Source organism: Nicotiana tomentosiformis, chromosome 10 (genome assembly GCF_000390325.3).
Source record: "Nicotiana tomentosiformis chromosome 10, ASM39032v3, whole genome shotgun sequence".
Lineage (NCBI taxonomy): Eukaryota > Viridiplantae > Streptophyta > Magnoliopsida > Solanales > Solanaceae > Nicotiana > Nicotiana tomentosiformis.
Genome location: NC_090821.1, coordinates 48,703,126 through 48,775,214, shown reverse-complemented (window position 1 = coordinate 48,775,214; position 72,089 = coordinate 48,703,126). Strand labels below are relative to the sequence as shown.

The following is a 72,089-nucleotide window of genomic DNA, read 5'->3' as shown; positions in this document are numbered from 1 at the left end:
CTTCACCCAAATTTTCAGCAAAAGTTCTCAACTCAAGCAACCTATTAGTAGCACGAACATACTTCAATCCAATCTCAACTTCCTTGAACCAATCACCGCACACCAGCTTGGCACTTTTTCTACGTTTATTAGCTTGAATGAACGTTAATTGAGAGTAACAATGATAGCATCATCCAAGTCAACTATGTCAATTAAGCTCAAATTCTCCGGTTCAAGACTCAATTTTGATTTTGTTCAATCCTTTACGTAAACGAAGAAATAAGGATTTAAGACGCGGGAATGCTGAGGAAATCTCTACGAAATCGGTCGACAATGTACGCACAACCTATTTTCAGGACTTGTAGTTTAGTACAAGTACGCAAATCAAGTAAGTGCATTCCTACTATATTTGAACTAAAAAAAGTTGAACTCTTGCAGGTTTCGAGCTTTTATTTTTATTTTATGTATATATTTATTGTCATATTTATTGTGAAGGAAAAAAATTCCCAACAATCTTTCAAAGTTAACTCAACAATGGAAGGGCACTTGCCAATAAGCTTGGAAAAGGTGTACGGAGAGATGATAACGAAATTAAAATATCTCTTTCAATGATAAATCCTTAAAATCTATTCCGGCAATTCAGTTCATGCTGCAACCTTTTATATGCAGAACGGTTAATAATCTCAGCTCTAAAATATTCGTAGACACGAAATACATGTTACTACATACGAACAAATAGAGTTCCGTGAAACTGATGTTGTCCGCAGCAAGTTCGATAATAGGGTCGAGGAAATAGCTGCATTCACATGAGAATGGAAGATTCAAACTTTGATTACATTTTCCACAGTAAAAGATTGTAGAATGTGTTTGTACAAATTTGCGGTCGTCCAATGATGATATCATGTACCAGAAGCGGATCCAGGATTTAAACTCTATGGGTTCAACTTTTAAAAATTTTAGCATTGAACCTATTATATTTTTAAAGTTATGTGTTCATCTCTATTATTTTTGTAATTTTAATGATTTTTTACATATAAATTTTTACTCCGCGTCGAAAGTTATGAGTTCAGTTGAACCCGCGGAGTATATGCTACATCCGCCCCTGCATGTGACGCCATTTTCTGGAAACAAGAGAAGCCATTGCTCTCTGTCTCAGAGTTAGAGAACAGAGGATTTGATGGCAGATATCATCTGGTAAAACAGATAATAATCCATCAGTGATGGCGGCCATGAATTTGTGCGAGAAAAGTAAGACTTTTCTTTTTATGCAAATAACGTAACATTAAAATGGGAATGTGCATTCATTATGTGATAATGTTTTGTAAAGGTTTTCTACAGCAAAAGAAACTCTATGGTAACTCAGTTTCTTTACAGCTTTATTAGTTACTTACTTGGATGAAGTTTCTGTTATGTATACAAATAGGAAATATAAAAAGACTATTTATTGTTGGATTAATCCATCTCCGTTAGATTGTTGGGATGAAGTGCGCAGATGGCTGTTTTTAGGACCACTATTTAACATATAGCTAAGGATTACAAAATATTTAAAACTTAGCCACCACAGAATCAAACTTTAGACCTCGAGTCTGATGTTGGTATATGAAGTTTCAAACTACATACCTTTGGGTGGAAGTTTGACTTTGATAGTTCAAAATTTTCTGTGACACCCTAGGCGAATCCCACATCGATAAAACACAGGAGAGATGTTCGGTATATAAGTAGACATACCATAGACCTTAGTGACGCGTTTTAAAGTTGTGCGGGCCTAGGCCCAAAGCGGATAATATCACTAGTGGGTTGGGCTGTTACATATGGTATCATAGCCACTCCGCGTGCAACCTTGAACGGTGGTGGGGCAAACCTCAGCGAGGACGCTGAGTCCCTAAGGGGGGTGTATGTGACACCCTAGGCGAATCCCACATCGACAAAACATGGAAGGGATGTTGGGTATATAAGTAGGCATGCCTTAGATCTTAGTGACGTATTTTAAAGTCGTACAGGCCTAGGTCCAAAGCGGACAATATCTACAGGTATGTACTTAATTTAAATTCGGGGACGAATTTCATAAGGTGGGGAGAATGTAATACCTCATGTTAAATAATGGATAGTTAAATAATTTGCAAAAAAAAAAAATAACAATAAAATAAAGAAGGAAGGAAATCAAGTGGGCCTTAGCCCATCTACTTCAAAGTGACGAAGCTAGAAAAGGGTTTGAAAACAAAAATCCCTTTAGCCAACCACATATCAAACGGGAAAAGAAAGAATACGTTTCTACTGTTTCTTAGCGCCGAATATCATGTTTCACTTCGTCATTGACATATATTCTTGAGCTTCAACAATAAACACCAGGTAATTACATGTAATTCTTTTTCTTTTGATACAATATTATTATATATTCATGATTCCTTATGGGACTGAATAGAGAAGATATTGGGAATGGATTAAGAGTTTAAAAGATAAAGTTAAGGGAATTGGGAAAGGAAGAAGCGCCACATTTAAACTTCTGTAGAATCAGAAGATGACAAAAATCCCTAAAGAAAGTAAAGGTTGGATTGGAGAAACAAAAAGAAGCCTAAAGCTTCACCAACGTAAAAGAAAAAATTGAGAAAATAAAAGGCTTTGATCACTAAAGCTTTGTCAACTAGGTTCGGTGAAGTTTGCAGTTGCTCTCAGTGAAAATACTTCACGGCTTAGAACAAAAAAATCAATTTCTCCTTCTTTGGAATTTGCTTGAGATATTTCCATAGTGTATGCTTTCATTGAGTACAAAAATAAAAGATTTAAATACCAATTAAGAAAGAATATCATGGACAATAATATTATCTGATTTTTGTGGTATTCATATGATTAAGGAGACCAAATAGTATAATGAGTAGACTATATGAATGACCTTTATTTCGAAGATTTTGGACTCGCTTAAGTTAACCGTAGTATGGGTAGACACAAAATTGAGGAATTGAGAACTAAACATGTGATCCCAAGGGGTGGGTATTCAAATTTAGTTATGAATTAACCCGAACAAGGAAATTAACATGAGATCAATATAATGTGATCATAGATTGATTGAAGGAAGCCGTACGGATTGCTCGAGGTGACGAGTTTGGTATTTCGGCACGAGTACTGTGAGTAGTAATCTTACCACAATTTGTATTTTCATAACTTGCATGGTTTATACATTACTTTAAAAATAAAATGCGTTACAGAATATTTGAAATTTGCATGTGGGACAAGTCATTTACTTGATATGGTACTGAATAATTTACTTGAGATGTTTAAAGTTAATTAAAATATTCTCACTGTTACTAGACATATTTTACTGTTACTTGAGATATGATTACTGTTACCAAAATTGGATTATATAATTTGATAAGAATTGAAATGCTCTATACTATTTTGAAAATACTTTCATGTGAATATTTACTGTTTACAAAGAAAAGTATAAATGGGAGGAGACTTTGAAGGATCCAGTAGCTAACGACGGGTTCGTTAGACTTGGTGCACCTTGTATTTATATATTACCAATTAAAGTTATAGCCCTCGCTAATGGGAAGGTAGAACTAGTATACAGTTACAATTTTCCCTCGAGTAAGGACCTACAAGTTATATTTGACTCCTTTTACGAAGGGGTCCACACAGTGATACAGATTCCATGATTCTTTCTTGGAAACCTTTCAAACATAAAGATTTGCTATGAGACAGTGTTTACTGAGTTTATTACCGAATTGTTAATTGATTTTTATTTACATGAAACACATGATAAAACGGATTATGGTTTACTGTTTCTGAAAGGGCATTTTTATGATTTTTTGGGTTAATAGGCATGTTTTCTGATTTGTCCCCAATTAAAAATAGTTGTGGTTAAGTGTTATTACTCATTGAGCTAGCGACTCACTCTCCACTATTTTTTTACAGAGGCAGTAGTTGACGCGAGCGAGAATTTCGTTAATTAGAATATACAAGTTGCTAGTTCATGGTGAGTGCACTTGTTCGCGTAGGCGATTGTCTTTTATTTTGAACTCTTAGATTTGCTCCATAGTCATTCTTATTGGTGTCATGATGATTCATTCGTTATATTGGACTAGTTACTAGTATTGCACTTTCTCTCCATATTTTGAGATAGGTTTAGTATTATTATGTTGGCAATGGTATTGTTGGTGAAAATTTATTTTGGTTAGTTGATGAAATTTGTGACTGATTTAGGTGAATATTGGTTGGTTGTTAATTGTTTATCAGACAGGAAAACTTTTGGATAGTCCAAAAATAAGGAAAATATTTTTTAATTTTCTGTAAAATACCGATGAGGCTTACTTGGGGGCACTTGATCCCAAGCGTCGGTCATGATCCTAAATTGAGTCGTGACACTTCTGTCTGAATGTCTAAAGTTTTGATTTGTTATTGTTGAACTTCAGACCCGTTATTGTTGCTTGCACGCCTTCACAAACACAGTTTTCATGATCATTCCAGACAAGTATGTGCCTCGCATTTACTCTAGCCCGGCCACAAGGTCATGTTCTTAGTTATTATTCACAAAATTGCAGGCCGGTAGGATGAATTTTCGCGTTCCAAATTGTCAAATAAGGACCATGTTGAGTTGATGCATCATCTCCACCACGTCCCAACATCATAACCAACAAGATTCTTCATCACATTTGTTGTATATGGCTCCCAGCAAGCCAGAAATACTCCCCAAATGCACTTATGATTTATGATTAAAAAAAAACTAAAAAACCAGAATTACCACTGTCAACGTCTTGAGAACTCACGCATCTCCTCATGGAGCCACCAGACGGTACCAATCCGGCGTGTTCGACAGCCCAATCAAAACCCCAAGCTGGCCGACTCAACCTATGGAAGGAATCACATGGAAGAATTCATATGCCACTAGAGTGACCCCACACACAACTGCGACGTTATCTGGACATGGATGTGAAGCTGTAATTGCCAGAAAGACTACGCATAATGGAATGCATGCTGTAATATTCAAGGCCAAAGACTACTATTGAGTCATGGCAAAGCAATGTAAAAGAGCTATTGTAGGAAGATTTATCAAAATCAGACCACAAATTGAGAAAATCAGGTTAAGATTTGCGGAGAAATTTGCCCTAAAGGAATCAGTTAAAATTTGAGTTTATGATAATCACAATATTTTTTGGATTTTACCAACCAAGGGGATGTCAACACTATATGGTTCACGGGGGTAATCGAGATTGAGGGCTGTCAAATGTGGCTTCAGAAATGGACGTCAGATTTCAAGCCGGAAGAAGACATCCTGATTGTTCTAGTTTGGATTCTATTACCTCAACTACCATTTCACATGCACACTTGGCACTGTGTCAAGCAGGTAGCTAGTGAAGTTGGGACTCCATTAGAGATGGATATTGCAACTTCTTACAGAACCCATCCTAGTACGGCGAAGGTTAGAGTGGAAGTCGATCTATTGAAACTATTGTCTGGGTAGGATCAGAAGATGAAGAATCGCCATTGAATGGTTTTACACATATGGTGGAGTATGAAGGGGTCCCCAAGTATTGCAGGCACTGTAAAAAAACTCATACATTCTTTTATTGAATGTAGGGTATTGGAGAAGAGGAAACATGCAGAACAGGGGGAACTAGAAAGAATTGAAGAAAAGGCTCAAGAGGGTAATACATTGGCAGACAAGAAGGCAAATGAAATCAAAGAGAACAAAAAGATACAGAAGGATAATCAACATATAAACAACTCCAGTGATGAGGCAAGTAACAAAGGATAAATTGAAATAGAAAATATGAAAGAGCATGGAGTGGGGAAAGTGAATGAAACTAGAGAGAAACAATATAACAAAAAAGAAAGCCATCCTGAGAATGCAGAGAAGGATGAAAGTACCAAGATTGAGAATGCAGGAAAGGAAGAATTAACCAATGCAGAAAAGGTAGAGATCACAGAAGAAAAACACTATGAGAATAAGAACAAGAAGGAAGAAAAAGCGAAATAAAAGTGAAAATAAAGTTTCTATAAAAGAAACCAAATGTGACATTCAAATCGGGGGTAAGCATGATGATGGGAAAAAGAAAGAGGGCAAGCAAAGGAACATAGAGAACCTCACAAAAGAAAGGGGAACAAGCCAATCAAGACGAAGATCAAATAGCGGGGACAAGTCCTAAAATGGGCAGTTCCAAAAATATAGTTAATGAGGAGGAAAATATAAACAAAACACCATAAACTAGCTCAAAAGTCTAGGGAAAACTAAAGCAGGACTCTATTGAAAAATCAAGTAGTAGTATTCAGAGAGTGGAGGAATCTATAGTGGAGTCGTCAAGTTTTGGAACAGAAATTAAAAACCAGCCGGGTATTTAGTTAGTGGTGGATCTTGGGAAACATCAGATGACTGTCCAAAAAATAAAGAAGGATTGCTCAGAGAAACTTGAGGTGGAAACTTCAAATAACTCGGAAGATGAACATGTCGATAGCTTGATTAATGATCAAGAAGATAGCTATCAACAACATCTAAAACAGGTGGTGGATAATGAAGGGTCATCACCTAGAGGAAGAAGCAAAGGCAGAAGCAGAAGTAGGAGCAAGAAAAGCGAATAATGAGGTAAACTAAAATCCAAACCTCACTCAGATGGGAGGACACAAAGCCAACAATCTTAACTAATTTTATGATCGGTACTATATTTTAGAATATATGGGGAATGAGATCCCAGAAAATCAATCATAGGCTTAAAAACTTAGTAAGAAATAATAAGGTTCAGTTCGTTGCTGTTTTTGAACCATTTGTTCACAAACAAAAAAATAGAATGATACAAAAGATTTTTGGGTTTTGAACATTGTATGTCTAATGATATTGAAAAAATATGGTAGTTTTTGGATAGAGTATGTGAATGCTACTGTGCTAAGTATGTAGACCAACAAATGAATCTATGGTTTGAAATAAATAATGATGATGATGGGATTTTTATAATGGTTGTTTATGCTAAGTGTACCTCTGGGGAGAGGAAAGATCTGTGAGAAAGTCTGGTGAATACAGAGTCAAAGATTGATGGTTCATGATGTATAGAAGGGGACTTTAATGTTATTCTGGAACCTTGTAAAAAGTTGGGAAGCATACCACATAGAGCCTCAAAAAGCTATGATTTTACAGAATGTCTTGATCTTTGTGGGGTATCAGATGCTGGGTATGTTGGCTCAATTTATACCTGGTGTAATTAATGGTATCCTAAAAAGGGTCTGGAAAAGGTTTCATCGAATCCTGACTAATGATTCATGGATCCACACATTTCAGAATACAGTAGTGAGGCATCTCAGTAGATCAGGATCAGATCATAGGCCTTTGTTAGTAAATCATAAAGAGGATCAAGCAGATCATATCAAATACTTCAAATTCTTAGACTTCTGAGTTGATCAACCAGGATTTATACGAATTAGTGCAAGAGGTTTGGGGTATGTAGATGGATGGGAATCCGATGTGAAAACTTCAGCAGAAACTAAAAGCATTGGCAGGAAACTTAGAAAATGATCCAGAGAAGAGATCGGTGATGTGTATAAAAAGGTTGATGAATAGGAGAGGGTGGTACAAAATGGAATAATTAGATCTGAACAACAACTCTGAACAGTCCAAAACAGAGTTGAATAAAGCTGAAGCAAAGTATGTAAGATGGATGGTAATGCAAGAGTCTATACTTAAGCAAAAATGCCAAGTAAAATGGTTCAAGGAGGGAGACTACAATAGTAGATATTTTCACAATGCTATGAAGGGTAGAAGGAGAAGGTTGCAGCTCCACAGAGTGAAGAATCATAGAGGAAGATGGATACAAGGTGATGAAAAGATATCCAAGGCTGCAGTCCAATATTTTGAGTCCATGTTTAATCTGAATCCTACTGTGTTGGATAGTGATATTATCAGTTGTATCCCCGAATGCATTACCAGGGAAGACAATGATCTCCTATCACAGATGGTTAGTGAAGATGAGATCAAAGAAGCGGTTTTTGATATAAGTCCAGCAAGTCCAACAAGTCCAGATGGATTCAATGGCACTTTTTATCATAAATATTGGTCTATTATTTCTAAGGATGTCATAGAATTTGTCAAGAGCTTCTTCAATGGAAACAAGATGATAAAATTTTATTCTCATACATGTTTGGTTTGAATACCAAAAGTTGAATCCCCATCAATATTTGTTGAACTCATGGCAATAAGTCTGAGCAATTTTTCTGTTAAGACCATTTCTAAAGTCTTGGCCAGAAGACTCAATCTAATGTTGCCTAAACTGATTTCAGAGAATCAAAAAGGATTTGTGAAGGGTCGACTTATCACTGATAATATGTTTCTTGCTCAGAAAATAATTCATGGGAAATCAGAACCTAATATAGGTGAAAATATGGTGATAAAACTGGATATGGCTAAAACATATGACAGAGTATCTTGGGAGTTTCTGTTATCTGTCCTAAGGAAAATTGGTTTCTCTAGCTGGTAGATTGAGGTAATTGGTAGGCTGATCTCAGAGGTATGATATTCAATTATTGTTAATGGCACAAAGAGTGGTTTATTCACTTCATCTCAAGGCTTGAAGCAAGGGGATCATTTATCCTTATCTTTATTTATTTTAGGAGGTGAGGTCTTCTCTAGATTATTGAATAGACTATATGATGATCAGAGATTTATTCTATTTTTCATGAATAGTAGAAGGCCTAGAATTAACCACCTGGCGTATGCAGATGACATGGTTATATTTTGCGTAGGTAAGAGTAAATCTATAAAGCTAGTGATGAAGCAGATTAGGCTTTATGAAAAAAGCTCTGGGCAGAAAGTGAATGAAAACAAGAGCTTCTTTTGTACGTCTCCAAAAATATCTATTTCCAGAGTTAACAGGATGATAGATAAAACTGGCAACAAGCATAAGCAATTTTCCTTCAATTATTTGTCATGTCCATTATATATAGGAAGAAAGAAGCTGAGTTACTTTGATGAGCTCCTTACCAAGATTAGAAAAAAAAACCTCTGGTTGGAAATGCAAGCTTTTGTCTTATGGAGGAAAAGTGATATTGATAAAGCATGTTCTTCAAGCACTCCCAGCTTATACCTTAGCAGCAATGAATCCTCCTAAGGGCACATTTAAACTAATGGAAAGGCATTTGGCGAGATTCTTTTGGGGTACAAGCAATGATAAGCAAAGAAATCATTGGTATGCTTGGGAAAATCTATGTTATTCCAAAGAGGAAGGAGGAATTGGAATAAAGAGGATGGAAGCAATTAGTGACTCATTTGCTTATAAAAGGTGGTGGAAATTCAGAACTGAACGCTCTTTATGGGCATCCTTCTTGAGAGCAAAGTACTGCTCTAGAGTACATCCTGTAGCTAAAGCCAGTAGTTCAAAACAGTCACATCCATGGGGGAAATTGATGAAGATCAAGAAGAAGGCAGAACAGAACCTCACTTGGAAAATACAAATGGGCAACAATAATCTATTGGCTGAGCTAATGCCATGTCAGGCAATGTTTTCTAAAGACGGGGTGGAATATTACATTCAAGGAGGTACATGAAATGTTATGAAGTTAGCAGAGATTATGCCTGAACACATGATAAGTCAAATTACCAAATTAAGGATTGGAGATCAAAATGCACAAGACTATATTATTTGGGACCCTGCAACAGATGGTCAATTTTCAACCAAGTAGGCTTATCACCTTACTATCATGCCAAGGCAGAAGGATAATTTCAGGTATAAGGTTTGGTACCCTAAACTTTCTTTTAAAATATCATTCTTGGCTTGGAGATTGATACAAAGGAAGTTGTCATTTGATGATACCATGTGAATATTTGGAGGCAACATTGCATCAGATTGTGTCTGTTGCAATGATACAAAGAGGGAAACTCTTCAACATGTATTTCTAGAAAGTAATATTGCTAACAAAATGTGCAGAAATTTTGGTAGACCTTTGGGCATTGATAAAAAGGCCACATCAATTAACAACCTGCTAAAGAAATGGTGGAAAACTAGGCCAAAAAATGGGGTACATAAAATGGTGCTACACATCACACCAATTGTGATTCTATGGAAAATTTGGAAGCACAGATGCGCATGTAGATATAGGGAACGGAAAAAAATATGGCGGAGAACCATGGAACACCAGATTTGGTGGATAATTAAGATGACTATGGGGAGAACTTTCAAAAATTGCGACTTTTAGAACTCATGGATGGAATTATGTGGAATAATTGAAAGATTTAAACCTACTCCCAAATGAAAGATTGTTGAGTGGTTGAAACCTCTTTTAACACAGAGTGATGATCAATAGTGATGGTAGCTTCTCAGAAGGAAAAGCACGAATTTGTGGGGTTGTTAGAGACAATATAGGTGGTATGATTATTTCATATTCAATTCCAATTGTATGTTCTAGTAACAATCTGGCAGAAGCACAAGCAGCACTTTTTGGTGTGCAATATGCCTGTAACATGGTTATGTAAATTGTGACTTAGAAATGGACTCACTGGTAATTGTAGATATGCTGAAAAACGGACACTCGACTAACTTGAAACTGAAGGACTCAATTGATGCATTGCGGCAGACTATCTCCAGTTAAATTGCACAGTTTCTCATTGTTTTAGAGAAGCGAACCAAACTGCTAATAGTTTGACGAAGTTTGCAGCTAGATTAGTTGATCCTTGTATGTATTTTGACTGGCATTGTTTGCCTAGAAATGTAGTTGGATCTTACCAACTAAATAAAATGCAGCTACCTAGCATTAGGCTAAGGTATGACAAGGCTAACCTTTTTGTAAGCTAGGGTATTATACTGTTCATATAGGTGAACATAGGTTAAGGTGAAAGGTACCTTGGCCTACTTTTGGAGTGTTGGCAGATGCCACACTATTGTACCTGGTTGGGAGCTAATATATGAACACTTAAGAAAAGAAAAAAAGTTATGATAAAAAAAATATTTTTCAAAATAAGTTGATTTTGACAGCTTGGCTAAACAGAATGCCACCCCAAGAAATGATGAGAATTTTATTTTATTATTGCATTGTAATAAAGGGGTCTAAAACTGCATTTTTCTCTATCTTTTTCTCTTTTGGTCATGGTTTGACTAGTGTCATATAAACAATAAGTAGAGAATACCAACAAAATCCCCTTAATTAAGTACGTTAAAAAAAAAAAGGAAACGTACAGATCATTAGTTTGGAATGTGAAGTTAAGTTTTGAAGCAAAGTTTACGTCATCAGTGACTTACTAATGGCAAATATTTGATATCTAGTAACTTTCAAAGTAAATAAGGCATAAATAATGCAGTCTTACTCATAGTGTAGGTAAGATCACCAATAAAGTGTCTTTTTTAAACTGTTAATTGAAAATTCCATGAGTTTTGAGGAGAAAATAAGTATGAAGAGAACTTATTTCATGTGAAGTCTTTTTTGCATTTTTGTCAGTTACGTACTTTTAACGCTATGGATCTTGTCAAAGAAAGGTAAATAATAAAGGCTTTCGATCCAAAGGGACACTTCAGCATTATCTCTTCTTTGCAATGCCTATATATTGCCTTACTGTTGAGATTTAAGAGGTCCCAAAATCCTCAACCATTTCATTTATAATCTCTTCTCTTCACAGTTACAATTTTTAAATATTTTGCTACGCATTTACTTTACAATATGCTGAACTGTTGATAAATTAGGAGGTGAAAATTCTCTATTTAACATAGAGATTTATCTTTACATGATCACAAATGTAACGAAAATCGGGATTAATATAAACTGTAAACAGTTATAAAATTAAATAACTAAATAATAAAAGTAAAAAGGGTCTCCTCTTTACACTTTAAAACTTATAAATGAAACATCCCTCTATTTTATCCTTCTTACTTAGTATTAGTACCCGCGCAATGCCCGGACAAATATTAAATTATGATTTAGGTTATTTAGATTATATAAAAATTACATTAAAATTTAAACCTTTCAGATAAAAATTACATATAATTATCAGATATTAGATAAGAATTAGGACATAAAATTGTTTCTCATTTTCGTACTGGATAATATGTTTTACTTGCATACATCATATTTGGGTAATTTTGAGATTGCCACTTGGCTTAAGGAGATGACTTCTTTCTCTCCTTTTAATAATATATGGATTATTGATATTACGTTACCTAATATATAATATTTCATGTTTTCATGTGGCCTTCATTAACTTTCTTCTTTATTTAATATCATTATCCATTTATATCCTTTAATATAATATTGATCAGTGTGTGATTTTTTAATCTTGATATAAATATTTATATTATTTTAATTTAATACTCAAAATTATTAAACTATTTAAATTTATTGATAATATTTTTAAGTATTATATAGTAAATTTTCAATATTTTGAATTAGTTAATTAATTAATTAAAAAATAAGTTATATGTGGCGTTTCTGATTCTGCCATATGGCTAAATTAGTTACTAGTTAATAGTTAATTAGTCAATACCTTACATGTGGCTAATTTTAAAGCTGTTGGATCAATTAGAGGGCTTCTTTCTCTCCTTTTAATAATATATAGAATAGATTTATCTAGTAAAACTTTAATTTTGTGATCATATCCATAGTTTGAGCGTTTTTATCATAATTTTAATATAATCTCAAGTTCAAATCATCTTTCCCTTCTATTTCTAATATTAAATATTTTTAAATTTTTATTTATTGCTATTAAATTACCTAATATATAATATTTCATGTTTTCATGTGGCCTTCATTAACTTTCATCTTTATTTAATATCATTAACCATTTATATCCTTTAATATAATATAGATCAATGTGTGATTTTTAAATCTTGATATAAATATTTATATTATTTTAATTTAATACTCGAAATTATTAAACTGTTTAAATTTATTAATAATATTTTTAAGTATTATATAGTAAAATTTCCAATATTTTAATTTAGTTAATTGATTAATTAATTAAGAAATAAGTTATATGTGGCTTTTTCTGGTTCTGCCATATGGCTAAATTAGTTATATTAGTTAATAGCTAATTAATCAATACATTACACGTGGCTAATTTTAAAGTTGTCGCTTGGCTTAAGGAGAGGGCTTCTTCCTCTCCTTTTAATAATATATAGATTTTAATCTAATCTCAAGTTCAAATCATCTTTCCCTTCTATTTCTAATATTAAATATTTTTGAATTTTTAATTATTGCTATTAAGTTACCTAATATATAATATTTCATATTTTCATGTGGCCTTAATAACTTTCGTCTTTATTTAATATCATTAACCATTTATATCCCTTAATATAATATAGATCAATGTGTGATTTTTAAATCTTGATATAAATATTTATATTATTTTAATTTAATACTCGAAATTATTAAACTGTTTAAATTTATTAATAATATTTTTAAGTATTATCTAGTAAAATTTCTAATTTTTTAATTTAGTTAATTAATTAATTAATTAAGAAATAAGTTGTATGTGCTTTTTCTGGTTCTGCCATATGGCTGAATTAGTTATTAGTTAATAGTTAATTAATTAATACATTACACGTGGCTAATTTTAAAGCTGTCGCTTGGCTTAAGGATAGGACTTCTTCCTCTCCTTTTAATAATATATAGATTTTAATCTAATCTCAGTTTCAAATCATCTTTCCCTTCTATTTCTAATATTAAATATTTTTGAATTTTTATTTATTGCTATTAAGTTACCTATTATATAATATGTCATATTTTCATGTGGCCTTCATTATCGAGTTATAATATGTAGATATAGATATAGATTTCTCAAGGGTGTTTTAAAGCTTCAGCTGTATAGCTTGGAACGACGTGTTTGTCTTTTTGGTAGATGCCTTTGTTTGATTAAAGATAGTGTATAAAAATAGTCTTTCACTATTCTTATACACTTCTGATCCTTAAACTAAAATGAAACTTTCCTTGTTATGCATGTAACCTCTCTTGAAATCTATACTGAATGCTAAAATTGTAGGGGCAAGACTAACATTCAATAATTGTAAAGTAAATGGAAGGTAGTAGTAAAATATACGAGATTACGAGTTTATATAAACTAAATTCCCATTACGCTATAGAAAAGTTTAAAAAATAAAGTGAAAACAGTACTAGTTAAATGGGGAAAAAGTAAAACTTATGGTGATCAGCATGGAAATTAAACATTCCCCCTTCCTCTAACCCTAGTGAAAGCTAGCTTTCTAAAGCCAATATTCTTGCATGCTAGCACAGGTTGAAATAATTCATTCCTTTTCCTTGAAAAAAAAAACAGCAATCTCAAAATTTTAATAAAATAATAGTACATCTTAATAATTGTATCAACAGTTGTAACAGGATACGAACGTTATGTTTCAATATCATAAACGATTGAAACAAACATGATTGAGAAATTGCAGCACTTTCCATCAGCAACAGGACTTTCTAGTTATATCCGTTCACGCTTCGGATATGAAGAATTTGATCGATCAATTTAGGAAAGATGAAAACAAAAGGCCTCCTCTTTCTCTAGAACTTGATGACAAGTCTAAGTTCAAAACTAATTTCTTTGCAAGTTTGATACATTTTATGATTCTACCTGGTAGACAAAACCAATTTATCCTCAACATTTTCAGCTTAATTCTCTCAAATAAAATTGAATTGGTTAATAAAAGCTACTGATCATGATAAATTTTCTTTGCCATTTTTTCCATGTTTACAAAGTGTATAAAAATAGACCTAAAAAGCTTGGAAATGAAGAGACCATGCATGAGGCTCTTTAATCTCTAGATTCTAAACTAAAACACTACAAATTAAATATATATTAATCTCTTTGCAATACTCAATGCAAACCTAATCCCAATTGAAGATCCAAAGATTTACACTTTTGTTTAGAAGCTGAATTAGGCAAAGTTGCTGAATTCATGACTTCTGCAGGCTTATTGTAATTTCCTCTTGATCTCTCTCCATGTGTAAGAGTAAACGTACAAGAATCTTGCTGAAATGGCCATTTTCCTGCTAAGACTTGGGATTCTTGATCATAAGGGCTGAAACTAATTTGGGATTCATCGTACACTGTAAACTGATCAGAATTCCCAAAGAAAGAATTAGGATCATAAAACTGATAGTTGATATTATTATTGCTGTTTTGAAAAGGTTGAAGATAGCAACTTAAGCTGGATTTTCTTGCTTGAAGTTGTAGCCTCTTTTTCCTCATTCTTTCCTTCTTGTGAGCATTTTGATGCCCTCCCAAAGCTTGAGAATTAGCAAATTGTTTGAAACAATATTGGCACTCAAATTTCTTCATTATTTCCTCATGATCAGGCTTACCATTTGATGCAATTAACTTTTCTTGATCTCTTCCTGATGAAACTGTGGAAGCTGATGATGAATTCACACTTTCATGATCTCCTTGATCTTCTTTAGATTTCTTTTGGATTTTTGGAGAAGGATCAAGCTCAAAACCAAAGAGTTTGAGCCTCTTGTTCTCTACACATGATTTAGAAGAGGATTCATAATTTTCTCCATTATTGGATAATGGAGAATGAAAAGTACTAGAGACATCCTTGGCCATTTTTTCTTGAGAAAAATGAATGGATTTGAAAGAGAGAAATAAGAATAAAAGAAAGATGATGTTCTTTGTGTGTGTGATGGACTAATTTGTGTTGTGAATACTCTTCCTTATATAGTAATTTTAATGGGCTTTTGACTAGCTAAAACGTAAGTTATGTACCCATACAATGTATACCGATGGTGTAAAATAATTTTATATGATCTTTAACCTATCATAGCAGGTTAGTTAGTATCTTATTAAGTTAATTATCATCTTATAATAGAAATTTATTTTTAGTTATATTACAAATAAGTTGATTGATAAATGGCACAGGGCTGAGAGAAGCTTTTTTGACAATGACATGCAACACCAGCTGAGAGAAGCTTTTTTGTATATAATAAATGGCACAGGGCATAAATATACCAATAGTCAATATTAAAGAAAGGGAGAGGGAAAAGAATAGTCATATTTAGGAAGCTGTCTCTCATGCAATATAAACAAATCTTATAAATAGTAATGTGGTAGATACACCATAAACTTTTCCAACCAAAGAGGATTCAGTGTGTATGATTAAAGACTAAATTTATCTTTTATTCTTACTTTTGAAGAAAATACAAAATAAAAACATGCAATTATGGTACCACTTGATTACTTAAAAAACAAATATTCCATGCTTGAGAAGAGGAGAATGTTTTAAATATTTGAAATGCAATACAACAAAAGTCAAAGAAAGATGAGGATGTAATCACCTGGAAGGACTCAACAAATCTATCACTACTTAAAAGGCTTATTTAACACTTGTTTTATTGACCAATTGGTTAGTGGATTATATTCATGTATTGTTCTCTACCAAAAGCTAATAAAATATTAGAAAAATAAAATTCAATTTCATTTAAATAAATATCTGTGGCTGACTAGTCCCATCTACTACAGCACTGTAAATTATATTCATGCACTAATAACTGTAGAGTTCTGATTATTCAGCACTTAAATGAAGGTTCTTTGCAATTATCCACACTCCTATTCATTAAAAAATGTGAAAGAAATAGGGTTTATCTTGACCATGTCAAAAGGAATGCAATTAAAAAATATGATGGGAGATTAGTTGCAAAACAAAGGAATATTAAGGAAGTGGTTGATGAGGTAAGCATATATGCTAATTAGGGTCTTCTATGAGATCTGAGCATATCTTCTTAGAGCAAACAAACAATATAATTTAATTGTTCAAGGTGAATCAAGTCATCATCTAATATCGTTCAAATATATTTAAACAATATATTACATTATTTATTAAGCAAAGGCATTTATGTTGACAGTTGTTCCCTTTTGATTGGGCCCCATAAATTGTAACTTTGTGGGACATATTAGAAACTATTAGATTTTGTGTGCTTATTCCATTGTCTCTTATAAGATCTTCCATTGGTGAAGAAAAATTAGTCCACCAATCAATCTTTTCATTCTCATCAATTCCCACTCCTTTTTCTTGAATTCTCTTAATTGTTTTTCTTTCTTTCTAGTTTTTTTTATGATAACAGTGGTTTCCGGATCATCATTGTACGTATCTAAATATTTTATTGAATTTATGTTATTTTTATTCAAAAGTATCGAGTGACTCTACCCATCAAAATTTAGGTAGATAGATTTTGAACTCTGAATTTCAAGATTTGCACCCACTTCACTGTTCCGCTCACCCATACCTTTTGATGGTTTTTACCTCTTTTTAGTCTATTCGAATGCTTTAGGAGAAGAATTCCAATTTGGCATGCTGTCATCAGGCTATTTCTCTATATCAACATGTGGAATACATTTTCCTTTAATTTTTGAAGGACTAACCTTGGAATTAGATTTTTGGTGGGTGGTTGGGTTGGTTATTAATATTTGATTGATTTCTTCTTCATTTCATGTATCTTATATTCCTATCTTTGCCTTTGTGTAGATTACAGGATCATAAGTGGCCCCTACCATCAGCCAACTCCTTTAAAAAGTCTTACTTCCATCTATTAATTGTATTTTACTTCTATTCAAGCGACAAAATCCCTTAAGAAACTCAGATGTTTTTTTTACTCAAAAGAATGCCAAAATTGACACAGCAACACTAAGTCAAAAATATTTCACTAGAAAAAGAAGCTTCAGTGAAGCATGGTTTTTTCTCTTTTCTTTTCTTTAATTTAATTAATCTTGGCATGTCATTAAGGAATGTTTAATTAACTGACCAATACTTATCGCATGTCGTTGAGCTTTTTGCCAATTAAGACAAATCAAATCAAACTCATTTCAAAGGGTTCATGTGCATAGTTCAACTAAATGGAACTTTAGGAGGGAGAGTTTTAATTAAAGTCCTTTTGTCCCTGATATTATAGTTAATTGTTGTCGTTTAAGTAAAGCAAGACAAGATAAGTAAGAAGAGAGAGGAGTATACGAGATGCGATAATACAAGTAATCCCTCTGTACTATTTAAGTTTGATCAAAAGATATTGGAATTTTGTGAACTGGACATATGCCATCTGTCCTCCATTTCATTATTCTTTTAAAAAAAATAAGATTAACAAAATATCTATGGCACTCACCAATATCATAATTGGCAATAACAATATAATAAACCACTATAACTTTATTAGTAATTTTGCAAGTTCAATGTAAGATAACAGGTGTACAAAGAATCATATCATATTATCGCAAAACCCAAACCTATTGCAAAGTGTGCAAGTTTCTATCTATAAAATAGAGAAGATAAAGTGCTGAAGAATATGCAGACTTGTGTAATTCAAAAATTGGACTTGGAGAAAAAACAAGGATATGAAATTAAGCTAGTTGCATGAGAACGAAAAAAGACAAAATTGACCATAAACCTAATATTCTAGCAATGTTAGTTTAATACCTTATTCTATGATGAAAAATTGAATAAGTAGTTGTGAATGAGATCATGAGAATCCATTTGGATGGTACAATAATCGATTGAGTAGGGACTGAGGTTTTGAAATTCTCTAGCTCGAGCCAAGTTACTTAATTTTTTAATTTATAAAGTGCCACCACAAGTTTTAATAATTTAGTATTAAGAGTATAGGAATGCATAGCACAAGTTTTTGTACCCAAACTTTGATGGAAGTTGAAATGGTCCCTCCCTTCTATCCACACATGATTTTTTTTAGAGGACTCTGGACTCTGCTATAGAGTTTTATTTTCCCTTAACTTTTAATAAAATTATAAAAAGGATATTTGCCGGCAAAATCTCCAAGTTTTAGGCTAAATGACGCCCAAAAGATTTTCTCTGAATGTTTTGTCTACGAATAATGTTTGAGTCCATCTTTTCGACTGAAGATCTGTCTTAGTAGAAATCACAAGAAATTGTGAATAACAGTCACGCAGTATGAGCTTTCGGCATTTGGTGTCTCAGTCTCACAGCATTTGGCAATACATCTTTAAGTTTTCAAAAGACATTTTCCCAGAGATGGATCCACGCAAGCCAAACTACTTTTTTAAGTTTGTTGACAAAATTACCACTACATCCAGAGGCGAAAGAAAGCTAAGAACTGGAATTTTCCGAGAGAAAAATAGACGATGCTTACATTGCTCTATCACAACCCTGTTCACGGTTTTAACTTTTAAGTACAAATTATTTCAAGCACGAAATCGTTACTCGTGTTTGGTTAACTCGTACATAAAATGTTTGGTCAAGTCTTATAGTTATATATTATAGTTCGAGAAGTAAATAATTATCGTATCACACTTGCTGACAGCATTATTGATACAATTCTAGGGTTCACCAAATACTATAGAGAACCAGGTTCTCTATCGGTTTTTATAAGTTATACAAACACAGCAGAAAGTAAATAACACGGAGAGTTTTTACGTGGAAAATTTTCAGCTCAACGGGATTAAAAATCACGATCTACCCTTGTAGGATTTCAACTTCACTACTGAGCAACTTTCAGATTACAACCTATGCAACCTAGAAATTAACCTCTTAATCCCTCACTAACTTGTAACATACTATTACAAGTCACTTTGTAATAACTCTATTACAAAGACTTTACAACTCGACTAACTCTAGCCAAGACACAAACACAAGGGATTATGATTTACAAAGGGTTTCCTATGGAATGCTTCTAAACAAGCTAAGTAGGAATTACAATTGAAGAACTATTACAAAGTTACAACTGAAATAAGGACATACAATAACTTGATATGGGGAACTGGTCCGTAGTAGTGTTGTTCTTTGTTCTTGATGCACTTGAGAATCGTGTTCTTGATGATCAATCACAGTGAGTGTGCTTGAGTAAATTCTCTAAGTGTTCAAGTGATTTGTTTTACCTTCCTTGATGTTAATAATGCATTTGTGACATCACTAGGATGATGTAAGCAAGGTAGGTAAAAGACACTCCCCATAAAGTTGGCTGCTGCATTGTTTATGTACTATAGCATGTGCAGGCAGCAACTTTATAGCTGGGGTTGTTGACTTGTACAGCTTCCTCGGGAAACGGTAGCTATTTGTTCCCTTTGTTGTTCCTTTGACTCTGAAGAGTTGAACCATATCCCAAGTTGGAACATTTTGATCTTAAGGTCTTGAGAATGTATAACAGTTTCCTTATCTGATTCTTGACAGTAAGTTTGTTAGATCATCAAAACATAACAGGGATATACATATAGCCTATCAATTTTCCCTTTTTTGATGATGACAAACTTATAATTCAAATTCCCCCTAAGAACCAGCATTTCCTGAATTTCCCCTGAATCTGTTTCCCATCCTTGTTCCCCCTGAATTATTTTTTTCCCTTTTGGCATCATAAAAAGATTAGTAACAGGCTTATAGCAGAAAGAAGTCTAGCTTGAGTTAACTCATGCCACTTGTGTGCACACAACATGACTAAAAACAGAGCATAAAGACAAGCCATATATAGCAAAAAGGGAAAAGCTTCCAGTAAACAATTTGGATTGGAAAACAGGGAGCAGAGTCAATGTTACTAACAACCATCCACAATTCAGAATAACAAAAACAAATACCACAAACATCATAAAAAAATATTAATCATAGGAAACCAATACTTAAGACTTGACACTAAGGGGACACAGTTTAGGGAGCACTGGAAAGAGAGGGCTTAGAGGCAGAGGCAAGGGTTTGGAAGACGAGATCCATTCGAGCATTCGCCGACATTTGCTCATTGAGTAGTTTCTCTTTCAGGTCCTCTACATGTTTCTTGAGCGCAACATTCTCCTTAGTCATACGGGCAACCTCTTCACTTTGAGAGATACTGGAACCAGGTGCCTCCTGAAGCTGACTCAACTGACTCTCAAGAATAGCATTCCTTGCTTTCAATTGTCTTATCTCAGCAGTAGCACTGTTCTGAGCGTTGATCAACTAAGAAATGGTAGAAGTGCTTCCAACTCCTCCAGCCCTATCAATACACTCACATTCTTCCAGAGTGGACTTGGAAAAAGTTTGCTTCTTAGTGCCCACTTTAGCTTGTCCCAGAGGAACCTTAAAGTACTCAAAGACCTTGGTGAGAAGGAACCCATAAGGAAGCCCATGATTACCATCTTTAAAATATGCCACTTTCTGCTTGTGCTCTATCATGATCACAGGCAGGTTGATGGCAGTGAAGTTATCCAGTACTTCCATGAGGAACAGGTCTGCACGAGAAGTGATAGATCATCTCTCGGCACGGGGGAGCAAGACCTTGTTCACCATCTCAAATAGTAGTTGGTACACTGGAAGGAGGGCCTTCTTCTGTACCCGTTCCCCTTGCTGAACTGCTCTGTCCTTCAGGATGGAATTTCTGAAATTTTGAGAACAAGATCCCGAACACTAGACAGCCCTTCAGCAGGCACACCCAGAATAGATCCCAACAAAGCAGAGTCCATTACCATATCAACTCCATTCACCAACACGCAGATGTGATCATCCTCAACTTTGAAGAGGTCGGCATAGAAACTTTGAACTTCCTCCTCATACACCTTTGGAGCATCATTTGTGAACAAATGTGTCCACTGTTGAAACTCATAAATTTCAACCAACTGTCTCATACCAGCCTCTTCCAAAATGTCAGGGGCAAATGTGCGTCCCCATAGAACCTTTTGATTCCTCAACTTCTCTTTCCCAACACTCTTTGGATCACCAACTTTGGCCTTTTTTGAGGAACCAGGTTCCTCATCAGTATCATCTTTTCTCTTAGCAGACTTGCGAACATTCTTTCCTTTTTCATCAGACTTCATAGATTTTTCACCCAATTCTTCCATCACCCTGGCAGCAGACTCTTCTACCAACTTATCACCAGATTCTTTCACCACATTTGCGCTAGCGACAACATCATCAGACTTGTTCAAACTTTCAGCAGACACAGAAGATCCCCTTTTAGGCTTGGGGAGACCATGCTTCTGTGAGCGCTTTCTATTCAAGGAACCAGGTTCCTCTTCTACTTCATCATCCACATTTACCACTGGCATTGTCTTCTCGCTCATAACTTTCCCATCTTTCACTAATTTTCTTCTCCTTGACTTAGTTTAGATGTTCTTAATTGCAGACTCAAGAGCCTCCTTCCTTTGCAACCTTGTAGTAGGTCGCTTATGAGTAGACTCTTGAGCAACCATTGGTCTACGTCTAGTCAAGCTAGCAATTGGCATATCATCAGAATCCTCTTCACTTTCCCCAACTACTTCTTCAAACTCAGATCTCATCTCAGGCATAACAACAGACAAAGGCTCAGCATCGAAATGAGGGGAGGGAGCAGGATCAATACTGACCTGGGGCTCTTGAGAGGACCCCCTGAGTTGGATCCTCTGGGGAGGGATCAGGTCCCTCATTTGGGACCCTAGTAGTATTGTCTCATGCCGACTGTTAAACATGCACAAGCTTTCTACCCTCTACTACAGTCCTAGACTCTTTTCCCTGAGCCTCAGACCCATCCCCATTTCCTTCTATAACAACCCCTTCATTAGCTATAGATAGTATGTTCTCTATTGCTTCTTTCTCTTGTAACTCCATTGAAATCGCAAAAGAAGAAGAAGTTGTACTTGTAGGCTCAAGATTAGGAATTGAAGCATTCTCAGAACCAGCAGTTGGATCTATATTTGAGCCTTCATCCAAAGGAAGACTAGAGATTTCTTGATTCTCTTCTTCATCAACAGGACCCTTTTCTCCCAGTTTTTCCGGCGAGGCAGGAGGAGAGCTTGTAACCACAAATCTTTTAGGAGTTGTGATTTTGCGACTCCTATGAGAACCAAAAATTGATTGGGTAGGAGAGGAGATGAAGTGTGGGGGTAACTCTGCCCTAGGGTTTTGGCTAGTGGTGGTGTTGAGGGAGGAGTCTAAAATCGGTGGTTGAATGGCTGAGGACTCAATGGGGGTGTCACTTGGAACACTTGAGGTTTCGTGATTTTCAGCCATGGAGAGAATTGATGAGTTGAGGAGAAGAGATGGGTAGTTTGAAAGTGAGAAAGAAGAAGGGAAATTTTAACGTTTGATGTGAGGAGTTATGATAATGATAGATGTATTTAAGATTGATGAGGGACCGGTTAAGAAAAGGCGACAGTTTTGGGAGTCTGGTCGACTTCTAACGGGTGAGACGTTTGGGTTCACAAGACGCAAAGAAAAGAGACTGACACATTGATGATGTGGCACTTGTTTTAATCGTTTAAAATTGTGCATGAGAGAACAAAGAAACTACTAACCTGTGTCAGGAGAACCAGGTTCCCTGACTAATCCTGCATCTGTAAGTTTTGCCTTTTTTACCAGCGCGTACTGCATCAACTGCCTATTTGCTCTATAATCATCATGCGTGTCTACCTATAACGGTATAGATATGAGTTAGACTTTGCCAGAAAATACTTTTTAGCTAATTTTACCTGAACATTTCTTTCATAGCCAATCATCGAGGGACCAGGTTCTCAGTTGGGCTTTATCAACCCCAGTGCCAGACAATTTCTTTCAAAATATTCTCTACTCAAGTCCTTGGTAAATATGTCCACAATCTGATCTTCTGTGCTGAAGAATTTCATGCAAATGAGCCCCTTTTCAACATTGTCTCTGAGGAAGTGGTGACGCACATCAATGTGCTTGGTTCTTTTATGTTGGACTGGATTTTTGGCCATATTGAGTGCACTTGTATTGTCTCATAGGATAGACACACAATCTGAGAACACTCCAAAGTCTTCCAGCTGCTGCTTGATCCACAGCGATTGAGCACATCAAGAAGCAGCTGCTACATATTCTGCTTCTGCAGTTAAGAGTGCCGCTGAGTTTTGCTTCCTTGTACCCCATGAGATTAGGCAAGAACCCAGGAAATGTGCCATTCCAGACGTGTTTTTCCTGTCCACCAGATATCCTGCATAATCAGCGTCAGCATACCCAATAAGATCAAAGTTGTCACCTGAGGGATAGTAGAGGACCAGGTCCTGCGTTCCTTTGAGATATCTCAATATTCTCTTGGTAGCCTTCAGATGAGATTTCTTTGGATTGGATTGAAACCTTGCACAAAGGCCCACGTTGAACACAATGTCTGGTCTGCTTGCAGTGAGATACAAGAGTGACCCTATGATCCCTCTATACATGGTCTGATTTACAGGAGAACCAGGTTCATCTATGTCTAGATGAGTAGCTGTGGCAATAGGAGTGTCAATAACTTTTGATGTTTCCATGTCAAACCTTTTTAGCAGCTCCTTGATGTACTTCTGCTGACTTATCATTGTTCCCTTTTGAGATTGCTTCACTTGAAGTCCCAGGAAGAAATTTAATTCTCCCATCATACTCATCTCAAACTCACTCCCCATGAGTTTTGCAAAGTCTTCACAAAGAGAGTCAGTTGTGGCTCTAAAAATGATATCATCAACATATACCTGAACAATGAGCAGGTTCCTCCCTCGTTTCTTCAGAAAAAGAGTGTTGTCAATTTTCCCTCTTGTAAATCCATTTTCTAGAAGAAACTTTGATAACCTTTCATACCAAGCCCGGGGAGCCTGCATTAGCCCATACAATGCCTTGTCCAGCTTGAACACATGCTCAGAATGCTCGTGACACTCAAATTCAGGTGGCTGCTTGATATAAACTTCTTCTTTCAGGTAGACATTTAGAAATACACTTTTGACATCCATTTGGAACAATGTGAATTCCATATGAGATGCAAAGGCAATAAGAATTCTAATAGCTTCCACTCGAGCAACTGGAGCAAATGTTTCATCATAATCAATCCCTTCTTCCTGATTGTAGCCTTAACTACAAGCCTTGCCTTATTTCTTGTTGTATTTCCAAATTCATCAAGTTTGTTCCTGAATACCCACCTGGTCCCTATGATAGTTTGATCTGCAGGTCGAGGAACCAGGTGTCATACCTTGTTTCTTTCAAAGTGATGCAACTCTTCTTGCATGGTTGTGATCCAGTCTGCATCTTTCAACGCTTCTTTGATATTTTTGGGCTTTATTTGGGAAAGAAAGGCCGAAAAGGCAAGTGAGTTTTTTGCTTTTGATCTGGTTTGAATTCCTGAGTCAAGAGGGGTGATTATGTTGTCAAGAGGATGTGAGCTTTTGTGCTTCCAATTTGGTGCCTGAATCCCATTGGCAGAGGACCCAGGTATGTCAGACTAAGTTTCTTGGGCGCTTCTTACTTCAGCAAGTGGAGTACCCTGGACCGCATTAACAACTCTATTTTCAGCTTCAGTTGGTGTGATCAGGGGACCAGGTTCCTCTCCAATAGATGGAGGTGTACTCGCATCATCTTTACTGGATTCCTTTACATGACTCATCATATCTGTTTTTCCATTTGCCATGTCAATAACTTCTCTTGGAACAGATAAAGGTACTCCATCTTGATTGGTATGTCTGTCTTTCTCATAGGAGAGGTGAGATTCATCAAAGATCACATGTATACTTTCCTCAACACATTGAGTCCTTTTGTTGTATACTTTGTAAGATTTTCTTTGAGATGAGTATCCCGAAAATATTCCTTCATCACTTTTGGCATCGAATTTTCCAAGGGCTTCCTTTCCATTGTTGAGAACAAAGCATTTACACCCAAAATTCCTTAGATGTGTCAGCTTGGGCTTCCTTCCATTCAGCAGTTCATATGGAGTCTTATTCAGAAAGGACCCGATCATGCACCTGTTCACCAAGTAGCAAGAAGTGTTGACAGCTTCTGCCCAGAAATTCTTTGCAATCCCACTGTCAATCAATATTGTCCTTGCCATGTCTTCAAGAGTTCTATTCTTTCTTTCCACAACACCATTTTGTTGAGGTGTTCTTGGAGCTGAGAAATTGTGAGTGATACCATTTTCAGTACAGAACTCATCAAATTTGGCATTGTCAAACTCTGTCCCATGATCAGACCTGATGCAGGCAAACTTATTACCCCATCTTCACTTGGATCTTTTTGACAAAAGCAGCGAACACTTCAAAAGTTTCATCCTTGGTTCTGAGAAACAAGGTCCATGTGAATCTGGAGTAGTCATCAACTATCACAAAGATGTAATTCCTTCCTCCTCTGCTTGGCACCCCCATAGGTCCACATAGATCCATGTGAAGAAGATCAAGTGGCCTTGAGGTACTGACTTCCTTTTTGGGCTTGAACGAGGATCTGACTTGCTTGCCTTTTACACATGCATCACACACTTTGTGATCCTTGAAGCTTGACTTGGGCAGACCACGAACCAGGTCCTTCTTGACCAATTTGTTCAGCAACATGAAGCTTGCATGACCCAGCCTCCTATGCCATAATTCAGCATCATCATCAACAGCACTTAGACAGATGATATCACCATTCTGCAGAGACTCAAAATCAGCAACATAGATATTTTTGTATCTTTTTGCCACTAGTACCACCTCACCAGTCACTAGGTTTGTGACTGTACATATTTTTGACACAAATTCCACCTTGTTTCCCTTGTCACAGATCTGGGAAACACTAAGCAAGCTATACTTCAACCTGTTCAAGTAGTACACATTTTCGATTGAGTGTGAGAGAGACTTCCCAATCCTTCCAACTCCCAGAATGTATCATTTCTTGCCATTTCCAAAGGATACACCCCCTCCTTGCAGGACCTTAAGTGAATGGAAGTCATTTGTACTTCCAATCATATGCATTGAGTAGCCACTATCCATATACCATTGTAGGTTGCTTCCTTTCACTGTTCCCTACAGAAGAAAATCAGAAGTTAGACTTAGGAACCCAAACAAGTTTGGGTCCCTTGTAATGAGGAAAGGGGTGAATGAGGGATCTTCTGGTCCAAGCAGGCATTATGTATTTTTTATATGAGGGACCAGGTTCTCTACCAGTAGTTACTTTTTCAGCAAAAACTTTATTTTTCTGCTGTGACTGAAATCTGGCCATACAGTTTTTTTTAAAGTGCCCAGTGTTACCGCAGTGAGTGCAAAGCTAATTGTCAGGTACAGTTATACCTGTTAATCGGGCCGGGCTGATCCGTTTACAGTCCGATTCAGCCCGGTACTATAGCGTGGGTGGCGGGCTGGGACGGGTTGGGCAGGGAGCGGGTTTCAAACAAATAATTTTTTGATACCGGTGCACCGGAACCCGCTAAGCCTGTTAACCCATTAACGGGTTGTTAACAGGTTGTTAACGGGCTACAACCCGGTTCAGCCCGTTAACCCGTTAACGGGTTGTTAACGGGCTACAGCACGGTTCAGCCCGTTTATTAACATTTTTTTTTATTTTATGGACCAACTTAAACTCCTGATATTGACACTTGTATTTCTTATCTACACAAACATTTAGAAACATTATATAATTATTATGCTAACATTGTTGATGATTCTTCTGTTGTAGATGCAAATATTCCTTCAAGTTCAGTTTCAACATCTGGGACCAGTGCTTTGGATGATAATAATGGTGTTGAAGATTATTTGATTTGGTCTACAATAGGGGAGCATCAAGCCATCAACAAACCAGTAGCAGGAATAACAATGAACTTCAATTCTACTTGCAAAAGTCAGCAGAGCCCCACACAAAGGAATTTCTACTATTGGGTTGGTGGAGGAGCAACTCAAATCAATTTCCTGTTCTTTCGGCCATGGCTCGAGACATGCTAAATGTACCGATTTCAACAGTCGCATCAGAGAGCGCATTTAGCCAAGCAAGGCAGCAACTAGGAGATACCTGTCATTCATTGGGTAGCAACGCTTTGGAAATTCTAGTATGCTTCAGAGATTGGATAAGATCAGAATGATAAAATCAAGGGCGTGACGAGGTAGATGAAGCGGAGGACCAAGAAATTGGAGATATAATGGTTTATGGAGATACAATGCCGGAAATCAAAAACCTCATGTTGACATGGATGAACTTACAAAAATGATGCAAAGCATGTGATGTACTATTTGTTTTTTTATAATTGTTGTAAAATTTTAATTTGCAAGTTCAAAAATAACAAAATCAAAAAAGAACTTGCAACTTAATTTGAAGTATTATATATTATTCAATAAAAATATCAAATGAAAGTCTTCGGAGCTTGATCCTTACATATAGTTCTTATTAAATAATATTTTGTAGCCACTTGCTTTCAAATTTTAATTTTAATATTATAAAATTCAAATTTCAAATTTCAAATTTTAAACTTCAAAGTTTAATTCTAAGCCTTAAAAGTTTACAAACACTTAAGTAGTTAAGTATCAATAACATTGAATAAGAAAAATAAAATTTACTTAAAAAAATAAATAAAAATCCACGGCCCGCTAACAACCCGCTAACAGCCCGCGAACAACCCACGAACAGCCCTCTAACAACCCGCTAATAGCCCGCTAACAATCTTCTAAGCCCGATCCCGGACGGACAAAAAAAATCCAAAAATGTACAGCCCGCTAACAGCCCGCAACATTAAACGGACGGGCTGATTTATTTTTGTCCAGCCCGTCCCAACCCGCCCGTTAAACACCCCTAGGTACAGTAATGTACTTGCTATGAGAGTTGTAGAGAATCTTTTCCCTTTGGAACCCAATCCCTTGCATGTTTCCCCCATTATTGGTGTACATGACAGTGATAGCATCAGAGGACCAGGTCCACTTGAGTGATTTTTCAAGATCACTCTTCACTCTACCTAGTTCTTTCTAAAGTTGTTTGTTTTTCTCAAGCTCAGCACACAGACTAGACTTCACTGAACTTAACTCACTTTCAAGCTTAATGTGTGCCTCACTTGCAACTTTCTTTCTCTTTTGATAATTTTCAGGCCTACTCTCCATTTTAAGTTCCCCAATTGTTTTCAAGTTCACTACCACCACTAATAGGTCATCTCTCTTATGCTCAATGTTAGCAACTCTCTCAGCTAAGACTTCTTTTTCCTTTCTTACACACTCAAAGGTCTCTTTTAGGTCTATCACAGCGACCATTAGATCATCTCTTTCATGTTCTATATGTGCAATTTTTTCATCTAAGGCATCCTTCTCTTTCTTCAGGTTCTCAATTGTTTCCTTTAAATCAACAACAACGATTACTACGTCATCTCTGATTTGTTCTGCTTCTCCTAACTCCATAGTTAAAGCATCTTTATCATTTATAAGACTGTGATAAGCATCAATTAATACATTTGCCAAAGACATGAGTTTTTTAGGAGAATAAGATTTTAGATTTCTCTGAACATCCAGAAAATTTACCTCATCATCGTCGTCATCTTCATCATCATCAGATTGGGCCATCAAGGAAAGGATTGAGTCATACTTAGTTGCTTCACTTTCCACTGCCATCATTGAACTATCACCATGATTATTTTCTTCTTCAGATTCGCTGGAGGAGTCTCCCCATGCAGCAAGAGCTTGCTTTACAACATTGTCAGCGGTATTCTTTCTCTTGAAGCGTTTATCACGAATCGAATTCCTCTTGGCTGCGTTGTCAAAGTTGTTTTTGTACTGATCTTTCTTTAGGAGAGGGCAATACTTGATGAAGTGTCCTGTCTTGCCACATTTATGACAGAGGTCATAATTTTTTGGCTTGCTAGAACTTCCCTTTTTTGGAATGCCTCCATTCCTGCGAACCATCTTCTGGAATCTTCTTGTCAAGTAAGCCATATCACCATACTCGTCACTTGAATCATTGATGTGTGTTTTGAGGACCAGGTTCTTCTCTCTTTTGGGTTCTCTTATTTCATTGTCCTTCTTCTTCTTTATTTCATATGTTTTTAGATTGCCGACAAGTTCATCTATGGTCAGTGTCTGCAAGTCCTTCGCCTCTGTAATGGCGTTCACTTTGCTTTCCCAAGAACTGGGCTGTGCACTAAGGATTTTCCTGACAAACTTGTTTCTTGGAATAGTTTCACCAAGAGAGTGAAGCTCATTAATGATGGAGGTGAAGCGAGTATGCATATCTTGGATGAATTCATCATCTTTCATCCTGAAGAGCTCGTATTCAGTTGTGAGCATGTCGATCTTGGATTGCTTAACCTGTGTTGTTCCTTCGTGAGTTGTCTGAAGAGCCTCCCAAATTTCTTTTGCTGATTGGCATCCCGATATCCTGTTATATTCATCAGGACCAATGCCACACACAAGAATTTTCTTTGCACGAAAGTTCTTTTCTATGGCCTTTCTATCAGCGTCATTGAATTCTTTCCTCGTCTTGGGAATGGATATAGTAGGGTCGCCAAGATTCTTGGTGGGAACAAAGGGTCCATCACAGATAACATCCCATAGCTCTGAATCTTCATCCATGATGAAGTCATGCATCTTAGTCTTCCACCATCCATAATACTGGCCATTGAACCTTGGTGGCATATAGGTACACTGACCTTCTTCAAAGTTCGGTGGAGCAGCCATGAGGATCCTTTCTAGGTGTTAGCCTGATAGAAAGAACCGGCTCTGATACCAATTGATACAATTCTAGGGTCTACCAAATACTATAGAGAACCAGGTTCTCTATCGGTTTCCACAGATTATGAAAACACAGCAGAAAGTAAATAACACGGAGAGTTTTTACGTGGAAAATTCCCAGCTCAACGGGATTAAAAACCACGACCTACCCTTGTAGGATTTCAACTTCACTACTGAGCAAATTTCATATTACAACCTATGCAACCTAGGAATTAATCTCTTAATCCCTCACTAACTTGTAACATACTATTACAAGCCACTTTGTAATAACTCTATTACAAAGACTTTAGAACTCGACTAACTCTACAAGACACAAACACAAGGGTTTATGATTTACAAAGGGTTTCCTATGGAATGCTTCTAAACAAGCTAAGTAGGAATTACAATTGAAGAACTATTACAAAGTTACAACTCAACTAAGGACATACAATAACTTGATATGGGGAACTGGTCCGTAGTAGTGTTATTCTTTGTTCTTGATGCACTTGAGAATCGTTTTCTTGATGATCAATCACAGTGAGTATGCTTGAGTAAAATCTCTAAGTGTTCAAGTGATTTGTTTTACCTTCCTTGATGTTAATAATGCAATTGTGACATCACTAGGATAATGTAAGCAAGGTAGGTAAAAGACATTCCCCATAAAGTTGACTGCTGCATTGTTTCTGCACTGTAGCGTGTGCAGGCAGCAACTTTACAGCTGGGGCTGTTGACTTGTGCAGCTTCCTCAGGAAACGGTAGCTATATGTTCCCTCTGTTGTTCCTTTGACTCTGAAGAGTTGAACCATATCCCAAGGTGGAACCTTTTGATCTTAAGGTCTTGAGAATGTGTAACAGGTTCCTTATCTGGTTCTTGACAGTAAGTTTGTTAGATCATCAAAACATAACAGGGATATACATATAGCCTATCAATTATGTTTCTGCCCCCTGCTTCAACCTCCCTCCCATTCAAGAGACCTAAGGGTGGAATTGTTGTTGTAACGTTGTTCATCCAAAGAGCCAAGGGTGGGTGCCATTCCCAAATGACTGGCGATAGATTTGTCACTTGGGTGTCTATTAGTGTTTGTTCAGATAAGAATAGTATTAAATATGGTATATTAATAATGGTGGAGATTAGTTATGTTGAAATTATTTCTTATCGAATTTTTGATTTGGAAAATTATTTGTTTACGAAAAATACCCTCTACATTCGTTGGAAAGGATTTGAAAAATATTTGAAAGAGCAATTATGTTTCTATACATGCTATCCACGTGCTAAAATAATGATATTGCTAATGTCACAGTTTGTTATGTATAAGAATAGTACTGAATAGGATATATAACTAATACAAGTATCCGTTTTACATAGGTTAAAAACACTACCAAAGAAGTAATTATTAATATTAAAGCTAATACATATATTATTTTTCCTAATATATCCTATCAAACGACCCCTCTGTAAAATGGAAAAGCAATGTCAAATGACCTGGTGATACCCTAGTGACTTGAGAAGTGCAATATCCGGAGTTCCAGAACCCCAAATTCGTCCTCGCCACTACATTGACCAATTGCTCAAAAGAAGAAAATTCAAAGATCACGTAGTTCTGCAGAAAGACGGATCTAGATTAACATATAGTACTTAATCTACCCCCCCCCCCCCCAAAACCAAAAAAAAAAAAAAGAAACGGTACAAAAACAAAGTGGCCACGACATCACCCTTTATCAACTTAGGAACAAGGTTCAAATTCCAAGAAGGGCTCCTCTCATCTTCTACCCTCTCCTCTCCCATAAACGGGCCTATCCCAGACCCCAAAAGAAGTTACAAGGAAAAAACAAAAAGGAGACAGAAAAATCCGCCACCAACCTAACTTATAAGCATACTTGCAAGACGCTTTGCACACCCTACTTTAACAAGCGCATCAACGTATTCAAAAGATTTTTACTTCACCAGACAAATATATGCGCATGTGGCAGCGGGCTCATTTCCCATATCTTTCACAGTTCAAATAAAAAAGAAAGCTACCCGCTAATGCTTCGGAATTATATGTATGTAATTCCAAAATAATGAGGATCACAAAGAAGAGAAGGCAAAATCAGTGACACAACAAAAGAATGAGACTTTTTCCGCAAAATATTTTGCCCTGTATAGAAAACTACAGAATTGACAAAGGGGATCTAACAACTGATCCATATTCATTGCTCGTCCAGCTAGAACGAGAAGGAAATACATGCTCTATAAGGCTTCTGAAGAGTTGCATGATCTCACTTCAGGTCTCATGATTTTTGCATCAAAGCTCCAATATGCATCTGAATTGCATCAGTTCACGTAATCATACTTTGTCTCTTGGCACGGGATGCTAGGGCAAGCAGAATCTTTTTTCTCGGACCCTACAATTTTAGGCATCTCTTTCAGAAAAGCTAGGAGTGAAAAAAACCATAATTTCAGAACTGCTAAACCAATAAAGCAAAAGGGTAAAGACAGGTACATTATAACACATGCCAAACTATAGATATGTCATCATGTGGAAATGCTTCCCCAGAGTCACTTTCCTCTGACTTACATCCACAGGATCGTGGATGTTGGGCCGAGAATATCAGTTGAAGACAAAAGAAAGGCCCCTGAGCTCCCTCTGTCTCTCTCTTTGTAAGCATGAATGCTCTCCTGCTCACTTTTCTCAAGGTTCTAACAGAGGGAGGGCAGTTCATTATAAAGTCATCTGAGAAGATAAGTCATGCTTTCTCTTTCCAAATGAATGACTACTTGATTTTATATAGTTATTAGGAGAAGGATCGATACATGTAATTATAATATACATGATTTTTGGATAACTAAGAAATCTCCTAGGGGTAGTGGCCGCACGGTTCGAAAACTCTATGGATAATGGGCCCATCGCTCTATACTTCTCCACTTAGTAATTATAATATACATTGACGGTGCAAACGCGGATCGACATTTTTTTTTTGTTTCCGGAAACTGGTTAAAGAAGAAGTTGTAATTGCGAAAATGGTCCGCTGTAACTCTTGTATCATGTAATATATTTTAAATATTTCCTAGTCGGAAGGTAAAATTATTTCGAGATAGCTTAAAAGAGAGTTTGGACATATAAGTGCCACACAAGGAAAAAAAGGAATTCAATTAAGCAGAAAAGGCAAATCAGAAAATTTATGACCGTGAACACCCCAAAAGAAAAAAGTGGGAACATGAAGAAAAGAAACATTCACACGCACAACAAAATCCAGAGCATTCAACTGAGACACTAGGTCTCCAAGAATAGATCAAATATCGCATTTAATAAGAGCATACCATGGGTACTCCCAACTCTTTCAGATCATTGTCACCCATCTGCTTCAATGAATACAGATCCACCTGCAGCACAGTTCAAGGTAAATATGTATAATAGCTGAAAAGAATTTACACCCGCAATTCATCAACAATTCAATAAAAAATGACGCATTAACACATTAGTGACAAGAAATAAAGTAAACTGAGTTTAAGGACCGAATCATATCAGCAAACTGAGTCTAACAAAAGAAAACATGAACAGATGCTCCTAAATCAACCCTCTTGTATGACTTCCCATACATGAAAGACATTCACATTTAAACTTGACATGAAGGTACACGTTTATGAGTGGGGAGTCACAGCCAGCACAGCTGCAAATAGTACTACAGTAACGGCAACCTCAACACAATCCTCACCTAAATGTCAAGCTTGTCCAAATTTCAAATTTTAACCCCATGCCGCAAAAGTTCCAAGTATTGTAGTAGCTCGTCCAATACATATACACAATGCAGTAACCAGGCTTTTGACGAGGATAGGCTCGTGTTAGCATTACTCCTTGGACCAATGCACTGAAAATATCACATGCCCTTTCTCCGGCAAGGAGTCCACCTTTCTACAAGTTGCTTGCCATTTTTACTTTCTCTTAGAAGTTAGAAGTCACCCACACCTAGTTCATCCTAATCCTATCGTCCAACACATAAGTCTGTCAAATTCTACTTCTGAATCCACTAGTCCAGTCACAAATGTACATCGCGAACACATTGCAAATAAGGTGTGTTTCTTAAAGCTTTAGCTCCCCCAGGACCAACCTTAACAGTTCTATCTTCTGGTATTCTGCCCTCATACTAGCTACAAAAGAAGAATGTTACATTCTTAATTTTTTTTTTTTGCCCAACTGTTCTAATATTTACTACATTCTGAATATGAACTTGGTATCTGTTGGAATACTTTGACTACAATCCTTACACCCACAAACACTAGTTTCTATCTGAACTACAAAAGCATATAATTACTTTAACCATAAAACAACTACTCATTTACCATTCTTCGTTCGCCTGATCTAGGCCAACTTTATGGGGCAGAAGCAGGGAAATTTCATTGTTCCTTGGATAAAATGAACTTTGAAGTTTGATATATCAATTGAAAAATCGGAAACCTAAAGTAGTACAAATTTCTGGCTAACCAGAACCAGAACGTCAGATGGTTTAGAAAGGCAGTATTTTCTTCGCACACTTGTGGCATCAAGTAGGTATAAACTCTCTAATTTTGTAAGACTTCAACATTCTAAGCAACCATATCGAGTAGCTTGGATGCAAATCCCAATCCACAAGATCTCATAACTGAATACGAGCTGTTTAAATCTTCTACAATTTTGGGGACAATAGATATTGCAGAGTTTTAATGGCATAAAGCATTTCAATTACATGCATGCCTCGAGTGTTAATCTTAAACATGAACTGATGCTTAATATTAACAAAGATGAGATTAATAAATCAATAATGTTGCAACTGAAAAGCGATACTAGAAGGTGAAGGACATTTACTTCCTCAGCCTTGAAATTGATAGCATACTTGTCTAGACCCAACGAGTGCAAAAAACTATCAACAGTAGGCTGATCCTCAACCTGCATCGAGGGGAAGAAAATGAAAATTTAGTGACCAGTGAACCAAATTCTTTTTAACTTTTTATGTTCTTTTTAACCTCCAATCATTTATCCATCGTACTCAATATGAATTTTTCCAAGACATGGCTATGGCCTAAATTTTCACACCAGAAAGTAGACATGTTGAATCATGTTTTTAGCCAAATATTGCATTTTATCTTGGACAGGAATTTGAGAATACAAGCTACCATAGTTACAGCTATCCAAAAAATTGCAAGATCCAGTAAGGTTCATCTATTTTGATAGGTGAACAATTTATTAAAGAATAAAGTCTTGGTGCAAAGTGCACAAACACCAAAATGCATCGTTAAGAATAAAACCACAGCTTATGGAAGAGCCAACAAATATCCAAAAAGGTATATTTCACATAATTCTCAAGAATGGATAACAGATGATTATATAAAAGCAAGGCCCTCTTTCTTTTTTCTTCTTTAGAAAAGGTTAACCATTTTCCTTTTAGCAACTCTTATCTAAGAATGAAGAAAGATATGTTTTTACAAGCAAACAACTTGATGTTTATGAGAATCTGTTGTACTTAATGCCGGTATGGAAGTAATGCAGAATAACACTTAATTATCAGAGGTCACATACTTGAAAGGAAGAAATAGTTTGCAGCCCTGGAAATAGGATAAATATGATGTTTGATTACCACTAGAAAAATCTCACCATATAATCATCTAAGCTATAAGAGATCTGAACATGAAATTTCAGTAAAAGAGGAAACAAAGAAAAAGTAGAAAGTCAAGTAGATTGTACTGCATATGAACTTTTCTGCACTAGACTGCGCGACTGTGGAATTGGGGCACGCAATGGTGCAACAGTCTTTCCAGGTCCAGCAGGTTGGGATGTATTTGACGGGTAAGCTGCAGAAGTCATGGGGCGTGAAAACTCAGAGACATCTTTCCTTGTGTATGAACCGAGTCTCGGGTCATCATAAGGCATGACTGGAGTTCTTCTCTGCAGTTCCTCCCCTCTCCTTGGTGGTGAGATACCTCTAGAAGAACTCACAACTCCATCTGGTGATTTTCGCCTTAAACGATCCAGTGTCCAGGGGGAATAAGAATTTCTTATCGACTCCATCTGTGGCAAAGCATCTGCATTTCTTGTGGAGGAAGCGCGTCCCAGTATGCTCAAACTCCTTGACTCGGGTGTATTATACCTGACATCCTTTAGCTCAGGACGGTGCCCCCTAAAATCCCTGGCTTCAGGTATGTACTGTCTTGAATCTCTGATTTCAGGTAAGTATTGTCTAGAACCTCTTGAATCAATCATTCGCTGTCTATCATTCCTTGGCTCAGGTACTCGCGGTCTATTATCCCTTGGCTCAGGTACTCGTGGTCTATTATCCCTCAGCTCGGGGATCTGCTGTAGCAAACTAGGTTTTGCTGTTGAAGATTGAGCTGGCCTTGAAAGGAAATCACGAAGATCCACCCCATTCTGATGGCCGTTGCTTTGACCTCGGTCAAGTACAGTTTTCCGCATGATTTTATATCGCAGGTCATCTTTACCAAGCCGCGCATCTTCATTAAATCATAAGGAACACAATTGACAATCTTGAATTTGGATGTATATTAACAAACAAGAATATACAGTGGAGAAGCAGTGCAATTATTACCATCAATGCCACTATAGGAACTAGAGCTCAATCTACTTCCATCTCCTCGCTGACTGCAAAAATGAAATGTTGATATTGTGTGTAAATGCTGAACATATAATTTACTCTAACAAAAGTATAGCAATCACCTCACTCCATACATTAGGAAATTTTGGTTCACTATTTGGGCTACAAAAATGTGACTATGTTTCCCCTGAGCCGAGGGTCTCTATAAGAAACAATCTCTCTACTTTCATATGGTAAGGGTAAGACCGCGTACACACTACCCTCCCCAGGCTCCACTTGTGGGATTACACCGGGTTTATTGTTGTTGTTGTTATTAGACTACAAAACTAACTGAACATTTGGTTAAGTATTTAAATTACATTGAAATTTATTTACAATCATTAGTTTTCTCCCACTCATAAAATGTTTTAATATCACTATGAGCTCAAAAAATAACACCAATAGACATGCAAGCTAAAACATACTTTCCTAGTTTCAAGCTTTCAAAAAGATCAAATCACACAACCAAATGATTACGAGGAAAACAATGGAGAGTTTACCGTTTATTATTGAATTCTGTTGTTGAATCTGCAGTGGTACCTAGCCTATCTCTGACAGACCGTTTGCTCCCAACTGCTGGTCCTGAATCAGGAAAGGGATGACCTAATATAGACCCTGCCTTCTTTACCACCTTTCACACATGAAAAGCCAAAATCAAAACATTGTCACAATGAAAATTGAATTACTCAACAACAGCTCCGTAACACCTTTTCCATAACATAACACTATCCCCTCCAACCTAATAATAAAACATTAAAAGATAAATTCAATTTTTTTTTATTATTTTTTTTTTTGAAAAGGTAAGCAATTTTTCTTTTTTAAAAGGTAACATTCAAAGATAAATTCACTTCTTTAGCATAACTCTCTGTTACAATAATAACAGAACATTTCCAGATAATTAATCACTTCCTCATTTGTACATATAACACGAAAATAATTAAAAATTCATACAAAAGCTGATGAAACTGCATCGTTTCTCCATTTCCGAATTTCGTTGCGATTTCTTAAGCATATAAGTAAAACTTCAAAAAAGGAACTACCTGACCGCTGCGTCCTAGCGTAATTGTAATTCGAGAGCTCGAAGCCTCCGCCATTTTAGCAACTTGGAAACCCTATCTCAGCAATAAACGCTAAACCGGAATTGTACTGTATGAAACATCAAAATCCTTCAGAAATGGGGAAAAGTAGCAGCTCCGATACGAGACTTGAGATCGAGCTTAGGTCTTAGGGTTTGCACTGCGAGAGATGTAGAGGAGAGAGAGAGTGTGTGTGTGTTTGTGTGATGTGTGTGTGTGTGTGTGTTTTGGGTGCCAAGCGCGATATGCACGTGACAACTGCGCGCGTGGAATTCAGATTCTTAGGTGGGCTTTAAAGAACAATGCAGGGCCCAATTTGGGTTACTAGTGGAGTACGGCCTTAATGAAGGGGAGTTTTATAGCTTTACCCACAAAAAAGAAGAATTAACCCAAATAGCCCCCACTCAATCACTTAAACTAAAAATAGTCGATGAAGGTATAATATATGCATAATTTATGTATTATATATATATATATATATATATATATAATCAATATATATAGTTAAAAAAGGTAAATAATAAATATGACCGGCTATTTGTGTAAAGATCCCAAAACTAAATTAATTACCCTTGCCTACTCATTAGTTTTTCTACATACCAAACCAATTACTCGTCCTATCCATTGTAGCTTTTGTGGATAATTATTTCTTTTTTTCTTTTTTTCTTTCGTTTCTCCTTTTATTTTTTATTCTTTTTCCTTTTTTCTTTTTTTTCTGTTCATATATTTTTTGGCTCGTTTCTTTTCACTTTTTATTTTTATTTTTCTTCCTTTTGTTTATTTTTTTTTAATTTCGCATTCCTTTTCTAATTCATTGAACTTTTGTTTTAGTTTCCTTTTTTTTCATATTATTATTTTATGTCTTTCGACAACTACTTCTTATACAATGAATATTATTTTCATGGAACTCCATCAAAAAATTCATTTAAGAAAATATTTGTAAGGACCTAGTTGGAAAAATTAAAAAAATTAAAAAATGACTTATTTATTACGGTATATTGTTATATTATATTGTATATTATAACAGTATAATGTTACTATAACCATGACTTTAACTTTGCATAATAGCACCTAGATGATTTAATAAATAGCAGTCGAAGTATACTATTATGGTATATTGTATATTATTACAGCATACTGTTGCAGCATATTATATATTATTATAGTATACCGCTATAGTATATTGTATACTATAACAATATACTATTGCAATATAGCTATATACACCTATAGTATATTGTATACCTTAGCGATATATTGTTAAGTAACTGTGTTCTTCTTCGATTATTATAGTATATCATTGTAGTATATTGTATACTATACAGTATATTATTGCAGTATAGTTATATACTCCTACAGCATATTGTATACCGTAACAGTATACTATTGGTAATTGTGTTCTTCTTTGATTTTCAGCTGAAAAAATCGATCTCAATCACTTCAAATCAGCTCAAACTATGATCAAATTTCAATATGAACTTCTAGAAGATACTTTAAGCAACATTTAATAACACCCACTTCGAATCAAACAAGAAATCTTTAAAATAAAAATCTTAAATTCAAGAGTTTCAAGCCCAACAACGGTGGATATTCAAATACACATAAAAATTCAAATCTAGGAAGCTTACTCGAAGGTACTATAAGCAATATTTTATAGCACCCACATCGAATCAAACAATAAATCTTTAAAATAAAATTTTAAATTCAGTAGCTTCAAGCTCAACAATGGTGGGTCTTCATACACACACAAATATCATATCTGGTAAACTTAATATATTAAGTAATCGTATGTGCTACTTAAAATAAAAATAGACCAAATTATTTAATTATCAGATTGTAATAGCTACTAAGTAACCTTGCAAAAATGAAGGTGGATGTTTTAACACTATGTACTTCAATACGAAGGCAAATAGCTAATAGGTGGGCCGAGTAAATAGTCTGGGCTGCATAGGTAAGAAAAATAAATACTTTAGGCTTGGGTATTAAAGGATAAATAGTTTGGGCTTAATGGGTATAAAGTGAGATTTTTCCTTCATTAAGTGGGCTTTTCAGCTCCCAGAATTCGAGCCTAAATAGTTTTATAGAGGGCCCATTATTCATAATAGACTTCACCAAATGTCTTACTCCATTAGTCTCATTCTATGTGTAATTTGATAGTGTCTAAATGCACATGAAATTTGAGATATAAAGAAAAACATTTGATGCTTTAGCTAAATATATGCAAATTATCAAAATTTTCCTTGCAACAAATAATTAAATGAGGGAAAATGAGACTCAAAGTCTTGTACAAGAGAACAATAAGATTTAACAAGTATCAAAATAGTAAAAATGATATTCTTTCTTCGACAAATTAAAAAAAAAAAAAGACAGTCATATAGATTGGGACGGATAGAACAATGTTATTTAGTTATTACAATCCAAATACTTGTCTTGGTCTAGTAAATTTGAATTCGCTAAGTAAAATTTATATTGTTTTGATGAGGTAAAATTATATTTATTTTAAGTCTACAATAATTATGAAATTGAATTAAGGTCTAACAATTGAAAACTACTTTACGAATCATTTAAAGTGAACCAAAGAAATAAAGTGTGAGCTCAAATTATATGTGGCAAATATGTACTCAAATTGAAATGGCAGTTCATTCCTCCAAAGCTAGTGGTCAAAAGACTTACTACAACTTATACCTCGGAGTTGTGAGCTAGTTTGAAATAAGTTGCCTCTTGACGTTAACCTATACTTATTCCATTTGTACTTCCTCCCTAACAATTGGAATAACTCTTATCCCTTGACATCTGCTTCCTCTTCTCTTTTTTGTTTTTTTCAAACCAAACATAAGCATCACCAAGAGGTGTTATAAGATATTTGATGAGATCCTTCTTAATAATTAAGGGTCGTTTGCTAAGATGTATTAGGGAAAATAATATATGTACTAGCTTTGTATTATTAATCTCATGTTTGGTAGTATTTTTCAATCTATGTATAACTAATACATTTATTAGTTATGCAACTTATTCATTACTTTTCTTATACATAACAAACCATAGCATTAGCAATACTATAATTTTTAATACATGCATAAGCACGTATAAACAGGGGCGTACACAAAAACTTGTAAGCGGTGTCAATATTTACATAAGAGTGTAAAATAAATAACATTAATTATTACATTTCTAAACGAGTGATTGTCGTAGTGCATTAGTTTTATGGAGTGTTAACTGTTAAGTTAGAAGAGGTCTTGAGTTCAATTCTACTTAACCATAATTTTTAATAAGAGGCTCTTCAAATATTTGCCAAAGTGTGTTCTAGTTTAGGTTCAAATCTCCGACCTCTTAAAGCAAAACCAGGAAGCTACAAGTTAGAAGACTTGTGGTTCTTGATGATGAAGCCACCATTCCTCAAGACCTACCTTCAAGCTCCGTGCCTTTCAATCTTGTTGATGCACCAGAGAGTGTCCATTTGGACATCTTTGAAGATGAAGATGTTAACCATTCTGGTAATCCCCCCTCAAGTCTTGCTGATAGACTCTTCGCCCAAGAATTCAAGGGTGAAGAAGATTTTGGCCCTGTTTATGAAGAGTTACCACTTGCTGCCCTTCCAATTACCTCCCCTGCTCATGCCATTAATTCTTTCATTTCTTCTGCCACCTTACCTGCAGCCATTTTTGTTGACGCTCCTGCCGCTACCTCTCATGAAGAAGCTGGCCCTTCTAGCGGGAGACAAAACATGAAGAAGGTGTTGATTAAAGTTTCTGATGGTGAAAATTTATTAACGAAATCTAGCCGAGTTGCGGTATGGTTGAAACCATTGATCGGCCATGTGGAGAGGGAGAAACTTGAGTCTCATAGCTCTTTAACCTTAATTAATGATGTTATTCATTCTGCCCTTAAGGTATATCCTTCTTTCCTTACATTTTTTCCTTTTCTTCTAAGTTTATAGCTTTTCTATCTCGCATTTTTGCAGATCAATCTAACAGGTACGGAGCTAATGAGAAGGATATCCTGGACTGATCAGCAAGTGGTTGAGTTGCGTACTGAAGCTGACAATTGGAAGGAACAGTTTGAAAGCCTCTAACTTGAGAAGGACATCTTTGCCGAAGACAAAGGGGCTCTGGAGCAACAATTAAAGATAACAACCGCTGAGTTAGCGATTTTGAAGGCCTCTTCCAACAAAGTTGAAAAGTATAAGGACATATTAGAATCTTCCTTTGCTGAGCAACATTCTAAGTTTATATCTTTTCTATCTCGCCTTTTTGCAGATCAATCTAACAGGTACGGAGCTAATGAGAAGGATATACTGGACTGATCAGCAAGTGGTTGAGTTGCGTACTGAAGCTGACAATTAGAAGGAACAGTTTGAAAGCCTCTAACTTGAGAAGGACATCCTTGCCGAAGACAAAGGGGCTCTGGAGCAACAATTAAAGATAACAATCACTGAGTTAGCGGTTTTGAAGGCCTCTTCCAACCAAGTTGAAAAGTATAAGGACATATTAGAATCTTCCTTTGCTAAGCAACATTCAAAGGCTATCGAGGAGATTAGGAGCTTGAAAGAACTTCTAAATTAGAAGGAGGTGTATGCTGGTGATTTAGTTCAAACGCTCACCCAAGCTCAAGAGGATCTTCGTGCCTCTTCTGGTAAAATTAAGTTCCTCGAGGATACTCTTGAACCTTTGAAGGCATCTTATGAAGCTTCTAAAGCCAAAAAAGAAGACTTGAGGGTTGAGATTGAACAACTGGAGAAAGACTATGAAGCTCTGGAAGACAAAATAACACTTGATGTTAGCTGGGCTTTTCTGAATACCCGTCTTGAGAATTTGACCGAAGCTACCCAGGAGGGTTTTGACCTTGAGACTGAATTTCCAAATCTAAATAGGTAATTGAACAAACTCAGCAACGTCAAAGTTTCTCAACACCCGAGAATGAAATTTTCAAAGGTGATGGAGACGGTCTCGCAGCTGACCAAGCCGATGCCCAGCCTTCGTCTTTTCAAGTTGATCCTTTCACCCCTGCTGATAATGCTCCTTAATTTTTTACCCTTTACCTTAGAGATTTTACTTTTGTTGGTGTTGATGAAACATTTTGTTTTTGCTTTAAGTGGATTTTGGGAAGTTTTTTCTTCCCTGTTTTTGGGATATTAGTGTTAATACAATTTTGCTGCATATATCATGCTTTTTGCTTTTTAAGTTTTTGAGCTTTTACTCGTATTCAAAATACTCTTAACATGTCGTGTCTTAATATGTACATGCTTTTTTTTATTTTATAAAAGAAAGCATTTTTATATTAACAACACTAATGAAGATGACGTCTCATATTCATATTGGTGCAAAGATACAAAATATGAAGTAATTTGAAAAAGTTTTATTTGAACTTTCAAGCAAATATTTATGTACAACATTTTCATAACTGCTTCTTTATAGCAGGTTTACAAGTACGGGTACGTTTACCCCATGACAAAATTTATGGCCTTAACCTAAAAGCTCGTGGGAGTTTTTTGCCGGTTCTCCAACTCTTTACTTCCCATTCCTTCTGCGAGCTTGAAAATTTGACATTTTCTTCAAGGTTTTTCCTTTGGCTTAGCTATGCTTTCGTGGTGTATATCTTATTCCTTTGTGTACTTCTCCATATGCATAGTCCCCCAGTATTTGAGCATTGAAGAGTGAAATCTCGAATACTAGATCAACTCCTTACTTTGGTCCTTTTCCTGAAAAAAAAATACACATGGGACTCGGAGGTAACTTTTTAGATGATGACTGCTTAACCTTTCCATCAGAATTATTGTAACCTAGACTGGGAATAATTAAGTATTTCGCGTGTCTTTCAGGTCTAATATCATCATTTGGTACATGCTAGCTTTTTGCCTATCATCTGAAATGGTTAGTAAAACTTAAATGAACAAAGTAAAAAATAAACTTTTATGATACCTGACCATGGGTGTTAGCTTCTTCAAAAGTAATACTTCTTCAAATAGACTTTATTCCAATAGGATGGTAACACCTTGCCGTCCATAGTTTCTAACTCATACGCTCCTTTGCTAGCAACGCCTTTGACTCTATACGAGCCTTCCCAATTTGGACTTAGCTTTCCTCCATTCGCCGCCTGTGTTGATCGAAGCACTTTTTTGAGGACAAAGTCCCAATATTGAAATACCTTAGGTTTGCCTTCCTGTTGTAGTACAGTTCAATCATCTGCTTTTGTGCTGCCATCCAAATCAAAGCTACCTCCCTTCTCTCTTCTGTCAAATCTAAATTTGTACGAAGTTCTTTCTCATTTGACGCTTCATTTCTATACGTGTACCTTGTACTCGGTTCTCCTATCTCCACTGGAATTAAGGTCACGGTTCCATAAACGAGCGAGAACGGTGTTTCTCTCGTGCTTATTTTTGTCATTGTTCGATAAGCCTATAATACCCCCGGTAGCACTTCTGGCCACTTGCCTTTTGATTCTTCTAATCACTTCTTTAGATTGTTGATAACGATCTTATTTGTTGAGTTAGCTTGTCCATTAGCTACGGGATGATAGGGTGTTGAAGTAATTCGTTTAATTTTTTAATTTTTGAAAAAATTGGTAACCTTCGTACCTACGAACTGTAGGCTATTATCGCAAACGATTTCCCTTGGGACTCCAAATGGACATATTATATTTCTCCAAACGAAGTCTATAACTTCCTTTTCTCGTACATGTTTGAAGGCACCTGCTTCTACCCACTTTAAAAAATCATCCGTTAAAATTAACAAAAATCGTACCTTTCCTTTGGCTTGAGGCAGAGGACCTACAATATCCATCCCCCATTTCAATAAATGGCCACGGTGATATGATTGAATGGAGTAATTCCGCTGGTCGATGCATATTATTTGCATATCTCTGGCACTTATCGCACCTTGTTACAAAATTTTCCGTCTCATCTTCCATTTTTGGCCAATGGTACCCTGCTTATTAGTGTTTTCACCAACGACCTTCCCCCGACATGATTGCCACAATGTCCCTCGTCCATTTTTCTCATCACATATTCAGTTTGTGATGGTTCAAGGCACCATGCTAAGGATCCTCCTAACATTTTACGATAAAAATTTCCCTATATTGGGCAGTATTGAGCAACTTTCAATTGTAGCAATTGGAATTTCTTTTTATCCTTAGGTGAAATTCCATACTGCAAATAATTCATAAACTCGTTTCTCCAATCCCAAGTTAGATTATGAAATTTACCTCATTCTTGGTTTAATCAAGGGATGAATGAAACAAATGTACCACAATCGCATTTTTCGTGTTTGACACATCAGCCATAGACCCTAGATTTTCCAATGCATCAGCTTCTCCGTTTTCTTCCCTGGGTATTTGTATAGCTTTCCAAGTCTGAAACTGCCTCAGTAATTCCCGTACCTTTTTCAGGTATTGTTGCATCCGCGTCTCTCTTGCCACGTAATTTTCTTACATTTGGTTTACTACCAGCTGCGAGTTACTTTTGATTTTGATTTGTTCAATACCAAGCTCTCTCGCGAGTTCTAAATCTGCAATCACAGCTTCATACTATGTTTCATTATTAGTAATTGGATAATACTTTATTGCATGTCTTATAATCTCTCCCGAAGGTGAAATTAAAATAATTCCCAAACCTGCTCCTTTTACATTTGAAGAACTCGTCAGTTTATAAGGTCCAAGTCCCCAGATTATATCCGGTAAACACTCGTACCTCTTTTTTTGCTTCAGGAAGTAGGTTCGAGATGAAATCTGCTACAAAATCCGCTAGTACCTGAGACTTTATGGATGTTCTAGGCTTATAGATAGTATCATATTCACTAATCTCTATGGCCCATTTAGCTAATATTCCTGATAATTTTTGCTTGTGCAATATATTCCTTAGTGGCAAAGCAGATATAACAGAAATAGGATGGCATTGAATATAAGGTCGTAACTTTCTTGGTGCCATAATTAATGCTAATGCAAGTTTCTCTAAATGAGGATACCGTGTCTCGGTATCTAATAAGGATTTGCTAACATAATAGATTGGAGATTGCTTACCCTTGTCTTCACGTACTATCACCGCTCTTATTACCACTTCTGACACAACTAAGTAAATAAGCAATCTTTCTCCATCCTTCGATTTTGCTAACATGGGCGGTTTCGATAAGTACGACTTCAAATCCTTCAAAGCTTGTTGATATTCATCAGTCCATTCAAATTCATTTTGCTTTTTTAATATTGAAAAGAATTTAAAATATTTTTCTGAAGATTTGGATATAAACCTTCCTAAAGCTGCTACTTTACATGTTAATCTTTGTACCTCTTTTTTGCTTGTAAGTACATCGGATATTTCCTCAAATGCCTTGATATGTGCGGGATTCACTTTAATTCCCCTGTTAGATACAAGAAATCCCAAAAATTTACCTAAAGCGACACTAAAGACACACTTTTCCGGGTTTAACTTCACGTTATACTTGCGGAGAATTTCGAAGGTTTCAGTCAAATGTTGGAAATGGTCCCCTACTTGTGGTGATTTGACCAACATATATCAATATAAACCTCCATGGTTTTTCCCAAGTGTTCTTGAAATATTTTGGTCACCAATCTTTGGTACGTTATTCCAGCATTTTTCAAACTGAATGGCATGACTTTGTAGCAATAAGCCCCCCTGTCTGTAATAAACGAAGACTTTTCCTTATCTAGAGGATCCATCTTTATTTGACTATAACCAAAATATGCATCTAAAAAATGTAAAAGCTCATGACCTGCGGTAAAATCAATTAATTGATCTATATGTGTTAAAGGAAACAAATCTTTAGGGCAAGCTTTGTTTAAATCAGTATAATCCATACAAACTCGCCACTTCCCATTCATTTTTTGAACTGCGATAGTATTAGCTAACCAGTCAGGGGTATTTTACCTCTCGTATTGAATCAATTTTCAGAAGTTTTTGTACCTCATCTTGGATTACTTGATTTTTAAATGCTCCTTGCTTCCTTTTCTTTTGTTTGACAGGTGGATGCAATAGGTCCTCATTAAGCTTATGAGTCATTACCTCCGGTGGTATACCTGTCATGTCTGAATGCGACCAAGCAAAGCAATCGCCGTTAGCACGTAAAAATTCAATTAACTTACCTTTTTATTTCCAAGCTCAAGTTTGTTCCGATGTAAACTTTTCTGTCAGACCAGTGGACGAATAATATAACAGATTCGAGCTCCTCCGTGGTTGTTTTGATATTTTCATTTTCCTCTAGTTCTTGAATCATATCAGGCCTCGAATCTATATCAGCTTGATTTCTTGGACTTCTAGTTGAGGTGGGCACTGAATTATTCTCAACTGAGTTCTTTAATTTCTATTTCGTACCTCCATCCTCGGATATTGCACTTGTGATTGCAACTGAATTGATATCTCATGATGCCCATTGATCCCTCCTGATTTGACGGATTCCCCAATGTGACAAGAACTTAATGACCTGATGCAACGTTGACGAGACCGCATCCATGTCATGAATCCACGGTCTTCCCAAGATTATATTATAGGCCATGTCTGCATCTACCACCTGGAATTTAGTGTCTTTAATGACACATTTTGCAAATGTAGCCAATATGATTTCTCCTTTCATGATGACACTTGAATTATCGAACCCAGGCAGTGATCGTGCCTTCTGTATGATTCGATCATTTACTTGCACCTCATTCACTACTCTTAGTAGAATGATATTTACTGAGCTACCTAGGTCTATCAAAACTCGTCTAACATTAGTATCATGGACAAGTAAAGATATTACCAGTGCATCGTTATGAGGAATGATCAAGCCGTCCGCATCTTCGTCGTCAAATATTATGCTGTCTCCTTCCAAAACCTGACGAACCCATTTCCCATGGGTAACGGTAACCTTGGATGTCTTTCTTGCTGCCGTGTACGTTATCCCGTTAACTTCTTCACCCCCGATTATAACATTTACCATTCTCTTTGGTGACAAGGGCTTTTGTAGTTCTTGCTTGTTTTTCATGTAAAATTATTTTTCTTTTTCGCTGAACAGATCAATGAGGTAGACTTGCTTCAATAGATACTCAATGTCTCCTTATAGGAGCCTGCAATCTGTTGTTCTATGGCCATGATCGTTATGAAACTCACACCAAAATTTCCGACTCCTTTTGCTGGGGTCTGACCTTATCTCTTTTGGACATCGCACCTTGTAACCCATTCCTCTTAGAACAACTACCAACTCTGATGTACTGGCGTTGAAACTATAATCTCATATCTTTGATTGAGAGTTTAAATCACTACTTCTGGCCATGTCCCGCTCTATTTTGAATCGGGAGGAGGAACTCGTCTCCTTTTGCCTTGATCTTGAATCAAACCATGCATGTTCTTGTTTAGATAGGGAATCTCGTCCTGTATGTCCCATATAAGGCTCGTACCTATTCTTACTAGACCTCTTTTTCGTTTCCGAACGTCTAGATCCGGGCTTTCTTCCACCTTTGGCTGGGTAGCCGTATGTTCTTCTATTCATAGCTTCGTATTGTATCTATTTTACACGTCATTCCAAGTAGTTTTAGGAAACTCCCGTAATCTTTCTTTCAATCTTCTCGTGGCTTCTGAACTTTTTCCATTCAAATTACGTGAGAATACCATAGCCGCCCAGTTATCAGGTACTCGTGGTAACATCATCCTTTCCCGTTGGAATCTATCTACGAATTCCCTGAGCAATTCCATACTTTTCTATTTTACTTTGAAGATATATTCCATCCTCTTTTCTACTTTTTGGGCTCCCGAATGTGCTTTTATAAATGAATCTGCAAGATCAGCATAAGAGTCAATAGCATTTTTAGGTAAGAGTGAGTACCATGTTAATGCTCCTTTCGTAAGGGCTTCGCCAAAGGTTTTCACCAAGGTTGATTCAATTTCTTGCTTGGTTAAATCATTGCCCTTAACCCCCATGGTGAATGCGATAACGTGGTCACGTAGGTTGGAGGTTCCATCATATTTAGGGATATCATGTATCTTGAACTTTTTGAAAATTGGTAAAGGTGCTTCACTTAGCTTCCAGGGCTGTTGCGAATATTTATCGATATCCACTCGTTTGACTATCGACGACACTCTAGGTATCTGTTCTATCCGCTCATTTTTTTCCTTGAGCTGTTTCTGCAAGGTTAGTACTAAACTTTGTAAATTGAAATTATTTGGTGTACTCGACCCTCGTCTATGGATTCATTTGGTATTTCTCTACTTCCTGAGTTGTCAAGTCCTGAACGTGAGTTTTCCAGAGTTGTATTTACTGGTGGAGGAGTCTGCATAACATTGGGAAATCCACTTGAAAAAGCACGCAAAGCTTCACTAACGTGTTTTGCAATCATCCGCTTCAAATTATCTTGCTCGTTGGCTTGTTCGCCTACTTGTTGCCCGTCACTACGAGTAGTAGACCTTTTAGGTGAACTTTCTCGTGAGCGTTGCAGAGTCACTGTGGGTGTATGGTGTGGTGGTGTTCCACCTTATTGTCCCCTCTCACCCACCTGATAAATTTTGCTAGTAGTAGATATGCTTTGTTGCTAAAAATAAAATTTGAAAAGTGAACAGATTATCAGACTCCCGGTAACGGAACCAAATTATTTAACCAAAAAATAGTTTTTGCGGTCAAAGTCAATATTAAAGAAAATGGGGTTTCTAATAACTAAATTTATTTCACTTTTCCAAAAATGCGAGAATAAAACAAACAATTGAAATGATAAATGAAGGAAAGAAAGCTTATTATTGATCGCTGATTTCTCCCATAAATATGGATTGGAATCTTCAATCAAGTAAAAATAAAAAATTGATTGCATATAATTGAGAATATTCCGATGATTATACAAAATATGGTAAGGGTCCTTATATAAGGAGACATAACTGTAACGGTTCCTTACTTAATTCTTACCCATTACTAACATTAACTGCACTAATTGCCAGTTACTAAATCTCACTACTAGAAATTCGGCAAAAACCGACCACGGTCGACCGACCAATTTTGGTCGGTCAAATAACCGGCCAAAAAAACCGACCAACTTTGGTCGATTTTTCAAAATATTTTATTTTTTAATTTGGTTTTATGAAACTGACCAACTTTGGTCGGTTTTCTTTGGCGCAAAAATGCGGAAAAGTATTTTTGAGTCCCGCAAAATTTATTTTTCAAGAAACCGATCAAGTTTGGTCAGTTTTTCATTTAAAATAAATTAAAATTAATATTAAAAAAACCGACCGAAGTCGGTCGGTTAATTCGGCCGGTCATTTAAAAAAATCAATCGAATTCGGTCGGTAATTTTATTTTTTAATAAAATCGACCAACTTTGGTGGGTTATTTTTATGCGAAAATATAATTAAAGAGTATAAATGAAATAAAATACAGTCTTAAAACAAAATGCACCAATGGTCTAGTGGTAGAATAGTATCCTGCCACAGTATAGACCCCAGTTCGATTCCTAGATGGTGTATTTTTTAATTACATAATTAAAATACCGACCAACTTTGGTCGGTTTTTTCGGCTATTATTTTTTTTTTTGAATTTAATTGACCGACCAAAGTTAGTCGGTAATTGCCGACCAACTTTAGTCGGTATGCCCTTCCGACCTTCAAAATACCGACAACACATTAATGGTCGTATTTTGGACGGTTATTGGCCATTGCCGACCAACTTTGGTCGGTTTTTTTGGACGGGTTTTCCCGAATTTCTAGTAGTGTCTACTCGTAACGGTTATGGTAATAATAGGTGATCGCTGTAGCGACCCGACCGATCGTTTTATCAATTTCTATCTCGTTCGGCGGCATAAGGTCTTGAGCACCTTCGTACTATGTATATTGACTTGCGTGCATGATTGAATTCAGTTACCGGATGATTCAAAGTCAAATCGGAAGAAGGATTCAAGTTTTGAAAGCTTAAGCGAAAAGAGTTGACTAGAATTTGACTTTTGATTAAACGGCTCAGGAATGGGTTATGGATGATTTCAACAGCTTCGTATGGTGATTTTGGACTTAGACGTGTGTCTGGATTTGGATTTAGAGGCCCGTAGGTTGATTTGGAGCATTTCGGCGAAAGTTGAAAAAGTTGAAGTCTTGAAGGTTGAGAGATTTGACCAATAGTTGACTTTGGCGATATCGGGGTCGGAATGCGATTCCGAGAGTTGAAACAGCCCCGTTATATTATTTGGGACTTGCTTGCAAAATTTGACGTCATTCCGGGTTGGTTTGATTGATTTCGGCATGAGTTTTCGAAGTTGAAAGTTTTGGAAGTTCATAAGTTCGATTCGTATTGCGATTTGTATTTTCAGCATTGTTTGATGTGATTTGAGGCCTCGAGCGAGTCCGTTTTAGGTTGTAGAACTTGTTTGTGGGTTTAGACGGGGTCCCAGGGGCCTCGGGTGTGTTCCGCGTGGGCTACGGGTCCTTTTCCCCTATTTTTGAATTGTTGTTCCTGTTTTCTGGTGTCCTTCTTCGTGATCGCGAAGTGCCTTTCGCATTCGCAAAGTATTACTGCTGACCACCTCGAGATCCTTCTTCGCGTTCGTGTTCAACCTCTCGCGTTCGCGAAGGTTTGCTTTTCCCCTTCATCGCGTTCGCGATTAGCCACCCGCGCTCGCGAAGCTCTTCCTGGCAGCCTCATATTTCTTCTTCGCGTTCGCGTTCGCGTTCGCGTTCGCCGTCTCGCATTCGTGTAGGTTCCGTCTCTTGTTCTTCGCATTCACACTCCTTCCCTCGTGTTCATGAAGGGTTTTTCTGGACAACTTTACTTTCCTTCTTCGCGAATGCGAGCCTTTCTCCGCGTTCGCGATGCTTTCTGACCTGGGCAGAATATAAGTTTTCCAAATCAAGGGTTAGGCTATTTTTCATCATATTTTGACTTGTAGAGCTCGGTTTTGAGCGATTCTTTATGGGTTTTTCAAACAAATCGATTGGGTAAGTGTTCTTCACCTAGAATTTATTATATTCTATGATTTTATCTTTATTTTTAGCATTAGATTTGTATTTTGAGTTGAGAAAAATGGTGGTTTTTGAAGAAAGTTTTCAAAATGAAAAATCATAATTTGAGGGACGAATTGGTATCGGAATTTGATAATTTTAGTATGGTTGAACTCGTATCGGAATGGGTGTTCAGGTTTTGTAACATTTGTCGGGTTCCGAGATGCGAGCCCAGGGGTCGATTTTTAGATTTTGATAAATATTAAGTCTTTATGATCCGGAATAGTCTCTTATGAGTTTTATTTGTACTTTGAAGTTATTTTGGTTAGATTTGAGCCGTCCGGATGTCATTTCACCGGAGAAGTTCATTTTAGAGTATCAATTTGTCTTCTTTGAGGTAAGTATCTTGCCTAACCTTGTGTGGGGGAACTACCCCTTAGGATTTGAGTCTTCTATGTTGATTGTAGTCCGTGCACGCGAGCTGACGAGTACGTGCTCAAACTTATTTGTTGAAGTTGGCCTTTTAGGGTTCCTAGGTCCTTGTATTCATTGAATATGGAGTTGTACTTATTATTATTACGTTCCTTAATTACTAGTTTCACCTTTACCTGTTTAATTAGAATCAATTGCTTCATGATCCACTCTTACTGTTTACTTGATTCATATGTGCCTTAATTGAAATTGTTATCTCTTCCTTTGTCATGTTATCTTTTCCTTAACTGCATATCTTTATTTGAAGTTGTAGTTGTCCCTTTTTGCAAATGTTCACCCTTAATTGAGGTTATGGTGATTTTCTCGCCGCCCACTTTTATTTGAATTGGTTGTATCTCTTCTGTAATTGTCCAAACTTAAAAGAAGCTTAGATATCCTATGCCTTAGTGGACTTGCCCTTATTTGAAATTATTTGACTCGTGTTAGTTTCTTATTGTTAAACTGCATATTGTGGGATCAATGTTACATATTATTTTCTTCCATGTTGAGCTGTTCTTATTATGCCTAGTATTCGTTATTATGGCTATTCCTTGCGAACTAGTTTTATCATTTCTTGCGATCGAAGGTTCTTGAGTTGATTTACTTGTTGTACCTTGTTTTATTATCATTATTGCTATTGTACTTGTTGTTGTGATACACGAGGTTTCTACCGTGCGGTTGTTGTTGTGATGCACGAGGTTTCTTCCGTACGGTTGTTATTGTGATGCACGAGGTTTCTGCCGTGCGGTGTTATCGGGTCGCACGAGGTTTCTGCCGTGCTATTGTTACTATTGATATTTGCATATGTGATATGAAAAGGTGGGATATATATATATATATATATATATATATATATGGGTTGCGCATGTGACGAGACAAGGTGAGAACATTATTATACACGTGTGGCGAGACAAGGCGGGCATTTACTTTACTATTGCACACGTGGCGAGACAAGGTAGGTTGTGTCAGGGATTGATTTGTGATGAGCTGTGATGGCCTGGGGGCATTCTTGTTGTTGATATTTGTGTAGTGGTATGCTTACCTGAGCCTTATCTTGTGAAAGTTGTGAGAAAACATTCTACGTGCTGACCGCTCCTTTTTCTTATGTTTACTAGCTGGGTTAAACTATGTTAGGACACTTGCACAAGCATACACGTAGTTAAGCACTCTTATCGGATTTAGGGGCTTCCTTGCTACTGTTGAGTATAAATGCATACCCTTGTTTACTTGCCTTCTATGTGAGAATGACTCTATTTGGCACGTGAATTGTCAGTGCAGTTATGAAGTATAATTAGGGCACAGGATGCCAAGTGTTAGGGTTCAGGTATTGGGACCCATGAGTTGTGAATAGTATGAGGTTCGGTACCTCGTGGAGTTTATTGACTGAAACTTGATGTGAAAACGGTCGTTGTGGTTGAGTGATTACTTGTCCTTTCTGTATATGTGATTTCAGATTTATGTTGCGTTTCCGTTCATCCTTCTGTGTCATTATTTTGGTATTCCGCTGATACTTGTTGTTTTCCTTTCTTATTGCAATTACTGTATTGTTAGCCATATCGCGTAATCCTTATGTAGATATCATACTCTGTTGTTCCTATACTCATATTTGTTCAGGTTATTTAGTCCAGTGAGTGTCTTGACTGTTCTTCGTCACTACTCCACTGAGGTTAGTCTTGATACTTGTTGGGTACCGCTGTGGTGTACTCATACTATACTTCTGCACATTTTTGTGCAGATCCAGGTATTGCGAAGCCAGTTGATCAATAGCTAGCAGCGCGAATTGTTGCTGTGGAGTCTCAAGGTAAACTTGCTGCTGCGTTCGCAGACTTCGGAGTCACCATCCTATTTTGTATTCGCACTATTCTTACTTATTTCCAAACAGTCGTATTTAGAAGTTGCAGTAAACTCTATAGAGCTTATGACTTGTACTACCGGTTTTGGAAATTGTAAATTTTTATAAAGAATTCCATTTCAGAGTTGTTAGATGTTATTTATTATGGTTGTTATTCAGTAAATATTAGGCTTACCTAGTCCCTAAGACTAGGTGCCATCACGATACCCAACGGAGGGAATTTTGGATCGTGACACGCGCATAATTAGGGTTAATGATGATTCCCTTTTCATATTTATAACTGATTCATGAATCTTTCCCTTTTATAGTTTTCATGCATCTCGTGCCTATTTCTTCTGTCAGGTACTATACCTTCCTTTATAAACTACCACGGGTATTTTATCCGTGCCTTATTATCTTTCTTTACTGACTCGATATCAATTCCACCTGTCATCATACTATTAATCCACGTGTCATGTCTTTTTTTCACCAATACAACGTGACACTGCTTCGTCCAACGTATGTTTGGCCCTGCGTATAAAGACAGAACTATCATTTCAAACTTTTTCTAAATCCTTTCCAAACAATGTGGAGGATATTTTTGTAAACAATTAATTTTTTTAAATTATGCAACACACATTATTTTTAATACATCAAACCAAACAATAGATAAGAAATAATCATATCATAACTAATCCCGGCATAAGTAATATCAGCATTACTAATTCTAGCATTATTAATTTACTCTATATTGTACTATTCTTATACATCCTACCAAACGACTCCTAAAGGTCGACGTCCTAGGAACGAGAGTACTTATCAATAATGAAGGATTGAAATACCCCTAGAATAATTTATGCACAAGCAAAATATTCAACAAAGGCTATATAGAAGAAATTTATCAAACTAGGGAGAGAACGTGGTAGGAGGCTTTTTCACAACTCATAAACTCTTGAATCTCTCTACATCATAGCTACCTCTCCACAATAAAAAATATATAGTAGCACCCCGATTTATAATACTACAAGCCAGATTTGACTAGAATCTAGAAAACCTATTCCTACATGATTTTAGTTATGAATCCTAATTAGACATTAATTAAATAAACTAGTAAATACCAAATCCTAGACGACGTAAGAATACTAATTAATCTTGGTTTAATTTCCAACAGCCTCCCTTAAATCAAGATATTCAAACTTGATCATGCCCAACATCTTCTTCAACTTGATGAATAACTCCAATCTTAGTGGCTTTGTGAAAACATCAGCAACTTGCTCTCCAGTCTTACAATACTCAATAACTATCTTCTTGTCTTGAACCAAGTCACGAATAAAGTAAAATTTGATATCAATGTGTTTGCTACGCCCATGAAAAATTGGATTCTTTGTTAACTCAATTGCAGACTTGCTGTCACAAAAAATTATTGTAAGACTGTCTTGCTTGTATTGAAGAAATCCAAGCATTCTTCTTAACCACAATGTTTGTGTAGCACTACTTGTTGCAGCCATGTACTCTGCTTCATCTATTGCTTTTTGGAAGACCAAGAAAATACACCAGAACCCAAATAAAATGCATAGCCAGAAGTACTTTTTCTTTGTATCGTATCACCAGCCCAGTCACTGTCTGTAAATCCCACAAGACTACTATCATTAGTCTTTGAATAAAATATACCATCAGTCTGCGTACCTTGAATATATCTCAAAGTTCTCTTTGCTGCTTGCAAGTGGGATTGTCGTGGAGTCTTCATAAATCTGCTAATTAATCCAACTCCATAAGTAATATCAAGCCTTGTAGAAGTCAAGTACCTTAGACTCTCCACCAATTTCCTAAAATATGTAGTATCAACAAAATCATGAGTATCATCTTTAGTCAACTTCAATTTATCTTGAATATTACTCTTATATGATTTGGCTTTACTCATGGTAAATCCCTTAAAAATATCATCAACATATTTTTCCTTCACTTTGAAATCATCTACTTCTTTGGTTTCCTTGTAGTTGGACTTGTACAACCATTCAACTTCAATTTGCCATTATATAGGATGTAGAGTAATGCCACCAATAAATATTTTCTCTTGCTTGAAACATGCAATCTCGAACAATGGCACGAAATGATTGCATCTTCAATATCTAACGCTGTTGTGGCTCTGGATCCCAAGTTATTTCCGCCTCAATCTTTAGTAGATTATCAAAAACTTTCTCTTGATGAATTTTCTTGCTTTTTTTGTTACTAGGTTCATCTTCAATACCATCAAATAATTTTTCTTATAAAATACCAATCTCTTTTGGATGGGCATCTCTTGCAACCAAATCGTCCTTTTTAACAATCGCAGAAATTCTTGGAAGATCAATTTGAACATTATTTGACTTCTCTTCGCTTTCAATAGAATCTCTATCACAACAAAATTTACATGTACCTTCTCTTCTTTTCTCCTCTATTTTTGAATTTTGGCCTTCTTGATTTATTTCGACCATTATTGATGTGCCTTCTTTTTCTTTTGGTTGATCATCCTTTTCTAGCGATGCATCATCTAATGTCTCATCTTTATGTTGATTTAATGATCTCTCATATGTCACTAATTCCCCCTTTATATCATAAAGTCTGAGAGTGCTAAGATTTTTTAGTAGCCTTAAGAATAACTTTTTTGTTGTTAAACTTTAAACTGTGAGAATGTAATATTTTTTCAACAATTTTAACTTCTTCCAATACTTCTCCATTGGTCCTTAGACCATTTCCTACTTTTTCAATTCTTGTAAAATATTCTTTCACATACTCTGTTGGTCTCATGTAAGCCAACTCAAATTGACTCCTAAATTCTTACAGTTTCTCCTTCTTTATGTCAGTAGCTCTTCAATATGACTTCACCAAGATTGTCCAAGCCTCCATTGATGACTTTGCATGCAAATATTTTTTTAGATACATGCAATTCGACCTTGATGGCGAGATAGTAGCGTGCCTTATAATCTAAATGTCTCTTCTTCTCCAATTGCGTAGCTGCATCACCCGTCAATGTTGTGCCTTCTGGGGGTTCCTCAAATCCCTTATTAATGGTGGATCATAATCCAATAGCCTTAAAAAAAGTCTTCATCTATAGATACCAAATTTCAAAATTGTTTTTGCCATCAAACACAAAAGCGGGACAAACGGGTAATACAATATCCATAATTTTTTTGGATCTCCTACTGGCTCCGACAGGATCTCACACAGGTTCTGATACCAATTTGAAGGAAAATATTTTATTATAAATCTCTGAAAGCTCTCTACAATTCTTTATTTCCTCTACATAATAAAATAAGCTACTAATGCCCCTATTTATAATAATACGAAACTTATTTCAACTATAAGCAGGAGAGCATATTCTTATATTAATTATGATTACAGATCCTATTTAGACATGAATTAAATAGCTTTACAAATACCAAATCCTAAATAATTTAGGTATCCAACTACAACTTTGAATTAGTTTACTAGTATTCTTATGCCGTCTAGGATTTTGTATTTACTAGTTTATTTAATTCATGTCTAATTAGGATTCACAACCAAAATCATGTAGGAATAGATTTTCTAGATTCTAGTCAAATATGGTTTGTAGTATTATAAATAGAGGTGCTACTACATGTTTTCTATTGTGGAGAGGTAGCTATGATGTAGAGTGATCCTTCAGGGATATTTATAATAAAATATTTTCCTTCTAATTGGCATCAGAGCTTCTCCGATCTTAAGAGAGAATCAAGTAGCTTTTGATGCCGGCGGGCGGCGCTAGCCAATGTGTGCCGCCCATCTGGCCAAAAGATATGTTGGCAAAATCATAGATAGTTGTCAACAAAATTAAATTATTCGATGAAAAGTTTCAAGAGAGATTCAAGAAAAAAAAAGCAAGTTTAAAGAGGTGCAAACAAATATGGCACAAGATGAAGAAACTCTTCTCTAAAAGTTGGAGAGAGGTTTAAAAAAGTTGGAAGTTGATCATGTATTTCAACAAAAATTAGGTGTTGGTGACAAAGTGTATCAACGGGAGTTGAAGATAGGTGCTTCAACAAAAATCAGTTGTTGGTGACAAAGTGCATCAACGAGAGTTGAAGACAGGTGCTTCAACAAAATTGAGTGTTGGTGACAAGGTGCATCAACGTGAGTTGGAGACAGGTGCTTAACAAAATTGATTGTCGGTGGCAAAGTACATCAACGAGGGCTGGAGACATGTGTTTCAACAAAGATAGAAATTGGAGAGAAGTGCTCCAACACACAACATACAATTTTAAATTACGGGAGAATGTTGGAAAACTAATTCAAAGTTGTAGTTGGATACCTAAATTATTTAGGATTTGGTATTTGTAAAATTATTTAATTCATGTCTAAATAGGATCTGTAGTCATAATTATAGTATATGAATATGCTTTCCTGTTTCTAGTTGAAATAAATTTCGTACGCGTAAACTGCTCGTTTTTCCTTCCCCGCGAGTATAGCATGATGAGCCCAAGTTACGGCTATTATAAATAGAGATATTAGTAGCTTATTTTATTATGTGGAAGAAATAAAGAATTGTAAAGAGCTTTTAGAGATTTATAATAAAATATTTTTCCTTCAAATAAGGAGCGTTTTACCCTATGAGAGGATTACGCTGCGCGCATTCGTGCTAATCGAACCACACATTCCCTAATTTAGGTGGTGTGTTAATTAGTTAATATCTCACATTTAGAAGTCAATCAAAAATTATGAAACAGACAGTTTATAGGACCATTACAGCTTTGCGAAGTGCAGATTCGTGGAGAACTAGGTTTTAGAATGTTTCTAGGAAACAAAACAATATTATTGCTTTTATCTCCATGATTAGCATATGGATCAATATAAATATACAGTACAAGAAAAAGGTATTTCCATTTCGCATCAGAGATATACGATCAGAGAATAAAATGAGAAGGAGATTGAGAGATTTAAGTGATGGGTATATTTTGAATCCCAACAAACAAACACAATCATTTCTCTTTGGAGAATAAGGTTTACAAGGGACAAGATTTGATGTAAAACCAATGTACGTTTCCCATTAAACACCTAACAGGTAATCAGTCTTTCTTTTCAACTGCTTCCTATAATCCTATTCACTAGTCTCCATTTTTATGGCAATCACAATTTTATACAGGCATATATATATATATATATATATATATACACACACATACGAGTTAAATATTTTTTCCTTACTGGCCAACTGAGTAAATAATAGGCTTTTATTACTCCGTTCGTCCCATTTTATTTATCACGACTCGAAGTATGATAAATTGGAGTATAATTTTTTATGTGAGTTTGAACATGAAATCATTTATGTTTTTTTTAAAAAAAATAAAATTTACATATTGAGAAATCATATGAAAAGTACTATAAATTATAATAATTAATAATTTAAAATATTAATTAAAAAACATTTCAATTCAAATAATAATCGTGCCACATAACGTGGGATAGAGGAAATAGTTTTGAATGCAAGCAAAAAATCTTATTCGCAGATGTTAGTACGTAATTTTAAAGAAGGTTTCAAAGCCAAAGATCTCCAGACCATAGATTTTGCCAAGTCTCCAAGAAATTGTACAAAGTCTTTAAAATGTTTTGTAAATTCACCAATAATTTTTAAATACTTCCAGATCGTAATAGTAAAACATCATGAATTATGCAAAAAATTAAAAGTATTCACGGAGTACACGGTTTATTCAATCTCTTTTTCAGCTTATAGAATCTGTTATGCAATCTACTGAATGATCGACACATTGCAAAACCAAAATCTCCTGATTTGAAGAATTTCCTAAATGTAACAGAATTTCTCCAAATACCCGAAAAAAAAAAGAGAACTATATAGAAAATGTGAAATATTTGATAGGATATATATGTTGTTTTTAAAACAATATTACAGCATCTGTATACAATCGTGTAAAATACCAACTAACTTCTCAAGAATTATAAGACAGTTACAAGGACATCGAATTTTTATGGGAAATCATTCAAAAGAAAAGCTTGAAAAAACAACATATTTATGAATATATAGCTTATTTTTATGTAGCGAGATAGATTAGATAAGCAACAAAATTTGAAGTTAAAAAAAAAAATGTAAGACTCCATAAGAATGGTTTTAATAACTAGCTAAGATCACTATCTTTTAGCTTTTCGGGCAAAGAAGAAGAAGAAGACTAAATATCCTATTTCATAAGATTCTGATTACTACCAAACAATCAACCAAGAAGAAGCTATAATTCCTATTACAAAAATAGATCGATCAAAAATGGCCTTTGGAAGTACAAAAATACATCTTGTTGTTGGGGAGAATTTACTAAATGGACCAACGGAGCACTGTTGGGTCGATAGTCCTCGATCCGAGATCTCTTCTAACAAAAATATTGTTGGTTTTGAATGAAATTCAAAAAAGAATGAAAGTGTTAATTGCAGAGACCTTTCATTAAGAGAAGCTCATCATATCGTCAAAGAACAAACATTTACTTTATTACACGGTTATAGAAATATTCAGAAACTCATCAGCTCCTTGATACATGCTATAGTTGCACCAACATAGTATCTCGAATCAAACAACATAGTAATGATGTATCACATAAACAAAACAAAAAATAAAAAGGGGAGATCAAGAATTCAAATGAGATCTCTCCAAAACAACATAAATATTGAAGCAACGAACTCATCATACGATGATATCGTGCTTTAATTTGGTTTCTTCCTAGCTAAAGGTAAAATTAAACACTCATATATAGAAGTATAGAATAACATTAAAAAAAAGAAAAATAATTTCTCAAACACTCATATAACTTGCACACATAGATCTAATATACAATATAGATTAATCGGACCAGCAGGCTTCAATTCCCCAGGAGAGAGGGAGAGAGAGCGCGTAAAAGAAGAAGAAGAAAGCCATAGTATTAGTTAACCTTCTTCACTCATAGTTTGTAGCTAGCTAGGGTTTCTTCTTCTTCAACGAGCCCATCTTCAATCTACAAACGACGTTTTTCTTTCTCTTCTTCTTCTTTTTCTCGAGCTCTTTTTCTCTTTACTCTCCTTTTAGTTGCGATCTTTAAGGTCGTTGGCTGGATTTTCAGAGGGTAAAAGAAAAAGGGTTTATGATGAAAGTGAGGGAATAATGATGATGATGATGGGATCGAGAAGTTATTAGAGGACATGATCATTACTGCAGGGTGTTTTTTGCTTTGAATTGAGAAATTTGAGAGAGAGAGAAATTTGAAGGAATAAGGCCTATGATTTAACTTCCAAAATTATAGCTGCAAATTCTCAAGAAAGGAAAGTCTTTTCTTCTACAATGATCATGAGAGAGAAAGAGTAAGAAGGTAGAAAGAGAGAAGGACCTTATATTCTTTCTCTTTTCTTGAAGTTATGCGACTTTTTTTATTTCCTTTCTAAGAGAAAGAGACTCTAGTTCACTTTTCTTGGGCTAAGTTCATTTTCTTTTTTCGTTTTTTTGCCCTAATTGAATGATGGGATTCGGCTTCAACTAAACACTTTCCCCTGCAATCAAGCGTAAATCTCTTTAATTTATCCTCTACCTTAGGTCAAAGCCACGAGTCCAAATTTTTCTAATGCCAAATTATTACTAGTTTCTTTTGTTTGAAGTTTTTAAAAAGATTTGAGAAGTTTACTTATTAGATTTAGTATGTATTCAAATGAAAGAAATTAAATTCTAAAATCAAACATTAAAGTTCATTTAAATTAATTAGAAACTAAATCAAATAGGCTCGTCTTAAAATACTCTAAATGAGAAAAACTCTTAAAATAAAGAGATAATATTCGGCAATAGTGATAAAAATCGAAGTCAATGCTCTAAGAACGACAATTGCTCCTTGGTCAATGATCATGAGGAAATGTTCGATGTTTCGCTTGCGTTTTTCTACCCTCATATCTGCCTATGATTATATGATTAGAAATTATAGTATCTAGAAGTTCCTAAAGATCAAACTTGTGGAAATTAAATACACTAAACACGATAAAGAAAAAACCATTTACGATTTTTTCTATTGTACTATTATGAGGACCAACCAACAATATAATAATCATAGTAGTAGAATGACGATAATTAATGATATTCCATTTAGGAAGCCTAACCTGTCATACCAAGTATATACATAATCTAAAGAAAATGTAAAGGAGAACAGTATTTGTTAGTTACTATGGTCTCTAGACATTAAATTAAAATTTACTAAATGTGCTGAGACCTTCATACAGCTTAGAATTACAGAAATAAAGTCTCATCACTAAAAAGTGGCAGACATATGAGGGACAAGGAATAGAGTACATTAAAAAGTTAGATGACATTGAAAAGTAAAATCAACTTGTAAAAGATTATGAGATACAAATTTGTTTGGAAGCTAAGGTCAAAGGTTTAACCTTTGTGGATCTATCTTTTTGCTATATATCCAAGTACACTATGCTAAGGAATAATCTGATGATCCACTTTTAACAGATACAAAAAGCCAGTATTACATTATTCTCTAATATTCTGCTAGTTACTAGTTATAAACAAGAAAGTGGTTTTGATTTCATATCAACACAAGAAAATCACCTTCCCACTCCCCTCTGTCTTACTTTACGTTTGACTCTAACAAAAGTTACCACTTTCCTTTTTAGTGGTTTAATATTTTACATTTTCCTCTCCCTCTTTTCTTCTTTACCTTAGGGATGATAATGGTAGATGGGGTTTTCTTCTGATGCCATGCTAGGTCATCCAGGGTAAAATGAGACGCTAGCTGTTCAAGCTTTGAACAATATTATTTCTACTCTACTATTATACGTGACACTACTAGAAATCCGAAAAATTCCGACCGAACCATACCGACCAACGTTGGTCAGTCAACAAAAGCAACCAAAAAAATATTAAAAGCGGACGGAAATTATCAAAAAAATATTTTATATATTTTTAAAAATTACATACCGACCGAAATTGATCGGTATATTGGTCAAAAATTTGACCGCAATGGTCAGACTTGCTTAGTCAAGGTACCTTTTTGATTACCAACCAACATCGGTCGGTAATGTAGACCTATATTTTTAAATTTAATAATTATATTATTATTTAAAATATTTTATAAATTTTATAGTTGAATTTACCTACCAAAGTCGGTCGGTTATTACAGGAGAAGATTTTACCGACCAACTTTGGTCGGTAGATGTAATTTCTGGAAAATAACCGACCAACTTCGGTCAGTTCATAGGTCAAACATGGTCAAACTTTTGAATCACATTAATATTTACTATATAAATAATATAAATATAATCCGTTAATACTTTATTTTGTAATACAAATAATGGATATACTAACATATACTATAACAAGCTATATATAGTTAAAGTAGTACAACGAAGTGTGTGTATATATATATATATATATATATATATATATATATAGCCGCATCTAAGAATGCTAAGCGCTAAGGCCATAGGGTTGGGTTCTTTTGGGGATAGACTTATGAAGAAGCAATAATCTAATTAGTATATATAATTGATCATCATCAAATATGTCTATTTGTAAATTGATTCATCGACTTATAACTTTCTTAGATGCATCGATGAATATTAAAAACAAAACGTCTCGACCTATATCGATGAATATTAAAAACAAAATGTCTCGACCTATATCGATTAATCTATGTCATGCATTATTAGTGATGAATGAATGAAATATAGAAGAATATTAAACTTCTTTGACATGTATATATGGATCACAAGTTAAATAAACGAAAAAATTATTAGCATTAAGTAAACGAGTTAATATAACAATCGACTAAATATATTTAAAATAGAATAATATTGGTTTACCAATTCATCAATTGATAAAATTTTCGTACGTAGTAATGTATGTGATTGATCATCAATTACAATATAATGTATGTGTGTGTGTGAAATTACTCATATACTTAATTATAACTTAGAAAATTAACTTAGATAGATGAATACAAAAGGTAAAACGTCTTGACCGATATTTATTAATCAATGTGATGTGTAATTAGTTATAAAACGAATGAATATATAAGACGAAACGTGGAATTCGAATAAAATAAACGTCTCATATATATACCTTTATTTTTTTTTATTATTATGATTGATTAATTATATATATATCTGTGAATAAAATATATGTTTATAATTTATTAAAAGTAATTAGTTAATATAATTATTTATAAAGATTATGCTTATAATTTATAATTATTTATAGTAAATATATATGTGAATAAAACATATGCTTATATTTTATAATAATTTTTTAAAGTTTATAATATTTTAAGAAATAATAACACAAAAAAATAATAATTTAGTTTTTTTTAAAAATAACCGACCGAAGTCGGTCGGTTAATGGTCAAACACAGTCAACGCGCGGTCACTTAAGTGTACTGACCGACGTCGGTCGGTAGCTTTAATTCCAAATCTCAAAAACGAGCTTTCCCCCTCATTTCTCTTACTCTCTTCTCAAAATTTTCTAACTCCCCACTCTCTTCTCCCTCACACACACAACACCCTTCCCCCAATCCTTATCTATTCCCCTCACACAAGTCCCATTCCCCACCCCACGTTGCCACTACCCCCCCGCTGCCGTTGCCGTTGCTACTGCCTCCACTGCCCCTCCCCCTTCACCTTCTAAAAATTTCATGTTTCGATTTGAACCTACATTGTTTGTATAATTTTAATATTTTATTATTTAGTTATGAATTAGTTAATTATTGTTTAAATTGATTGTTTAACTTTGAATTTTATTGAAATCTAGGGTTTAGGTCATGTTAAAATTGAATTGAATTGAATTGATTACCCAGGGTGTAAATTCAATATGAAAGTTTGTATTGACTTGAGTAGTTTAGTTAGGAATTAAATGTTTAACTTCGAATTGAATTGTGTTTTTAAGATTTGTTCTTGTGAATTGAACTTTTAGGGTATGAATTGAATTTTTTGAGGTAAGTGTTGAACTTTGCGGAGAGGTTAATTGAATTGTTTAGGGTATTAATTGAATTGTTTAGGGTATGGGTTGAACTTTTAGGATATGAATTGAACTTTTAGGGGTAATGGTTAAACTTTTAGGGATAAGTGTTGAACCTTTTGGGTATGAATTGAACTTATAATTTATGTTTAAATTGAATGAATCATAATTAATTATATCTACTATAATTTAACTTTGGTGTAATTAGTAAAAATTAATTATCTTAATTAACTAAAAATAATTTAATTAATTTATAATTGTAGAATAAATTAAGTAGTTCTAATACTTATGGAAATATCTCAGTTATTTTTATTTATATAGATGGAACATCGTACTTGGATGTACAATAGGAATTATCCTAATCGGCGGGGATTGCGGGAGGATTTTGTAGAAGGGGTTGATGACTTTATTAGACATGCAATGTCACTTTCGTCATACAAAATTGAAGGAGTAATTAGGAGCCCTTGTGTTAAGTGCGATTGTATGAAGTTTAAAAAATCGGAGGAAGTTAAGCTTCATCTTTATAGGAAGGGGTTTATAGAGAATTATTTTGTATGGACTAATTATGGAGAGATCGATGGTAGCCGTGGAATATTTCATAAAATGGTTGTTAGTGAAAGTAGTAGGTCGGTGGAGAATAAAAATCATTATTCTAGAATTCAAGATATAGTTGTGGATGCTTTTGGGATGCACTCCGGGGGTGAGCCTAATGAAAATATTGAACAAACTCCTAATGATGATGCAAAATATTTTTATGAACAGTTAGAGGAAGCTAGTCGTTCACTACGTGAAGGAAGTCCGCACTTTGAGTTGTCTGTTGCAGTTAGATTACTAAGTATCAAATCTGATTGGAATATTTCTCAAGCGGCCATGGACTCTTTCATTGACCTTATGAGTGAACTGGTTGACCCAAATATCAACTTACCTGGTTATTTCTATAAGGCAAAGAGATTGGTTTCTAAGTTAGGACTTTCGTCGATGAGAATTGATTGTTGTGAAGATGGTTGCATGTTATATTATAAAGATGATACAAATTTAGAAAGTTGTAAATTTTACGAAAAGCCTCGTTCCAAGAGGCTTTCCAGCGGGAATATGTGTAACACCCCGGAAAATTTTGAAGTATTTAAGCGCTATTTAGAAAGTCGATGTGCGCTAATTATATTATTTTGTGTGTAGACAAGGAATATTATATGAATGATATCAATTGATCATGATAATATATGTATGAGGTGCATTAAGAATGGTTTATGGTCTAAGAAGGGCTCCAAGGCTAAGTTAAGTTGAAAGTTTTATGATGGTATAAAGTTTCAAGTGAGTTCGCACAAGACCTAATTTCAAACGATCATACCTCTCATGATATGAAGAATTATATGGTTATTTACCTATCAAATTAAAAACCTTTGAGTCTAGTTTCCAACGCTTCAAACCGTTCATCATTTGGACATTCCTACAAGAAGTTATGACACAATTACCAAAGGCTCAAAATATGCGATTCTGCAACCAATTCTGCGATCGCAAAACCATTATGCGATCGCAGTAGTAGTTATGCGACCGCAAAATGGCCGCAGACCTATCTAGTGAAGCCCATTTCTGGGCATCGATTTTGCGGTGCATTTTGCGGTCCGCATATCCATTCTGTGGTCCATTATGCGACTGCAGACCTGCTTTCGGAAGGTTAATTTTTCTATTTTCATAACCCGACCCTATTTTGATAAATAGCCTCTGGGGCTTATTTTGGGGTGTTTTTCTGAGGGTTTTAGAGAGAGGTGAGAGTATTTTAGAGAGAGAAGAAGGGAACCTAACATTATAATCATCCAATCTTGCACCAATCTTCAGGAATCAAGGAAGTTAATCACAAGATCTTCATCTAAGAGGTAAGGTTCCATACCCTAGTTTCCAATTTCGAATTTGGGTAAAAGATGGTTGATTTGGAATATGATCCTTGGATATAAGAGCATTATTTATATATGCTTGTACTAATAAGGTTTGTGGGAAGATGGTTGAGCTCAAATAAGTAAAGATTGGATTGTGGAGTGAAAGAAATCTTGTAGAAGAACCTTGTAGTTAGATTTGCACACCTAGTGTTTGATAAAATGCTCAAATGAGCTGAGATCATGAATATCTTCCTAATAATGGTTCAATTTTGTTATGTCTCAAAATAGATCGGGATTGCTAAGAATCTAGATCATTCTAGAGTTAAGGAAACTCGATTGAGGTATGTTGGCTAAACTTTCTCTCTTGGAATTGAATTCCATAATGTTTCCGTAAGTTTCAAAGTATGGGTTGTGTATTAAAAGATTATGGATTTGAGTCGTGTTTCAATGAAAGATAATATGCCAAATTGTGTGAGAAAATTTCAATATTCTTAAGACTCTTAATTGCTCATATGTGTACCTAAAGTCTTGATTTTGTTGATAATCTATAAAGATGGTTGGAAATGAAATAAGTTAATTGGAGATATAGAGTATGGCCAACGTGCCAAGAATTTATGTTATGATTGTGTCTAGTAGTGCAAATGATTTGAGAATATGCGATAAAGAATATGAAATGAGCCTCGACTTAATTTTTTAAAAATGACTTCGAAGATAGAATTACGTAAAAGCTTTTGTACTCAATTCATGCCCATTAGTGGTTGCTTTAACTAATGCTTTACTTTATAAATATATCTAGTGTGATTCCAGTTCTATATACTCATGTGTTGAACTGGTACATTGTCATTGCTACGGAAGACCATTGTAAGAATAAATGGTGTATTGATTGTTTATGATTTTCATGTGTGTTTCTATTGTTGGATGGTATGCCTCATTCTTTCGGAATAAACCATTTGTGTTTGAAGTTTCCATTTCAAAAGGATTTGAAGTATATGATTTCTAAAATATCCTATATGTTGATACTTTATGGTGATCTTTGAAATTGAAAGAGGTGAAAGTGTGGAATATGAAATGCGACCATCATGCCAGGAATAAAGAATCTTGTGAATGACCTAATGAGCCAAGGAAATATTGTCGTTGTGAATGACTAGGAGTACTAATGAGAATTTATACAATGTGAAAGATGTCGAGGTGAGTACAATTGTATTTATGATATTTCTATTTGCAAATCAAATCAAAAATATTTTTGGGAGCATCATTAGCGAAACCGAGGAAGGGTGGGTCATAAGGCCCACTCCTGAAACTACACGTGCTGGTATAGGGGTAGATTGTGATTATTCCCCTTATTTGGGATGAATTGAAACCTTTGGGAAATTGTGATATTATTCCCCTCAATTGGGATGAAACTGGAACTTTTGTGGATTGAAAAAGTCAACCCGCACGGCATATGTAGGAAGGCGACCTAGCTGATCGGGTGGAGATCAGACGTCATATTGCACATATGGTGGTACTACTCTTGGTAACAACTTTCTTTCGCATCACATGTCAAAACACATTATTCGTGGGGAGATGGCCTAGCCGATCGGGCATGATCGGACTCCGTGCTAACAAAGATGGTGGTATATTGGTGCTAATGATTTCCCAACCAAAATTGTATATGAAGTTCGTATTTTGAAAATTATTATGTTTTAACGGAACATTTGGATATTGTTGATTATGACTTGATGTTTCTATGTGTTGCCTTCTCTTATATGGGCATTCTATTTTGAAAGAGGACTTTTAGCTATGCATACTAGTGCTATTCGACAGTACTAATGTCCCTTTTGCGGGGGGCGCTGCATCTTAAAGGGATGCAGGTGGTTCTACAGCAGGCGATATTGATTAGTGATAACAGCGCACTCTTTTCAGCTGATTTGGTGAGCCCCACTTCATTTCGGGGTCATGTATCTTTTGTTTCTCATGTACTGTGTTTTGAGGTATAGCCAGGGCCTTGTTGACGACATCTCCATATTACTCTTCTATTATATTTAGAGGCTCCGTAGACAGGTTGTGGGTTGTAGTTGAAGTTGGGAATTAAACTAGAAATGTTGGTATTTGGAAATCATGTTTTTTATTAATTCTATAAACTCGTAATGTCGTTTTTTGGAAATTATGAATGAATCTGCTAATGGGAATGAAAAGGAAGTTGTTAATAAAATCTTTTCAGTGATTGATTAATGGAGTACATCTCCTCTTTATTCATGAATGAGTTTGGGTAGAAGGAAATCTAACAGGCTTGCTCGGCCGGGTTCCCTCGGTTGAGCGCCGATCGCACTCCCCGAGTTTGGGGCATGACAAACTTGGTATCAGAGCCTAAGGTTTTAAAGTGTCCTAGGATGTCTCGGAGCCGTGTCTAGTAGAGTCTTTCTTATTTGTGTGTTGCCGACCACATCTATAATGAGGAAGCAACTTGGATATTTAGGAATTTTACACTTCTTTGATACTCTAGATCGTGTGATAGAGCTCAAGATAGGAATCTAATTTCCTCGTTATGTCTCATGATTTTTTTCAGATGAGTAATCCACGAGTTCAAAACAACGAGGAGGGAATGACCGCTCCATTGAATCTGGGGGAGATTACACAAGAGTTCGTTGGGAGAATGCATCGAGCCGTGGAGGGGTTGGAAGAACTTGTTGTTAAGGGAAGTGTCCTTATTCCTACCACTGTCACCGCACCACCGGATCATATGGTGAGAAAATCTAAGAAACGAAAGATGTTTGTTGGTGCTAATGAACCAGATTGTGTGATTTGCAAGAAGAGACACTTGGGAACATATTGGATGACCCATGAAATATGTTATGGCTGTGGAAAGAGGGGGCACAAGAAGAAGAAATGCTCTAGGTTGGGTACACCCATCCAGTTATGTTCGTCATGCGGGAAGGAACATTTGGCATCGTCTTGTGAGTATGCTCAGTAGCGCGTTAGAGGTGGTATCTTTGGGCAATTCCAAAAGCCCACACAGCAATCTGGTACTGGAATTGTTAATCCCGCATTGGAAGCTTGGAGGAAGGATAAGGGGTATGCTTATGATGTATGTAAAAAGGGTAAATATCAGGTCAGTGAGACGAGTCAGTTCAGCGGACCTCATCCCCGTTGTGTGAAGTGTGGGAGATGCCATCCAGGAGTGTGTCACTATGGTACAAAGGTATGCTACAAGTGTGGTATGACAGGCCACTTTTAAAGAGATTGTTATTTGTCTCGCCAGAGCATGGGCAAGGGTATGGCACAGCCAGCCAGTTCTGTAGCTACTACATCCACAACGCCTCCCCCAGCTAGAGACACTATAACGCCTGCAGGGCGTGGAACAACTCGGGGTGGTATTCTGAGCTCGGGAGGGCCCAACAGGTTTTATGCTATAAGGAGACGTCAAAAGTTTGAGGCTTCTCTAGATGTGGTTACAAGTATATTGACTGTCCAATCTCGTGATGTGTATGCTCTTATTGATCCCGGTTCCACTTTGTCATATGTCACTCCTTATGCTACTATGGATGTTGGGATATAACCGGAATAACTTTATGAGTCATTCTCTGTATCTACTCTTTGAATGAGACGCATTATTCGTGAAGCCACTCTATCACGGATTCTCTTGTTTACAACCTCTTGAGGAATTGAGCTCTATAATTATGTCCTTGAATTGAGTTATAACTCTAGGATTAATACTTCCCACTTGCGTTCCTAACTTCTCAACAAGGGACTATAACTGATGAATTTCATACAGAACCTTTTGATTCAAATAGATAACATCTGCTCACTGGTGCCTATGCACGCACCACCATAATATTTACCTATGTGGTATCAAATCTAATGTAAAAAAGCCTAGTGTTGAGATCTTTCTTGATCCACTCTTTTTCTCTTCGGTGTATGTAGCTCCTATGGTTTGAACAATCACTTTGTTCCTTTATGTATATTATTATGAATCCTTTTCACCGTCTAGTAACATGAGAGCATATTGATTTGAAAGACATATTCATTGTATCTCTAGTCCTCTCGTTTAGAATCAACAATCAGGAAGGGTTAAGCTGTCAGAATGATAATAATCTCACAAATGTTCAACTTCTTTTTCATCCTCATGGGTTTGTGGCATAGATTCCTTGTGTCAAATACAGTTAAGAGCGTAATGCAACTTTGTGTATCTTGAAACCCATATCATATTCAGGATGCTAGAATATTCTCATTTCGAGTTAAATTGATTTTCCCTACATTACAAGAGCCGACTGGTGTCACATAAGTGCTATCTCTCTTTGAGGCCTACTATTGCCAAACAAGGCACGTATGGAATGAAACAATTGTTGTTGTCCTTTTTCTGGCTCATAGTATTCCAAGATAACTGACGCTAATGTCTTTATCCTCTAGACCATGCCTCCCATATGTCACATGTCTAAAATGACTCATTTATTTAAATATCCTAATCATGAACACGATCCCTACATTATCAATGCCTACTAGGCAACTCTATGCCTCATGTGTCGAATCAATGATGTCATCATAATTATTAATGATGTCAGCACTATTGGTAGAAACCTTCATGTCTCTTAGGATATAACCTCCTGAAATGCCGTGCTCGGCACATTGATAGATTCTTGAATAATTACAGCCCAATCTCGAACCTCGTTGTTCCTATTTATAGTAAATCAATGGGGTTAAAGGTTCAAACATGTCAAAAAAGAAGCATCATCCCGTGATCAAATATATTGGATAGAAAATTTTATGGTCATATTCATGCTAGCACATCTTAGAGTAATTGTTGGAGGTCGTCAAAGGTTTAGTTTGGGTGTTCGGAGTAGAGATTTAGAGTTGAAGAAAGTAAACGGGTTATTCTCAATATTTATTTCCATGAGGATGCTATGTGAGTTGTTAATAAAGGTAAAGTATGTGTAGTCACATTAGGCCTTATGAAATCTTGAAGAAAATAGGCCAAACTATGAGTATGATATTTTCCTATTATTGTTCTCCGTGTACCCGGTGTTTCATGTGTCTATGTCTAAGAAGGTGAAGTTAATAGATAATTGGATTATGAGGAGCATCTATTTGCTATCCTTGTTAGATAAGTCCGGAAGTTAAGATTGCCTCAGTCAAGTGCTATAGCTAAGTCTGTGAGTCCAGGAGATC

General features: G+C 35.7%; 6 protein-coding genes across 6 annotated transcripts; 1 reads left to right on the top strand and 5 right to left on the bottom strand.

The window, feature by feature from the left end:
• The first annotated feature begins 6,484 nt into the window (after nucleotides 1-6,484).
• On the top strand, nucleotides 6,485-8,108 carry LOC138900137 (uncharacterized). The gene is made up of 2 exons (XM_070186846.1): nucleotides 6,485-6,556; nucleotides 7,575-8,108. Exons 1-2 carry the CDS (start codon nucleotides 6,485-6,487, stop codon nucleotides 8,106-8,108), a joined length of 606 nt encoding a protein of 201 aa, XP_070042947.1.
• A 6,466-nt stretch (nucleotides 8,109-14,574) lies between these two features.
• LOC104105159 (zinc finger protein 5) lies at nucleotides 14,575-15,586 on the bottom strand. Its single transcript, XM_009613412.4, has one exon. The coding sequence runs from the start codon at nucleotides 15,485-15,487 to the stop codon at nucleotides 14,756-14,758; it is 732 nt and encodes a 243-aa protein (XP_009611707.1). The 5' UTR covers nucleotides 15,488-15,586; the 3' UTR covers nucleotides 14,575-14,755.
• Nucleotides 15,587-28,504: 12,918 nt separating this feature from the next.
• LOC108946670 (uncharacterized) lies at nucleotides 28,505-30,199 on the bottom strand. The gene has a single exon (XM_070186845.1). It carries the CDS (start codon nucleotides 30,197-30,199, stop codon nucleotides 28,505-28,507), a length of 1,695 nt encoding a protein of 564 aa, XP_070042946.1.
• A 2,050-nt stretch (nucleotides 30,200-32,249) lies between these two features.
• LOC104105158 (uncharacterized) lies at nucleotides 32,250-38,129 on the bottom strand. Its single transcript, XM_009613411.4, has 7 exons — nucleotides 37,876-38,129; nucleotides 37,336-37,466; nucleotides 36,791-36,843; nucleotides 35,932-36,695; nucleotides 35,056-35,136; nucleotides 33,534-33,596; nucleotides 32,250-32,617 (listed from the first exon to the last, which is right to left on the bottom strand). The coding sequence occupies exons 1-7, from the start codon at nucleotides 37,927-37,929 to the stop codon at nucleotides 32,552-32,554; spliced, it is 1,212 nt and encodes a 403-aa protein (XP_009611706.1). The 5' UTR covers nucleotides 37,930-38,129; the 3' UTR covers nucleotides 32,250-32,551.
• A 9,147-nt stretch (nucleotides 38,130-47,276) lies between these two features.
• On the bottom strand, nucleotides 47,277-47,834 carry LOC104105160 (uncharacterized). The gene has a single exon (XM_009613413.1). The coding sequence runs from the start codon at nucleotides 47,832-47,834 to the stop codon at nucleotides 47,277-47,279; it is 558 nt and encodes a 185-aa protein (XP_009611708.1).
• A 7,789-nt stretch (nucleotides 47,835-55,623) lies between these two features.
• LOC138900136 (uncharacterized mitochondrial protein AtMg00810-like) lies at nucleotides 55,624-56,575 on the bottom strand. Its single transcript, XM_070186844.1, has 2 exons — nucleotides 56,377-56,575; nucleotides 55,624-56,120 (listed from the first exon to the last, which is right to left on the bottom strand). Exons 1-2 carry the CDS (start codon nucleotides 56,573-56,575, stop codon nucleotides 55,624-55,626), a joined length of 696 nt encoding a protein of 231 aa, XP_070042945.1.
• Nucleotides 56,576-72,089: the final 15,514 nt, after the last annotated feature.

Bases quoted from the DNA above. Each gene is read 5' to 3' on its own strand.
- LOC138900136 (XM_070186844.1), bottom strand. From the start codon at position 56,575: ATGGTCGAAATAAATCAAGAAGGCCAAAATTCAAAAATAGAGGAGAAA. The intron at 56,121-56,376 runs GTATTTTATAAG...GGCAAATTGAAG, and splicing joins TGCCCATCCAAAAGAGATTG to TTGAATGGTTGTACAAGTCC.
- LOC108946670 (XM_070186845.1), bottom strand. From the start codon at position 30,199: ATGGCTGCTCCACCGAACTTTGAAGAAGGTCAGTGTACCTATATGCCA.
- LOC104105158 (XM_009613411.4), bottom strand. From the start codon at position 37,929: ATGGCGGAGGCTTCGAGCTCTCGAATTACAATTACGCTAGGACGCAGC. The intron at 37,467-37,875 runs GTAGTTCCTTTT...CATGTGTGAAAG, and splicing joins CGCTAGGACGCAGCGGTCAG to GTGGTAAAGAAGGCAGGGTC. The intron at 33,597-35,055 runs GTAAATGTCCTT...ACTGTGCTGCAG, and splicing joins TCAATTTCAAGGCTGAGGAA to GTGGATCTGTATTCATTGAA.
- LOC138900137 (XM_070186846.1), top strand. From the start codon at position 6,485: ATGAAGGGTCATCACCTAGAGGAAGAAGCAAAGGCAGAAGCAGAAGTA. The intron at 6,557-7,574 runs GTAAACTAAAAT...AACTCTGAACAG, and splicing joins CAAGAAAAGCGAATAATGAG to TCCAAAACAGAGTTGAATAA.
- LOC104105159 (XM_009613412.4), bottom strand. From the start codon at position 15,487: ATGGCCAAGGATGTCTCTAGTACTTTTCATTCTCCATTATCCAATAAT.
- LOC104105160 (XM_009613413.1), bottom strand. From the start codon at position 47,834: ATGGTAAATGTTATAATCGGGGGTGAAGAAGTTAACGGGATAACGTAC.